This window comes from Amblyomma mixtum, chromosome 9, assembly GCF_055824585.1.
Source record: "Amblyomma mixtum isolate Tamu chromosome 9, ASM5582458v1, whole genome shotgun sequence".
Taxonomy (NCBI): domain Eukaryota; kingdom Metazoa; phylum Arthropoda; class Arachnida; order Ixodida; family Ixodidae; genus Amblyomma; species Amblyomma mixtum.
This window is the reverse complement of record NC_143020.1, coordinates 66565579-66626526: the sequence shown is the minus strand read 5'-3', so window position 1 is coordinate 66626526 and position 60948 is coordinate 66565579. Positions and strand designations below refer to the sequence as shown.

The 60948-nt window shown below is 48.0% G+C and overlaps 2 protein-coding genes, 1 long non-coding RNA gene and 1 pseudogene across 4 annotated transcripts in view; 2 read left to right on the top strand and 2 right to left on the bottom strand.

Moving 5' to 3' along the window:
• Positions 1-1254: 1254 nt before the first annotated feature.
• LOC149329447 (uncharacterized) lies at positions 1255-13264 on the bottom strand. 2 transcript variants are annotated; one of them, XR_016285571.1, is made up of 3 exons: positions 10519-13264; positions 2384-7611; positions 1255-1577 (listed from the first exon to the last, which is right to left on the bottom strand). It is a non-coding gene; the product is annotated as an uncharacterized LOC149329447 (long non-coding RNA). The 2 variants fall into 2 exon arrangements; XR_016285570.1 differs by lacking the exon at positions 1255-1577 and having other exon boundaries at positions 2005-7611.
• On the top strand, positions 7286-12078 carry LOC149329448 (TNF receptor-associated factor 6-like). The gene is made up of 2 exons (XM_089560267.1): positions 7286-7623; positions 10535-12078. Exons 1-2 carry the CDS (start codon positions 7339-7341, stop codon positions 11633-11635), a joined length of 1386 nt encoding a protein of 461 aa, XP_089416393.1. The 5' UTR covers positions 7286-7338; the 3' UTR covers positions 11636-12078.
• Positions 13265-24663: 11399 nt separating the features above from the next.
• On the bottom strand, positions 24664-32197 carry LOC149329446 (uncharacterized; annotated as a pseudogene).
• Positions 32198-59273: 27076 nt separating this feature from the next.
• LOC149329445 (TNF receptor-associated factor 6-like) overlaps positions 59274-60948 on the top strand; it is a 6072-nt gene continuing 4397 nt past the window's right edge. The window contains exon 1 of the mRNA XM_089562229.1: positions 59274-59649. Within this exon, the coding sequence (XP_089418355.1) occupies positions 59365-59649 (285 nt within the window). The 5' untranslated portion in view covers positions 59274-59364. The remainder of the gene's footprint in view (positions 59650-60948) is intronic.

Here is a 60948-nt window from a genome sequence, read left to right as displayed (position 1 = left end):
AAAGTGCTGGGTGATTCTGTGCGCAGGCATCACTGCCCCGCAGTTTGTTTTTTCGTTCCAACACTTCACCTGCAAAGTTAAAACGAATGGAGTCATTACGTCCATTCCTGTTACAACTTCAGGAACTCAGCACGCCGTTTTTGTTTTAAATTTGACACTGCTTTGTTCCGGTAAATGGCAAATTTGTTTTGGAGAGAATTTGCGATTTGGTGAGAAAAAATTGCCAAATAAGTTATACTACCAATCTGGGCCTATAAATAAATTGGTAAATTGGTTTTTGAGCAAAGTAAATAGCGCATTATCTGCCTCACATATCTCGGCGGACACCTCAACTACGCCCGAAGGGAAGAGAGGAAGTTGGGAGAGTGAAAGAAGAAAGAAAGAAAGAAAGAAAGAAAGAAAGAAAGAAAGAAAGAAAGAAAGAAAGAAAGAAAGAAAGAAAGAAAGAAAGAAAGAAAGAAAGAAAGAAAGAAAGAGGCACGCTACTGGAGGGCTCCTGAATAATTTCGACACAATTTGCCTGCATCGTGCGGAAACACATGCGCTCGCGAAGGCATGCAGCCAAAGCAACTCCAGTGCACGTAACTAGTTCAAAAAGCCTAATTTTGTCGAGACATAGCGTCAAGGGTATTCGCATTTTCGAAATTCCAAAAACTGATATTGCTACTACTAACGAACGGCTACAAATCTTCATTCGCAAGTAGGCGCCTTACTTTACTACTTGAAAAAGTTATTAAAAACTAGTTAACCAGCGTACTACTTAACACGATTCACTGTTTTCTTTTAGTGTCCGTCAACCGTGGTAGTACTATGCTTCGAAGGCCGTAATTCTACCCCAAAAACTTATATTTTAAAAAAATTTTGAAAGTGTTCACTGATTCATCCGATGTAGCTCTCGACTGCGACAAAGTCACCTTCAACCATGCGGCGCTTAATGGTATCAAAGCGCAAAGCGCAAGTCCACTTAATATTTTTTTCTCATCCCTTACCTCTCTGCGAAGCATCTCATCCGCAGGGCATTCCCTCCAATCGAATTCCTCGTCCTGGAACTCGCGGCCGTCCAGCGGGCAGATGTGTGAGGCTTGCGCAGCACACTGCTCGTAGCAGGACTCGCACAGCACGTGCATGCATTGAAGGAATGCGCTCCTCTTGCGCACTAACCCGCAGGCGCTGCATACCCTGTGCTGTGGAATAGGCTTGACGAAGAGTAGCGGCCGCCAGTCAAGTTCCGGAGAAAACCCCACAAGCGTGTACAGCATGTTACCAGGAGGAATCTTGTTCAAGAGGTCCGTTCACTTCGCCTGGAACTAAAAGGACGTCCTCTAACGGCCCGCCAAAGTCCGCTCTGATTGCTTCTTACTTCGAGCCGTCGCTATAGAGACAATCGTAGAATGCGACCTCGGATGTCCCCCGTTGATAACAAGGCGGAGCTCGTGTCACGTGGACTTTAGTAATCAGCTCTGTTCCGTTCTTCTTTTGGCTCACTTCTTTGTCGGAAGGCGTGAAAGGTACAGAGGGTAAAACTCGTGTCAAGAACAAGCGAGGTGTGCGCTCCGCAGATTCCAAAGCAGCTGCGACTAGGAAAGGAAAAAAAATGAAGACGAAATCCAATGAGTTGAGCTGAACATGCTTACGGCCAGACCTTTTTTAATCAAATGCTATTGCTAGATATCGCGTGTTCAGACCGAAATAAGCCTAGAATGTGTTCTAGGCAAGCTTTTCGTCCTCTGTATTCTTAATCCTTATTTTCAGACTGAAAAAAAAAATGAAGCATTTCAGCAGGAAAGCGTTACTTTCAGAAAAGGTGATGATGTGCGAAACTTTTTTCGGTTCGCGGATGAACAGTAATGATATTTAATTTGAGCTCCATTCATTACTAGGAAATGGAAATGAGCCCATCATCTAACATCATCTAGCCCATCATAACAAGCCTAGCAACGAAATCACCTCCGTCTTCAAATCGCCATACAAGTTCTTCACAGACACCCCGCCGCGGTGGCTCAGTGGTTACGGTGCTCGGCTGCTGACCCAAAAGACGCGGGTTCGATCCCGGCCGCGGCGGCTGAATTTCGATGAAGGCGAAATTCTAGAGGCCCATGTACTGTGCGATGACAGTGCATGTTAAAGAACCCCTGGTGGTCGAAATTTCCGGAGCCCTTCACTACGGCGTCCCTCATAGCCTGAGTTGCTTTGGGACGTTAAACCCCAATAAACCAAACCAAACTCTTTGGGACCTTAAATCCCAATAAACCAAACCAAACCATCTTCACAAACGTCATAACGTCCCAGTTCAGCTGTGATGTAAGCTAGCGTGGTACCTATATTACCCGCACTTTCATCAACAAGAATGCATCATGAGTGATAAAATGTGCTTAATCAATACCTAGGTTTAGAGCTCCGGCAGCTTCAACCACGGTCGCTCACCGGCTTTGAGGTAAAAGGCTTTCTTGGCGCATGGGTGGCGTGGATGTAAGTTGTAGATACAAGCTGGAGACGCAAGTTGTCTGCAAATGTGCCCGCACGAACTGCCGATCACAAGTTGTATGGTAATTAGAATAAAAAGTGAAATTTGATTAGCAACAGATTATGGCAGCGATGATGGGGATAAAGTAATGACAGCTACTGATATAGTGCTACATAGACAGTGATAGGGCCAGAGATAGTGATACTGAGGAGGATAGCGATAGGAATAACTGGTGATAGTGATGATGACAGAGATAAAAATCAGAAATAAAATTGAAAAAAAACGGAAATGAAAACGAAAGGGAGAAAGAGAGGAAAGGGAAAGGATATCGCATTTCTGCTCTTAAGCAGACATAATTACAGTCCTGTAGTTTGCTTCATTACTAACTCTTCGACAGCTGCAAGGCTGTATGACGTCACAACTCGAGATACTCGTCAAGTGCGAGGGCCGACGTTCAGAGACGTCGCGGCATTTTTCCATTTTCTTTTTTACTGAGAAAATTTCTGTTTTGGCATGCACACATCACACGTAGCTTTGATTCTACGTTTAGTATCGTTCGATTTTATAGCGATAGCAGTAAAGTGCGTACAGCCCTGGGGTGTAGAAAAGAAATCTCCTTTAGTCGATTATAATGGTGGAACATGACGCAAACACCATTATGACATATAAGAATGTAAACAGTTTGCGACGAAAATAAAATTAAGATAATATGAGAATCGAACCGGGGCTCTTGTGTAGTGTATCAGGTAATTACCGCCAACGTTCCTGCCGCCGCCAGCCATCGACGTTCGCTATGTTTCGAGTATTCTAGGAGCACAAGGCAAAAAAGTGGCTGTGGTTCAACTCAGCTGAGCCAGGAAAGCTGTGTTAACTATGGTTCGAGACGGTTTAGCTTTGGTTCATCTTTATTGCTTCATGACTTCATGAGCGAGAGCAAATTGTTTCAGCGAGAGCAAATACCGTGATGCATCACGTCCCACCAGTGCAAGAGCGAGCCTCCAGACCGGCGGTCGGGGCAGCGGTGGTGGTGGTGAAAACTTCTATTTGGCGGAATAGAGTTTTGGAGCCACACAGTCTATATGGTCGGTGTTCCTATTCCGGGACACCTCATGACGAGGCCCCGTCGCGCCCGTTTCACCAGAGCCCTTTGGGACTCAAGCGAGGAGCAGTTGAGGAGGGCAGTCTCCCATGTCTCTCTGGAAGGGGTAGCGGAAGGGGGGAGGCGGGGATTTGGAGTACATGCCCACACCATGTGGAAGATATCACAGGTCTCCCCACAGTGCGGGCATCGCTCATCTATGTTAGGATCGTAATGTTCGATGATTGCAGGACAGAGTAGAGTACCTGTCTGCAGGCGCCTTAAAGTTCGCTCCTCCGTCTTACTCAGCCCCTTTTCAGGGGCCAGGAAAAGGCGGTGATTGTCTTTATAATGTGTTATGATTTTCTTGAACCGCTGAAGCGGCTGGTTTGTGCCCGATCCAGAAGAGCAGGGATGAGGAGCCCGGTGAGTAAGCGCTCGGGCACCCGCTTCAGCGGCCTCATTACCTCGAAAGCCCTGATGGCCAGGAACCCAAATGATTATTTCGGTGTTGGATCAGTGGCAGCCCGTCTTAGAATGCAAGCGGCTAAGGGGGAGATCTCGACTGCCAGGTAATGATCACATGCTTTTCGGCAGTGCGTGGTGATGATTCTCGAATTTGCGTGGGCGGCAGCAAGCGCTATAGCTGCTTCCTCGGCTCGCATAGAACCGGCGCAGCGGCTGACGTGACTGCCAGGCGCGCAGCTATGGCGTCGATGGAGAAGAAGATCGATGCACCTGTCACGCACGATTTTACACATGCGGCGCGCCTCCCTTTAGAGGTCAAATCTAGGAGCCAGATGACCTTCAGGGTCAGCATGGGAGGAGTAGCTTTTCGCTCTAATAATAAGAGTCCTAACGAACGGTTTGAAGCAGTTCCTTCGTGATGCTCTCTGTGCTTGCTAAATGCAAATTTGCCATTGAAGAATTAATTACGAACTTCATGCGCTATCGGTATCTAGGCGCTAATGTGATGGGTATTAACACCGAGCAATATCGTCCATTGCCTGTTCCCTAGACGGTTCGCAGTTGGTCAAGCGCGAGCATCCCGTCCCGCGGCACTGCTCTCTCATCGTCGTCTTCTACGTAACACAAATCTGTGCTTTCGCTCTGGTTCGAATGTCGTGAACATTCTTTGTAGTTTTTATTTACCAACTCACCCACCATAAGTAATGTCGTTACCGCAACTCCAAACGTGGAAGAAAGGAAGAAAATGGCGAACTCGTGAGCAGCTTGTCGCCATTCGAAGAAGCGTTATCATCGACATGGTTATCTAGCTCTCAGGGCTGCTGCAGTGCAGAAATTTCCTTATCTCAATTTCCCTTTATTTTTGTTCCTATCGCCAACAGTGCAACGCTACGTGCCTTGCCGCTCATCGCTGTTGCTTGTATGACTTTTGCCTAGTTCCCCGTAACTGCATCGCGGTGCCAGGAGTGATGATGTTGTTGGTTAACTACGCTGGTATTGGTTTTATGCGAAGCATACTACTTTAGCTACCACTTCAGCCCTTCACCGTGGTTATGCGCCTCCAAATCACGTGACACGACGATGCCACACCACGTGACACGATGACGTCACGGCAGTGGAGAAACGGGGGCCCACCTCGCTCCGTCGCTGTGGTTGTGCGCCTCCAAATCACGTGATACATGACGTCACACCACGTAACACGGTGACGTCACGACAATGGAGAAACGGGGGCCCACCTCGCGCCGTCGCTGTGGTTGTGCGCCTCCAAATCACGTGATACATGACGTCACACCACGTGACACGATGACGTCACGACAGTGGAGAAACGGGGGCCCACCTCGTGCCGTCGCTGTGGTTGTGCGCCTCCAAATTACGCAACGCTACGTGCAACGCTAGTGCAACGCTACGTGCCTTGCCGCTCATCGCTGTTGCTTGTCTGACCTTTGCCTAGTTCCCCGTAACTGCATCGCGGTACCAGGAGTGATGATGTTGTTGGTTAACCACGCTGGTATTGGTTTTTGATTTTCGCATATTCTATGGTTTACTGTACTGTGCACACATTGACTCATGACATTTAGTGTACGTGTGTGTGTTTTGAGAGCGAGAGCGCGCGCGCGCCACTGGAGAGAGGCATGTGAAACTCGTTGCAAGCCCGCGCTGCCACATCGCCTCTGTTTTATGCGTGTTTACTTCACACCATTGGACACCTTGCACGCTCTTTTACCGAGCGAAGCCCTCTGGCAGTCTCGCTGGCGCAGTGTTTTGTGTGAAAATGAAAATTGGTGTTTGTGGGAAGGAAATGGCGCAGTAGCTGTCCCGCATATCTGGGTGGACACCCGAATAGCGCCGTAATTGATGGGATAAAAGAGGGACTGAGGGAAGAAAGGAAGGAAGAGGTGGCGTAGTGGAGGGTTCCGGGACAATTTAGACCAACGGGGGATTATTAACGTGCACTGACATCGCGCAGCACACGCGCGCCTTTTGCGTTCCACCGTCATCGAAACGCGGCCGCCGTGGTCATCTTCGATTCCGGGTTCTCTGGCTTGTACGATAAATTACGGCAACCACGACTGCATAGTAAATTGGCCTAGTAAGAATTGCAACAACAGACACCTTAAGCATACCATGTACTGTATTACCATTGCCGTTACCGGAATACAGAAAGGCCACCCACCGCCGGTTCGCGCGCGCTGATTGGTCCCGATGCTGCCGGCGTGCGTGCAGCTGCCGGGTACCTGGCACCATCTGGCGCCGTCAAGGCGCTTTACGCATGCGCACTGGCTGCGCGCGGGCTCCCGGTACTCCGGTATCTCTAACACAGTACACGGTATGCTAAAGGTGCCTAATAGCAACACCGAGGCGTTACCGTATTGGCAGAGCGGTAGTCCAGCTCAGATAAAACTCTATATTAGCTCTGAATTGATGTATCTTTTTAATCTTGACTACGACTGCTTTAGTACCGAATTTAAGGCCGAATATACGCAGCAGAAATCACTGCATTCTTGTGGAACGAGCCATGACTGAAATGAATTCGCTGTAACGAACTCATTATTGGGCTTGTGTTACTCGATATCACAGTCACTGCTATTTTTCCTTAGAAAGTTCTTGTCGTTTCCTTGAAGTGCAAGGCGGTTACACTTGAGTATTCTAGGAATTCATTCTATTTATACCAAAATAATTTCTTTTGCTGGCAACCTAACTTAAAGAATAGTTAATACAAATTAAAAACTTGCCACTTTCCTATCAAAAAGTGTGAGTAAATGTCAATTCAAGGAGCGTATATGAATTTTGTCGTAAATGTTCTCTTAAGGACTTTGCCTTTTTTTCATCCCTGTAAAATGCGGAAGTGTTGAGGCGTGCGTTGAGACAACTGAAATGAAATTTCCTTTTCAAAACCACTCGTTGTACTTGGCTAAGAGAATGCGATATAAAAATTGTGCATGCTGAAATTTTTGATATGCACCCAGCTGCAGCAACACTGTTAATCCAATGACACAAAATAAGTGCGCATGTAGTTGTGCAGTGCCAAACGACACTTTATTCTACGCTTCTGTATTGCCTTTTTTTCTTCAAAGAAAGAAACCGAGATTTCGACGGGTATGAACTGTGCTGGAAGAACGCTGAAAACCACACGGCGGAAGCAGAACTGATTACCCAAGCCTAGCCAGCTGCGGACTGCACGGAGCTATCAGGGAGAGGGTGTACGGGCCACGGTTTAGCGATTGTCGCCATGACGACGCCTTAGAAAAAAAGAGATAAGAGCGGCCTTTGGCGGGGTGAATGAGGAAGTTCCTTCAGTGCTCACTGCAGCTGACGTGCGTGTAGAACGATGCCGCCTGAGAGTACGCAGTGCACGTCGGTCGGGTTTTCCGCGGAGCTGGACTGGAAGCCCCTGCACTTCCTCAATCCTCTTCCACCGAACAGAGTTTGTGGGGCGTGTGGAGTGGTGCGCCCCAAGACGGCGTTGCTTCCATGCTACCACACGCTGTGCGAGTCGTGCTACGTGCAGTGCGCTGAAGAAGGCCAACACGTCTGTCCGCTGGACGGCTGCGAGTGTCAGGACGAAGACGTCGACTGGAGGGAGTTCCGCGCAGAACAGCTCCTGAGCAGAGAGGTGAGCGAGGTGGAAAAATAAGTGGGAACACACGGTCTCCAGGTAGTCGAGCGTTCGACAGCATACCGCCTGGTCAGGAATCATGGCCTGATGAGATTCACTGGTCACAGACTATGGTCAAACACAAATGACGTTTCGGAAGCGCTACGGCTCTCTTGTTCACAAAACGTTTGTTAACAAGAGAGCCGTAGCGCTCCCGAAACATCATTTGTGTTTGATCATAGTCAGTGACCAGTGAATCTCATCACACGGTGTGTAGGCTATATTACTCGCTTCATTGGAAGCTCGGAGTTTGGAGACATACCACTGACGGCTCGCGACTTCTCTTTCACTAAAAATTGAACAAGTGACTCGTTTTCCCATATTTGAGCTACTCTCAGCCGTTTCGCACTTATTACTTTACAAGTACAGCCGAAAGATTCTTGAAAATCAACACGTAATTGTCTGCCGTTCCACAGAACTCGCAGTCTACCGATTTTAGGGGCCGAGTTGCGCGTGCGCCTTTAACAACTGTTGCGCTTCGATAACCAGAGATACTCCTGCATTCTCGCATGTGTCAGTTCAGCAACCATTATCACGCTTCGGTGCTTTTGCTCCCATTAAAATCCCGGGAAAATGTTTCGTAACCTTTACGCCAGCGTCTCGGCCGACGGAAGATATAACAATCATCTCTTGCGCGTCGCGGGCATTGCGAAGTGCGTATGCAGTGAACGTCAGTGCATCAGATTTAGAAACGACGAGGGTCGGCTGTGTCTGTGATTTCCGCGATGAAAAGAGAGATGTTTGCGAAAAACAGCATGAGCAAAGTAAGTTTGAGAGAGGGCGTTTTTCTGCGCATTGCATGGCGATAACAGCGAACTACGAATGCCGATAACTAATCTGGCTGCCTAGAGCTATGCGCATTCCGATATGCATCATAACAGCAATGCGTTCTGCGATATATGAGGGAAAGCGGCTTACCTAGAACTTTTGCATCCAGTCACAATTTCATTGCTCTCAATGTTTCAGCTCAGAAAGGTGAAAAGCTACAGCGTCATAGGCTGGCTAGGCGAATAGCGCTCGCTGTCCGCAAATTCGATAAAGGATAGAACCATGGCAGGCATCTATAGCCGGCGCAGAGGCGCGTCATGATGAATATGTCCACCGCCTGGCTGTTTTGAGTGTCAGGGTCTTCCACGAATATGCGCATCCGGCGTGGCCGCACATAGAAGCGAAGCGACACAGGAGTCTGGAGGCGGTGCTTTCTGTTGTCTGCTACGAGGCGGCAGACCGATGCAAGATGCTCAAGCGCTCTAGCAGGCGACACCAAACACTGCCTCCTGTTCGTCTGTCTGCCTCCGTCACTTCGCTTCAATTTGCGACCACGGTGAGCCGTGTTGGTACTAAGAGCGGACGACCCTGCATATACATTTTTGCTTAGCTTCCTTTACGGGTGCGGAGTTGTTTTTTAAAGGTTTGCTCGAATATACGATTCTGCTGCGCCAGAAAAACAAAAAAAAAATATTTTTCTGTTCATGATCGGGAATTTTAATGGTGCAAGGAAATCTGAGGCCAAAGAGCGCCATAGCGTGAGGTATCTTTGTTTGCCCAAGGTGAGGTCAAGGACCCACTCCCAAGCATTTTCACCCTGATAAAAGCCGAGCGCCAGGCCTGGGGAAGCTTGTACCCATTGTATCAGGGGCGGGTACCCAGCGGCACTGAATTTTTTTTTCGCATAAGCTATTCATCACTTTTAGAGGTTCAGCTCTCGTCTACACAATGACAGCAGCAGTAAAATTAAGGTTCAGTATCCCTTTAAAGAACCTTTGAAAGATCTCACATGTCGGTGTCATCCGGTAGGCGTCGCTTTTTTCTGTGAATAATTCCATGCTATCTTCCGTCATTTGCTCTGGCCTTGAAAAACCATGAATATCTTGAAAAGTACGAGGGCAAAACTTGGTAAACTGCGGTATTTATTCCGTCGGAGCATCTCGTTGGCGTTCAAAAAAAAAGGGCGGTAACTGTGGCACTTCTCGATGTACTATCGGGAAAAAAAGTGGTGTACTCCACGCGGCGGGAGCCGGAGCAACGGAAAATTGCGTTTCAACGCCATCTACAGGCGGCATCTCGGACTCAGATAGCCAATCTGTGATCATTATTATCAGCAGGCATGTCGCTTAGCTTGTTTCAATCTTTCAAAAATGCGCTGCTTCCACGACAAGTTAGCCACGCGCGCGCGGGAATTTGGTCGTGTCATGACGGTGCGCGCCCCGGCTCTCAAGCCGTATCTCGAACGCGCCTTGAAAAAAAGAAGACACAAAATGAAAAGAGGGCCACCAGATTGCTACTGCGACGGCGCCCTATTCCATGATCCCATTTTGGGGGTTTGCATGGTTCGAGATTTAGGCACCCAGCTTCATCTCGTCAGGCAGTTTGCTCCATGCACGTACTTACGCGATGATAATCTTCTCATGGTCGGCCTAAGCATTTGGTTGTTAAATTACTCGAGTTATGGAGAATTCGGATCATTCATTGGTAGCGTATTCACTATTCCCTGCGTCCTTTCCTAAATTGCACTACACCTGACGGACCTGAAGACGTATTAGCAAAGTGCGTGGGGGGACCATTCGGAAGTTCCGCACTCAATCTTCAGTATGAAATAGATAACAGCAAGCCAACCACATATGAGTGCACCTTTTAGCAGGATTACCTCCTGTCTTACCTACTCACCTGAGATGATTCAAAGTGTAAAAAAAATCTGTACCATCATATATATATATATATATATATATATATATATATATATATATATATATATATATACCAATGTTAAGCGAGTACTTCCCACACGTATGTAAAAAAAACGGGCGGTAACTGGATCGTTTAAGATAACAAAATGAATTCAATAATACTTACGCCTTTATTCTTGCAGGTGGAGTGCTGGAACAAGCAGTATGGCTGCGAGACTGTGATAGCAGCTTCGGAGATATCCCGTCATTTCCAGCAGGATTGTGGACACCACTCTGTTTCGTGCCCAAAGTGCTCTACCAGGATTCTATGCAGTGACGTAGGCTCGCATCTGAGATCAGACTGCTTGTCGCCTGCGAGGCGTGCTGAAATCGAAGACCCAGTACTACTCGGCTGCAAGGACGACAAAGCGTACTTTGAATCTTTCCGAGCAGAGTTTGAAAAGCAGGCGAAGGAAATGAGGGAACTTCTTCAGCGAATGGTCGTTGGTAGCGCCACACATGATGACAGGATCAACGGAATCTGTCAAGGCATAAACACTATGAAAGAAACTCTAGAGCAAGAACTGGCCACTCACAGACAGGAAACTCGAGACATTTTTAATGAAAAGATACGTGACCTCACCGTCTTTAAACAGGAAGCGGAAAAGATTTGGAACACACAAGCTGCTCAGATTAACGCTGTTTCAGCAAGCATCAACAGCCTTGAAAAAACGCTGAGAGATGAAGTGGTCAAAGCGACGAGCGGGACGCGAGACCAGACTGTGACTGGCATCAAAGCTGAATTTAAGAAAGGTAACGACAAGGCTCTCGAGAAAATCAAAGAAGTCTTGCGGCATACTCAACTCATGGTAGCGGTGTCCAACTTCACTGTACGAGGTGTTCGAGCACTCAAAAAAAAAGCTTTAAAGGATGGTTGGGCAAAATATGAGAGCGAGCAGGTATACCTGCGCGGGTACCACTTATCGCCTGGAATCTATCTGGGAAAAGACGGTGAATCTGTGCAGCTCTTTCCGTTGATGACCCTTTGCAAAGGTGACATGGACGACTCTGTTACCTGGCCATTCCAGCACAAAGTAAGGCTGAGCATTGTGCACCCCAAAAACGGTTCCAAACGGGAGTACGAAGCGGAGCCATCGACTCGCATGGAATATTACCAGAAGCCCTCACAGCTGCCTAAGAGTGGTGTTTACTTCCCTGGTAACTCTCTCATCTTAAGCGAACTTCTGAGTAGCGGCTACGTTGAAAGCGACAGTCTTCTGGTTCAGTTCGAGGTGCTGCCCTGACTTACCTTGAATAAGCACGGCAGTTAATCGGTTTATAGGAGCCTGCACCACAGTTTGAATTATATTGCTTGTGATTTGCTATTTCAGAATTCTATAGCTTATAAGCTCTGTGTAGAAAGGAAACATTTTGATTTGTCATCTATCTTGGTAGTGATTTTTGAGAAAAATAGAAACACGATGTAGCTATATTATTGTGTTGGCACTGTCGCACTAACTTCTCTAACGTTGTGTAGATGACTATGGTGGAATGATATCTGGGCAGGACGTCCCCAGTTTTACTCCTTGCACAGGCGACTCCAGCTGAATGGCGGCTCCGTTCCTGTACTGAAATTTCGTGCCCTCTAAAGAACATTGGATGTTTTCTGTGATGCGAATGCTGATTTTTGTGTTGCAGTGTATCGCAAAGCATGTGTCCAGAAAATAAAAATTGACGAATGCTCGCATGACCTGATGCAGCGAATATCTGAGAGGAGGAGGCTTTTGAAATTTGCATTTCTTTCTTTCGCACGTAGGAGAAATAATTTCCCCTACGTCCGGCGCAGTGTGTCTGTGTCAAGGGGCTTTTAGCTTTTGCTCAGCCATGCTTAAGAACTTTGAGCCAATGATCTTGGTGGATGCTTTTGATTGTATATAGGAATTCTACCTGCGCAAACTCGTCCGTTCACGGTAAAAAGAAAAGAAGCACTGCTTTCTGACAGGTGACGGCGTTAACGAGGACTGGTGCGTGATTGGTTGACATGACGTTGTCAGTCAATCCCGGCGCGACGCAATGACGTGAGGCCGGCAGCGCTTTTATTACAGTGCGCTTGCGAACTTTCGGAACATCCCTTTCGCTGTTACCTCCCCTCTTAAGCTGTTCGAATTTGCAGCTATAGCTGTCTATCTTACCCCTAGCCCGTTGTGCTCTAAGCGGTGCGGGCCGGGCGCTATTATTTTTCGTTCTTTTTACACGTCCACCCTAATTTTTGTCCATATCCTTCTTCCCCGGCACACAGTGGCTCTTTGATTGTCTACATGCCGCACAGTCAGAAGTCATTTCACTCCCCAACTCCCCTTTCATACGGCGCTTTCGTCTTTGTACTATCCGCAAGGAATGAAATGCGAACAAGATAAATAAGCCTCGAAAAGCGAAATAAGAATATTTTAGGCAGGGGAATCTCAATAATAGCTCACGTTCTTTTGACTTCAGAGGCACGAATACTCTTCTTCAGAAGTGTTATCAAGCTCGCGTGTATGTCGTCTCCAGGAGCTAATATGGTGTTTCATTGCGAAAGCAATACTACTTGCACTTCGCACGGTGACCACCATCGTCCAGCGGTGGTGACCACCATTGACCTTCATTTGACCTTGATTGCATTAGTTGTATTAGATTGGATTACATTAGATTGGATTGGACTGGATTGGATCGGATTAGATTAGATTAGAGTAGATTACATTGGAGTGGATTGGATGGGGTTGGATTGCATTGTATTGGTTTGGATTGCATAACCGATGCATCACCACAAGTCTAACCACAAGCACCACCACCAGCTACACTACTAGCTATACTATGGCGTAGGTACGGTTATTGCTTTCGCAATTACCGGGCTTAACCAAGCTAATCCACAGCGAATTTTTTTTGTCACCTCAGTTTCCTTGTTCGCGTTTCATTAATTCCTGATAGTGCCGGTCGTCGTCCTCCTCTTGCTCCACCCGAGGTGATTCCCTCCCCCTCTCCTGCACTATCAGAATCACTATCACCTCGCATTACAGGGCTGGCCACCCGAACAGCGCCTTTCCTTCTCCCCCGCGCTCAATTCGACATCTCGGATATGACGCGATGGTTTTCCGGAATAGCGCATCTACTGCCGTTGCAGTAAAATATACCGCATCCAATTTTCTTCGATAGATGCAAGTTTCTCTCGGTATCCGGAGAAAACGCTAGTTTGGATTGCTTGTTTTATAGAAACCAGCCTACGGGAAATATTTCAGCTACTAACACTGCCCTCAAGTGAATAAAGCGTAGGCATGTGCCCACTATTTATGACGAAAATGTTCATTCTCCTTAGAGATAGTCATGCATGATGGCGGTTGGGAGAGCCAACGCGCTGATGGGGCATTGTCGGGCGCTGGCCCCAAAACTGCAAAGCAAAGCTCCAACTTTGGTCTGTACTTACGAGGGAGCTCACCGGCCGCCACTGCGTTTCTTTCTTTTTAGATCTCGTAACTGTGCTCCACTGACTCCATCAGACTTTGAGTAAGCACTTACCTGAAAGAGCTTTCCTAAGAACAAGGATACCGCCTGCTTGGTGGTTTGAGGCTTCGAATACCAGATGCGGACCCATACCGTCGAGAGCTGTGATAGCTTCTCATACTTACCAACACCAAACATCTGAGAGCTGTTTAGTTACAGGAGTTGAGGTACGGGCTAGTTGGGCGATCAACATTCATCAACATTGGGTGTTTGATGAAACTGCGCAAGAGCGAGGTCATAGACAGAAAATAACTGGTTACTTATTTTATTTCAAAACAGATGTTAGAACACATGTGTAACTTCAATATTCTCAAAAACTTCCTTCGGGAAGAATTCGTATACTAAGCAGGAGCTGAAATGAAAAAAAAAAGCAAGATGATTAACACTTATATGAAACGACGATCTGCGCATTTGTGCTTGGATGCGTAGCACAACTACGAATTCTTAAATAAACTTTGAAAGAAAAGATTGGCAGCAGCTCTGGTTAAACCTGGAGGATTGCGAAAGCAACGAGGAGAGAGAGAGGCGATGAAGAGCGCGCTCAGCAGCGGCGGCGGCCCCGGCACGCTAGCTATGCGCCGCTACTGCGCATGCGCAACTGGCGAGCGAGGTGGCGGCTAGCCAGCTGTGCGCCGTGTGACGTCACTGCTCCTCGCGCATGCGCAGTATGGCCTTTCGTCAGCTCCACGAAATGGCTCGGCGACTTGGCGCAGTGTTGCTTTCGCAAAAAAGAGGGCGCCAGCGCTGGGGGCAGTGCCTTTGGAGCATCAGCGTGGATGCATCCACTGCTGGCTCAGCTTTACCACATGATCGTTATAGTAAGGAATGCAGATTGTCTTCTTAAAGAACAAATAAAGGAAAAATTTCCCAATTAAGAGGAAATTATGGACCTTTGTACCTAGTGGGAAAAAAATTCGTTTTTAATAGCTTAGAACAGGCTATTCCCGCGGAACCAAGAAGTTGGCGAGTCGGTGGGACGTTTTGCATTTTGCACAGTGCGAAAAAAATGAGGAAATACGAACACACAGCGCTTCGTGTGTGTGCGTGTTTCTTGCTTAGCCCTCGATTTTGCGCGGTGTTCAAAATGCAGTTCCAGCGGGGCTGAGCCCGAATTTAAAAAAAAAATAGATTCTCTTGCCTATAGAAGTCAGTTTGTTAGCATTCAAACATTTTTACTGACATTCTAAAAGCGGTGATTTATAACTAGTGAGCTAAACTGGAGTTTCTTTTTAAACGTGTACAAACACCTAACTTTTGGGTGCGTGTTTTCTTCTTTGAAATGCGGCGTAAGGCATTATTATACACGGAATACCACTTGTTCTCTTCCTACGACCACTAGGTAGTTTGTATCCGAATTTCTTTCTCGTGCTTTTTTCGGTTTCAACAGCCGAACAAAGGCTGTGACATCAAAGAGGGGCTATAGGGTATGTGAGGCATGAAAAACTGCAATAAAATCACTGCTTATACATATATTGTCATTCCGGCTCTTGAGCAAGGCTGGCTTCAGCACTCTATTGAATTAAAACGGTGGAAGAGCGATTATATCACAGTTTTTCCACGCCCACCTGACATATAACCTCTCTTTAACGTCCCAGCTATCGTCACAGTCGGCCTTTGCCGATGTATTTGCAATACTGGGCCGATTGGTTGCGCTGCTGTGGGAACTTAAGCTTCCCGGAACTTAAAGCATTGAGGAAGCTGCTCTTTCTTAACGGATTGCACAGCTTGAGAAGAACTATAGCATGTTGAACCAGCGTTGTGAATGTATTGTTTCAGCAAAATCCAATTTCGGCCCAGTGATTATTCATCTTAGGGCGGCATATGACCAGACAGACTTCTCCTCAGAAGGCCATTTCTTTGTTATGACGAGCAACTGTATTTTCCTTCCACTTCGTCACCTGGACGTCTCTTGTGTTGAGATTGCTATGATATACTGCTTGCTTTTTATTTTATCATCAGGGCGTATACTCAGTATATTACTTCTTATAAACATGACATCACTGAGAAAAAGAGTATTTACGTCTGCAGAAGGCCCTTCACAATGGCTAGAAGGAGTGGGGCCATTTTTTGAAAAGCGGAGAAATATGGTACAAGAGCTTACACCATCGCATGGAGTTTCTAGCGCTCCTTTTCAGAACGCATCATCAAAAGAAGGTAAGAGGCCGGAACTGGTTCTACTATTTTACCTAAGCTTCCTTGATCAACAGTAAAATCGGCAGAAGGAAGGGAGAATATACACTTTGGACTACAGAGATGCCTCGTGAAAATATACCCATGAGCAATCGAACGTGCTCAGAATTTGAGCTCTATAGCAGACGGATAGCCCCACCTCACTATGATATTACGATGACTGAGCTGGTTGAAGGCACAGGTACTATTGAGATTTCCACTATCTTTGAGAGTCTGCTGCTGGAAGAATAAAATGGGTATCATAAACGGCTGGTGGTTTACCGAACGCGGCGTGTCGCACGAGGCGGAGGTAGCTGGTGAACGCTTCGGTGTGTGTTCCGGCCGCCGGCTTGCGTCGGTGGCCGGTGGTCGACCTTTGGACGTGCCCTATTGTTAAGGTGTCCTTCGGCTGGCGGGCGCCTCAATATGGTGAGCCAGCCACCTACAAAGGCTCTTGCCTTTGATGTTGTCGTCCCTGAGGGGGCTAGTGCGGAGGATGTCGTCGATGCGACATCCTCCGTTGTTGGATTGGAGGAAGTGTACTGCGTCCAGCACTTCGGTGGACGCAACTACCAAGTGACCGTGAAAAGTGAAGCCGCCATGGCTACAATCGTTGAAGCTTCCTGCCTCACCATCGGCAAGGAACGCGTCGCCATCGTTCCCCTGAGCCCGCAGGTGACCCAGGTGACTGTTCTTTTTCTGCCCGCACGTGTACCCAGTGACACCCTTGCCAAGGCTCTCTCCCCTTTTGGCAAGGTGCTGCACATTAGTCGCGGCGTCATGGGATCGCGTCCCACTGTCACCACCGGGACCCGCTACGTGCGGATTGAAATGAAGCGAGAGTCACCCGTACCCAACTACATCAAGGTCGCGGGCCACCGCGTGACGTGCGACTACAAGGGCATGCAGCGCGTTTGCCGGCGTTGCGGGTCCACTGCGCACTTCAGGGCACAGTGCACGGCTCCTTTCTGCGCCCGCTGTGGTGTCTTTGGGCACCAAGGCCAGGGTTGCGTGCTGCCATGTCGTCGTTGTGGTGATCCGCACGCTACTGTGGCGTGCGCTATCAAGCCCTCGTACTCGGAAGCTGCGGCCCGCCCTGCGCCCCCGCAGGCCGCTCAGGGAGCGGTTGAAGCCATCAAGGAGACCGGCGGATCGAACACCGCCGGCGTTACGGGTGCTTCCAATGCGTCTCAGCGTCGCTGCGTGGAAGAGCCGGAGTCTGCTGTTGATGTGTCCAGTGCTGCACCAAGCGAGCAGACAGTAAAGGTACCTGCTGCGTCAGCCTCAGTCTCTCCGAGCGTCCCTGATGACACAGGGGCCGAGCCTACTGTGTCCCTGGAAAAATCTGAGGCCGGGAACGTGCCACCCTCGGAGCCCGCGCTAGAACCCGCGGCCAGCGTTGCGGTTTTGAGCAGGGACGCCGACATAGCTGAGGTCGACGGTGACGACAGCAGCTTGACGTCCTCGGCCTCTTCAGTCAACCTCGTCATTGACGAGACTGTCATCGCGCCTGAGGAGGACCCGACGTCGCCGTCTTCGTCATCGTCATCGCTTTTACGGGAGCCAAGATCATCTCCAGACGCTGACCCTGTGCAGTCGCCGTCCTCTTCTACATCGAGGATCAGCGCTAGCACTTCTAGCGAACAGTCGTTGGATATTGAGATGGTCGCTTTAAGTTCGAGCTTAAAGCGTCCACATGCGTCCACTACGGACTCGGACAATTCTGCTGGTCGGCCAAGGAGGCCTCGTGCCTCCTCTGGTCCGACCCTCCGCAAAAAGTGAGGTGGTTTAGCGCCGTTCGCGGCGCGCTTTGTATTGCCTAGCATCACGACTGTTCAGGTTTCATTTTTCATTTCCAAAATGACTAACCTTCAAATTATTACTCTTAACGTGCAGGGGTTCCGCAGTGTTTTGAAGCAGGCAACGGTGGTCGCATTCGCTCGTTCCTCGGGTTGCGATATCGTCTGCCTGCAAGAAACCAGTTTTTTTCGTTTCAGTGACGTGTTGAAATTCAAGCGTAGGTTTGGCGTCGATGCCTTCTTTTCGTACGCCAGCACGCGTTCTAGCGGCGTTGGCGTTCTTGTTTTGAACCGCTCACTGTTGCGCGATCATCATGTTATCTACGATGCGCTTGGACGCGTGTTGGCGTTCGACTGCACGTTTAACGCACTTCACTTGAGAATTCTTTGTATTTATGCGCCTGCGCATTCCAATTTGGTAAACGCATTCTTTAAAGATTTAGATGTGTATTTTCTTGGAGGGCGTAATGTTGTGATGTTGGGCGATTTCAACTGCGTGCTCGATACGGTCGCCGATGTGCAAGGCCCTGGTAGGGGTAGGCCAGGCTGGAATGCGCGTGAGTTGCGCCGCTTAGTGAACCATTTCATGCTCACGGACGCGTATGAGCTCCTTTATGGCAACGTCTTTGTGTGGACTTGGCGTCGCGGGTTATCGTCGGGTAGGCTAGACAGGGCGTACGTTCCGGCGAGCCTTTCGCGGTCAGTGTGTGTAGCTAATGTACTGACGCTGCCATCCTCGCCGGTGCACATATCAGACCACCGCCCTTTTCTTCTATCACTCACGGTTCCGGCGCCTGCAGTATCACCTCATAGACCATGGCGGTTGGATGTACGCATACTTCACGACGCCAGCACTAAAGACGGGCTCACACGGGTCTTGCGTTTTTCGGTTGTTGGGGCGGCGCCTGGTGACTGGGACCGTCTCAAGGAGCAGTGGCGTCACCATTGCGCCGCATCTGGTCGAGCCCTTAGGGCTCGCGTGTCAGATGAGGTGCGTGTGGTGACGGCGAAGCTGCGTATTGCTCAACGCACCCCGTCGCCTTCGTCGCTTATGTGCGCATGGAGAGAGGAGCTTTCGGAGCGCCTACAGCGTCTTTTACGTGCCTCCTCTTTGACAGCGGCTGCATGGCGATGTCGACGCAGTCCAACTGCTCATCCCGAGGTGCTTCGGTTGGCCCGCCAAGAGCTGTTGTACACTCAAGGTGCCCCTGCGTTTACATCTTCCGCCGGGGCTACGTCCCAACCAGGTGGGTGGAATTTCAGTGCGTTTTTTAGCCATTTCAGGAGTATTGCTCAGTCGGTCATTCTAGTCGATCGCAATGTCGTTTCCGCAGCCCCATTTTTAGCAGGCTTGCCGCAGGTTTCCACTGAACTCCATGACGGCCTTCTGGCTGTGCCAACAACAGATGAAATCAAGGAGGCGTTGGACTCCATGAAACGAGGCTCAGCGCCTGGTCCGGACGGCCTTCCTGTGGAGTTCTATTTAGAATTTTGGGATATTGTGGGCCCTATTTTCTCGGAAGTATTAAAAATATGCTTTACTGAGCACGTATTTCCTGAATCATTCAAAAGAGGCCGCATTGTTCTTATTCCTAAAAAGTCTCCTATGTCGACATGTCCGGCAGATTGGCGCCCTATCACACTGCTAAATTCAGATTACAAAGTATTAGCAAAATTACTCGTTCGTCGTCTACGAGCTCTCCTCCCGTCACTTATTTCCTGCCACCAGGTTTGCTCCATTCCAGGCCGTGAAATACATAGTTTATCTTCTGTAACGCGAGACATCCTAGCGTATACTTTACGACGGCGCGCACAGGGCCTTCTTGTTTCTCTTGATCAGGAAAAGGCGTTCGACTTCTTAGAACACGAGTACATTTACGGGATGCTGGTTGCTTTCGGCTTCCCACCTTCTTTCGTGCTTCTCATTAAAGAGATGTACAGAGATATTTCAAGCACTCTGTTCCTCGATGGCCGGGAAAGTACCGCATTTGATGTTCGCTCTCCCCCCTTTTGTTTGTCTTAGCATTAGAGCCTTTCCTCTTGGCAGTCAATCGCCACTCCTTTATTAGAGGTCTGGCTTTGCCAGGCAGCGAAGCGGTACGCGTCACTGCTTATGCAGACGACATCATTCTGTACTTAGCTGATGAACGCGGCCTGCTTGAAACTTTAAATGTTTTCCGTGAGTACGCCTCCTTGTCTGGGGCTGCTCTTAATTACTCGAAGAGTTGTTACTTTTTTGTGGGGTCTTCCCAGACTCGTATTACATCTTCAATACCTTTGCAGTGGTGCGCGCAGATGCGCATTTTAGGTGTGACCTACGACTGTGCTGGAATATGGAATGGTGTGTGGACTTCGGTCGTCGAAGACATTACAGCTCGTGTGCGAAGGGCGCAGACATTCGAGTTGCCTCTGCTTGAGAGGCGCTACCTGGTTCAGTCCGTCATACTTGGTGCCTTCTGGTACCTCTGCTATACTGTTAAACCACCCCTCCGTGTCATAAGGCGAGTGCAGACCACAGTTTTTTCGTTCTTTTGGTCAGGCGGAACCGAGCTTGTGGCCCGTGCTGTTCTTGGACAACCACGGGAGAGAGGAGGGTTTGCCTTTCCAAATTTGTCCGTCACGTCCTCGCTGTTAGCGTTGAAGAGTATTTTGCGTATCCTGCTAGGAAACGCGTCTCCGGCGCGAATCCTGGCTCGGTACTTTTTGGGACCTTCTTTACGCTTTTTGGATCCAGCGGCCCCTGTTAATCATGGACCCCAGTCAGAGCAACCCACCGCTTTCTACGCTTCATCAGTGGCCTTTTACAGGCATGTAAGAGCAGTAGCACCTGCTGTCAACATCGTTGCAGACCGTGTGGTGGACATTATGGGCACGCTATTGTTACCTGTTGTGCCGGCGTCTCGCCGCTCACCTATGCGCCGCGTTCAGTGGGCGCGTTTAGCGTCGACACCTCTCCCAGATCATCTGCGTGACTTTGTCTGGAAACTTGGCTGGGCAGTGCTCCCTACTTGTGATCGGTTAGAGCGGTGGGGTGTGTTACGCTCCAGTACCTGTCCGAATTGCCCGCTCCCGGAATCTAATCGCCACGCTACAGTCACCTGTGTTGTAGCGCGTGTCTTTTGGCGCGCGGTTCATGCGGGATTTCGTGGGCAGGGCATTTCGTGCTTCGTCTCCCGCGGCCGCTTCCCCAGCGGCCGTTTTGCTCGCCTGTTAATAGTTGCAGGTCTTTTTAGTTTATGGCGCAGTCGATGCGCCGCGGTCGCTAGTGGCTTTCGACGCCGCGCTGTGTGGCCAATTCTCGGCCGTCTCCGACGGGAGCTGATCAGTTTTTTGTCCGAGGAACTCTTTTTCTTGGGTGAGGAAGAGTTTCTCCGACAATGGTCATGCCAATTTATTTCTGTTAATAACGGTCGTCTTGTCTTGGTTTTTAGGCCAAACTGGCGCTAAGGTCAACTTTTCAATGTTTCAATGTCTAATTATCGACTTTTCGCTCTTCTGTCAATCGGTATATATGCATTCCTATTTTACATTGCCCATTCCTATTAGTTACTTAGAAATGTTTATGGTACCTCTTTAATTGGCTTACCTTACATGCTTAATGTCATGTGTTTTTGTAAATGTGAATGTATCTTGTAACCTTGGCATGTGTACATATGTAAATAAATTTTTTCTAAACACAGCCCCAAATATATTGTGCGAAAGCGAAAGCACAGTTTTTTGCAGGTGGACACCACCGCACGTACCTGAACGCGCGCTTGAGGTGTCCACTGATTCAGGGAACCAGTTATGTACGTCTTCAACTTTGGGAGCGATAGCTTCACTCTGCTAGGTAAAGCCGGGTATCGCCGCGTGTGCAACATGACCTTCATGACTCTGGCAGATGGCGTCCAGAGAGCAACCCAGAAATCAGTTGGGCCACCTAGGTCACGTGACCATGCAGCGTAAACACAACCTGACCAATGGATGACGAGCAAACTACCCACCGTGGCAGGTAGCAATTAATGATTGGTCGCTCGGGAAGAGCAACTTGGGTCGCACACGACCAACCTCTGGGAGCACGTGCCATCGGAGGGAGGGCAGTGGCGCATCGCTTAACCGCTGCACCACTGCGCCAGGAGGGGTATGAGGACTCCCAGGGATCATCATCATCATCAGCCTGACTACACCCACTGCAGGGCAAAGGCCTCTCCCATGTCTCTCCAATTAACCCTGTCCTTTGTCAGTTGCCGCCACTGTATCCCCGCAAACATCTTAATCTCATCCGCCCACCTAACTTTCTGCCGTCCCCTGCTACGTTTGCTTTCTCTTGGAATCCACTCCGTTACCCTTAAGGACCAGCGGTTATCTTGCCTTCGCATTACATGCCCTGCTCAAGCCCATTTCTTCCTCTTGATTTCAACTAAGATGTCTTTAACCCGCGTTTGTTCCCCCCCCACTCCGCCCGCTTTCGATCTCTTAACGTTACACCTATCATTTTCCTTTCCATAACTCGCTGCGTTGTTCTTAACTTAAGCTGAACCCTTTTTGTTAGCCACCACGTTTCTGCCCCATAGGTGAGTACCGGTAGGATACGGCTGTTGTATACTTTTCTCTTCAGGGATATTGGTAAGCTACCATTCATGATCTGAGAGAACCTGCCACATGCGCTCCACCCCAATTTTATTCTTCTAGTTATTTCCCTTTCATGATCCGGATCTGCGGTCACTACCTGCCCTAAGTAGACATATTCTCTTACTACTTCCAGTGCCTCGCTACCAATGGCGAACTGCTGTTCCCTTGCTAGGCTGTTGAACATTACTTTGGTTTTCTGCATGTTAATTCTTACCCCACCGTTCTGCTCTGCCTGTCTGACTGATTGATCATGCCAGGGATATATGACTGTAAAGTAGAGAATGACCCTCTGCATATACGGGAATTAGCCATTACGCTATCGGGTCATTCACTTAAAGGTGTACTGAAGAGGAATCTGAACTCGTGTTTTTACCGCCGGGATTCGATCTACACGTTCAGAGCGTCCTTAGAAACTTCGAATCGGCCCTGTACGGCCGATTTCTCAAATATAAATCCGATGAAAAGTCCCGGCTTCCGCTTTTTTTTTTTGAACTACCCGGGGAGGAGTCGATCAACCTTTCAACCAGTCCCGTGGCGGTAGCCGCTCTGCCATCGGCGGATTGATACGTAGGGATCGGCGAAAGCAAACAGCCGACGCGTATTATAATTCCCGTGGGCCTAATTTGCAGGTATGTAGTATCTGACTAGATGTATTTATTCGCGGAAACCGAAAAAAAAGTGAAATAAAAGCGAAAGCAAACCTGCCATGTGACTGCCTAAAAGCACTCCATGCTTTGGTCGACTCTTCCCACAGTCTGCGGAAAATTAAAAAAAAAAATTCGGGAGCCGGATGTTAATCCGATTTAATTAGGGATTTCAGCCAAACAGGGCAATAATTCGTAGTTTCTAAGAACGCCCGGAACGTGTAGATCGAGTTCCCGCGTCAATAAGACGAGTTCAGGTTCCTCTTCAGTGCACCTCTAAGATGAAGCTTAAGTGTTTCCTCTATTTTTTACCATCAGCTATAATTTACGCCATGTACGCCAGAGGGGTATGCTCCAGTGCCGCCTTTCTGCAGCAATGTTGTCAATGCCAACGCGTATTGCTCTAGTCTACTGTTTCTGCCACAACGTTGCCCCAACGCACGCAGCGCACATTTCTTTGACGCTGCCGCCACTTAGGTCAAAGCGCAAATATTAGTTTGGTGGCAGTATTAGTTGATGAAGAAGGCGATGTGTAATGCAGAAAGCGAGAGTGTGCGGCAGTTTAACACGAGACGTGATCGGCTGAGGCGATACCATAGCGCGCTCGTGCAGTCACCAGCGAAGCTGTTCTTTCCGCATGGCCGTGGGTCCGAATCATAGTCGCGGCATTATTACTTTTATTATTTGTTTGCCAAAGGTAACCACCAAGGTCAAGCTTCACACAGACCGGTGAACCCGTGTGACCTCGTGAAGTAGTGCTTTGGCATTAAATCGAAACAAAAAAGGCAATTTTCATTTTAGAATGCCTTACGACGTATATATAAATAAAGCGGTCGTTATTGGTAGCGGTCTGGATTCCAAGATAAAGATAGAGTAGCACAGGGCAGTAGAAAGTTAGATAGGTGGATGAGATCACGATGTTTGCGGCGATCAGGCGGCCACGCTAGCACAACACAGTGTTAATTAGAGATACATGAGAGAGGACTTCTTCCTGCAGTGGCCCATGGTGATACGCTGGTAAGTAAAGCGCATAGATAGCTAACCATTCAGTTAGCTCGTGAAGGCGGCAGTTTTTCAAGACAATTCCATGGAGGCAGATGCGGGTTTTACTCCCAGCACTATGATAACCATAAACTGATAACCATTACTAAAAAACCATAAACTGTCTATGAATGCAGACCCCTTCCTCAAACCTAACACTACGCGCCAAACACGAAATCATCATACACAATCATTAACCCCTTACAGTGCTAGGATTAACGCCTTTAAATACTCATTTTTTCCACGCACCATTGAGGAGTGGAACAGGTGTCCGCCAGATCTCTTAACCAGAGCTGATTCTTTTGACTCTATGTTTTCTTCACAGCATTTAATTTGAGAGCCATTTATTTCTACGTTTACTTTTTGTATTTTGCATCTGAGCCTTGTATTTATTGCTGTATTTTGTGTTACAACTTGTATTTAACATTTTTTAATTTTGCTAAACCTGTTCTTTTTTGCATATATTATGTATTCGCCCCTCCTGCTTGGGCCTACTGTAGGCCTGCAGTATGTTCTAAATAAATAAATAAATAACTAGTGCAAATTTATTTTCAGAAAACCGTGAAAAGTATTGTAGTGGCCAAGAAGCACACTACAATTATTTTAGTATCACGAAGAAAAAGAATGGTCTTATTCCTGTCACAGGGACATACTGTCTCTTGCGTCTCGCACCAGTGCAATGAAAACTCAAGGGAGGAGCTCCCATTTAATATGGAGCCTGTCATTTTCAACAAAGCCGTCATTAATTAAATCTGCGAGGTCAAACGACTTCCTTGTCATACACGCGCTTTTGCTGCTTGAATCCGTTGGCTTCTTATAGTACTCCTCACTTCCGAATGTTTTATGTTCAGCCACACGTTCGGCAAGTCCTTTCGGGTGTATGACGCTCAGCTGGATAGTGTGCGAGAATGGCCAAGGCAAAACGTCGTCCAGGTCACCTTTGTGAAGCTGCAAGACAATATGCAATGTCACGCAGCCATTTTCTTTCTTAAAAGCTAGTCCAGGGGACAAACAATATCCGCGCAGGTACAACTTTTCGTTGTAAATCGATGCCCCTCCTTCCTTAAGTGCATATTCTTGGAGTGATTTCACGCCTCGTGCAAAAAACTCACACCGTGTTGTTTTAAGCTGAATGACTTGAAGCATACTGGTGATGCGTTCAAGCGCGTTCTGATCAAACTTCTTCCCTTCTGTTTTGATTTCTTCGAGGGCAGCTGTGATTTGCGACATGTTCCCTGCAGTTTCCGTTCCAACATTAGCCAAGCCATCTTTCAGTCCTTTTTTTAATTGGTTTATCTCTGCGTAAACGCGGTTTACTGCAGCGCTCTGTGCGGTAAGTTGTAGTCCTATTTCAGCGTTTGACGTGGAGAGTTCACGCAGGGTTTCTCTCAAACTCTCAGAGTTTTGTAATCCAGTTTCTTGTTCTTGCCTACGAGCTTCTTTGAATGTGTTGATGTCATGAGAGAATTCATTCAGCTTATCACCATGTATGCTAATATCCGCACTCATTCTTTCGAGGTAGCCCTTGATTTCACCCGCCTGCTTTTCAAATGCTTCTCTGAAAGCTGCGAGAGACGCATTTTCATCCTTGAGGCTGGAGTGTCCTTGGAATTCCAAAGAGGCGTCAGTCAACGAGCCGCAAGATCCCGATCTGAGGTGGGAGCACACATCGCTGCAGAGGACGCTGACCGAACACTTTGGGCAGCAAGTAGTATGGTGCACACATTCCCGCTGGAAATGGAGGGGGATCGTGGAAGCAGCTGCCACTTGCTGGCAACCCTTTTCCGCATTCCAGCACTTGACCTGCGAGTCAAAAAAGGGATATACTCAGAAATGAGCATTACCTCTCGAAATACTCAGTTCAGTTTTTTGGTAATATCATTCTTCCTGCGATTTCACCTAATCTTTTGGTTAAGCACAGGGCAGTATGGTCGTTCGCGTTTTCTTGAGCCGGAAAGTTGAATCTTGGCAGCTGGGATGCGTGAATGCCATGATACGGTCACATTTTAATTTTAACTCTTTCACTCACTCACTGAACTAAATTTCTATGTTACATCTGTGCGTTTCGCTGTCCGATGTAGCAATTTTTTCGTCCCATATGCGGTAAATTTTGTCCATCCGCGAGAGAACGCGCTTGGGTAACCTTAAGCAGTAGAAGAGCGGGTCGCTAAACAGCAACCATGTCAGTACGTTCATGCTGCATACACGGGCGCGTTCAGGCAAGGCTAGACCTTCCACGATATCTTGTTGACCTTGCAATTGAAAGAGATAGTGGACAAAGAAGACTGTTGCGAAAAATAATAAGACCTCTCTCGAAGTCGAAATGTACCACAGCTGGCACGACTGTGCCACTCTTTGAGAATTTCGCGATATTGAAGCATTCCAATCAATATGCTGTAGCTAAATCATGCCAAGTGTTTTTTCACTAGCATTTGAATTAGTGACGTAAATGACGATTAGCCCCGTCGCAGTGGCTCAGTGGTTACGGCGCTCGGCTGCTGGCCCGAAAGACGCGGGTCCGATCCCGGCCGCGGCGGCCGAATTTCGATGGAGGCGAAATTCTAGAGGTCTGTTTCCTATGCGATGTCAGTGCACGTTAAAGAACGCCAGGTGGTCGAAATTTGCAGAGCCCTCCACTACGGCGTTCCTCATAGCCTGAGTCACTTTGGGATGTTTAACCCCCCCCCCCCCTCAAAAAAAAAAAAAAAAACCAAACGAGGATTGAATTTGCGCTTCTCCTCAAAGCACTGGAGAAGTGCGAGGAAGTTCAGTGTGACGTCACGGAAGGTACAGTTTCAAATTCCCGCTGCCATCATTCGCACCCTGCCGAGCCTCTTTGGATGCTGCCAAACAAAACTCGGCGGGGTTTGCAAGCAGCCGTTTATGCGTTGGATAGGATAGGGTAAACTGTATTAGCTCTATTTTATAAGTTATTATGGTTGACAGAGGTCGGCGCCCCTATTCCAGGGCACCGCTGAGCTTGGCTGCTCGCTGGGCATGGATGACCAGTTCTCTCTGGAGAAACGGGTTGCCGCTGGAGAACAAACTCTCCCGCTGTTCCGCACTCGGACTTTGTATTCTATGGAAAGCCGCCTCGTTTCTTTTGCATTCCCACGTGATATGATATAGGGTGGGTTTGGCCCCACACCATGGGCATACGAGGTCTGTTAGAAAAGTATCCGACCTTTGGCCGGAGAAAAAAAACTGGCATAACTTGAGCATTGTAAACCTAATCACCTTCAAAGTAGTCTCTTTGAGACTCCACATACTTCTCCCAGCGGTGCTGCCATTGTTGGAAGTATTCCGAAAAGGCCCCTTTCGGAATGAAGTTTAGCTCAGCTGTCGTTGCAGCCATAATGTCCTCTCTTGTCTGAAATAGCGCACTTTTCAATGGCATCTTGATTTTGGGAAACAACCAAAAGCCGGAGGGGGTCATATCAGGAGAGCAAAGAGTCTGTTGAACTACAGGAGTCTGGCTTTTCGTCAAAAATTCCGAATAAAGTGCGAGAAATGTGCAGGAGCATTGTCGTGATGAATGCGCCAATTTCCTGTTGACCTCAACTCCGGTCTCTTGCGCCACACAGCACCATGTAGGCGACGGAGAACAGCCCTGTACTACACTTTGTTCATTGTTTGACCCTGTAGGGTGCGTACTCGTGGTGTGCCACACAGAAGGATTCAAAGAAAGCAGTCAACATCACTTTGACAGTGCTGCGCTCTTGGCGGGCCTTTTTTGGTCTTGACAACGCGGAATGCTTCCACTGCGACGACTGGGATTTGGTTTCCGGGTCGCACCCGTACACCCAAGACTCGCCGCCAGTGAATATGGTGTTGATGAAGTCGGGGTCACTGTTGGTGGAATTCAGCATGTTCTGTGAGACTTCAACACGAAGCTGCTTTTGGTCCATCGTGAGCAGCTTCGCCACGAATTTCGCCGCAATTCTCTCCATGGCCAAATCTTCGGTGATAATGGAATGTGCAGAAAAATTGCTCATGTCCACCTCTTGCGCAATTTCCCGGATAGTCACACGATGGTCCGGCATCACCACAGCGTTCACTTCGGCAATGACGTGGTCATTTCGGCATGTTGATGGCCGACCGGAGCGTGGCTCGCTCTCCACCAATGTGCGGCCGTCTTTAAACCAATTGTACCATTGTTTAATTTGTGTGCTGCTCATAGCATCTTCACCGAAAGCCGTACTGAATATTCCGAACGGTTCCCATTTCGCTGTCGTCCAGTTTCTGGCAAAATTTGATGCAGTAGCGCTGCTCCTGTCGCTCCGTCATTTTCCTTGGAATAAAAAACCGACGAGAACACTGCGCACTGCCTCACTCAAACGCTGCGTCCCAGCGACTGACGAGATCGGCAGGCGGGAAAAAATTCGTGCATGCGCACGGAGGTTCAAGGTCGGCTGATGCAAGCGCGCTTGTTTTATGTCCATCAGGTGTTCGCAAAAAAAAAAATAAAGTCGGATACTTTTCTAACAGACCTTGTATGTCCGAGTATTGATCCGGGTACATTTTGCTTAGTATATGTAAGTTCGCAAAGGTTCCCGTTTGCAGTTGCCGCCAGTATACTGCTTCTTGTTGATTTAAAAGGTTTTTTTTTTTTTTTTTTTTGGGGGGGGGGTGGTACTTTGCCCTCATTCCTCGGTAACAATTCAATATGTCCGCATACCAGATGATATCCGCGGCACGCTTAAGGTAAGCTCGCTGCCAAAAAGCATATGGACACGATCCTACACGCAGGCAGGCGATACGCCTGAGCAAAATATGCGTTGGAAATGTACTGATATCTTCGATGACGACGTCATGCCCCCCTCCACTGGACACTGTACGCTGCGGAGAAGCTTGAAGGCCGTCGCGATTTCAATCGGCGATTACGTTACCATTTCAAATGATAGTCCAAAAGGACTTTGCATGGTTTACCTGCAAGTTTAACACATTTGACCCTTTTAAGCTCGTTGATTTCTGAATCATACGCAGATGCCCTTCAATACTCGAGCGCGTGTCTTCCACTGGCATTAGCGCCGCTGCGGTTCGGCCTCTGTGTCTGGCACAATATTAGGGTGGGAGCAAGGAGCGAGCTGTCTCCAACCGCCAAAAACAGGCCGTGCCGCGTGGTCTCGGACTCAGCGCCCAGCGCTCAGGGGCTGTAATATCAGTGCAGGACGCACATTCTAGCGTTCGTGTCAAGCATGCTGACGACTGTACCTTAGTGCATAAACAAAGCCTCGCTGCGTTTCATGGAGTACTCGAACGGAACGGAGAGCATGGGGTAGTCTGCAGTGAAATTCTACTACCGTCCACAGAGGGACCTGAGTTACAAAAGAACATCGGCCTTATAGCAACAGCACTCACAACTTCATAGGCGCAGAATCGTTCGATGAAGAGATATTGCTTACACTGTTTACACAGGTGCGTGAATGGTAGAAGAGGTTATTCATGTAATTCAGGTGCTTATCGAGGAATCAGAAAAGGAAGTAGTAGAAGAAGCTGGTAGAGTCAGGGAGATACATAGGCATCTGTGGAAGGCTACTTGACCTGGATAGAAATACAGGTCCCGGCTGACCTTGACATCACTGGGCCATCAATGTAATTTGATGCCTAAATTCTACATGCAGCACTTTTTCAGAAAATTGTTTATTATTTTGCGCATGTACGAGGCCAATTTATGACTTTCAGGTGAAATTAGAAAAGGTAGTAAATTACGAAGATAGCTTCTGGATGGCATGAGTTAGACTGGGAGTGTGCCGTAGTTGAATATCAGTTAATGTCCAAGCTGCCCTAGATAAGGCAGGTGCAATTACGTGCTTGCAGATTAACACTGTGTACGAGCCGCGTTTGTGTGCGCTGCATAATTGATCGTACAGGTATCATCTTAAAATATCGTGCTGTCCGGTTAAGCTGGCAAGACAACGTTGAAGTAGTAGACGAGTATAACATTCAGCCTGAGGACATCATCATCATCATCACAACATATGACATACGCGTCTCTTCGAACTACACAACGAGAAACCCAACGAAGAGGCTCTACTGCGGGAAGGACTAATGCATTTTATTCCATATCAGCCCCAACCCTACTGGATCACCTGACTTCATTTCACGCTGAAGAGTAATCAAAGCAGAGCAAGGATTACAATACCAGGTTTTTTAAAAGTAAGCTACTTTCATATTCACGGTGCAGGGCAAACATGCTACGTGTTGCTGGAAGAAAATGATAGACGAAAACGAAAATAAGATATTTTGTAGCGTTTTATTAAAAATACCAATTATATCATCAACCCTGTGGTAATTAAGAGTTGCACACACATATGGAAAAATATTGCGGGCAGTTTTGTTCGACTTGAGTGCTCGCCGTTCGAACCTAGTGAAATACAACAGGTGGGAAAATTAAGCAGTTGCTCTTCAGATACTCTATTGTTCAATAAAAAAAAAAACCAGGTCTGCGATAGTAGACGCGACATTCTTACCCAGCAGCTTTCTTTATCTTTTCTTCTGGCTAAATTATCTTGTACTAGTGTTGCATTGTGGTGTGCCATGGTAGTCAAATATATATATATATATATATATATATATATATATATATATATATATATATATATATATATATATATATATATATATAAACAGAAGGCTGTCTTTTTCATGAAAAACCAGAAATGGAGAGATGTTCCCTCGAGTAGTCAGCTCATCCGACTCACACATCTTGTTTTTCAATTCTCTTATTCCGTCGTCAAGCTCTGAAAACGTTCATAGAAGTCGGCTGCGAGAGGAAATAAAGGGGCTGCGCTACAAACACCTTTCTGATTTTAACAGTATGGGCTACTTGTGGAGCCGCACACACACAATCAAGACGACAGCATTAAGGGAGGGCTCAGCTCAAACCGTACAGTTTCACTAATAATGCATTAATGCGTGTCCTGCTTTGCTGAACCTCTCCAGGCCTCCGAGTAAGCTTTACGGGTCATTAGTGAGGCTTCTTACGTATACCCAGTATATACTGCACTGAAAACATTCGGGAAGAAACAGCAGCATTTATTCACACCTCTCCACACCTTTGAAGTACCATGCAAGAGCAGCCAGAAATTTTTTAACCTATCGTGCGAACGCTGACTGGCCATTGCGAGTGCGCCTCGTCACGGAACCTAGCGACAAAAGGAGCGAGATAAGGAGCGAGATAAGAGCATTTTGCCAGGATCTTCCCGCATTCGCGCATCACCCCTGCCACTTTTCGTGCCGCCCTCATGGGCCCGTGATAGCAAAAGCGACTGGGCGTGGTTACTGACGCTCTCTTACTGCATGATGAGGAAGTATTTGTTTTTCACGACATGGGTTTCCCAGAAAGCAGCAATGAGGGGCGTAGAGTGTGACGCATTTAATGACACGCAAGCCTTGCAGGAAGAATAAAAAGGGCCAAGTTGCGCTGTAGCACATGTTTTTCACACTGAGGCTGTTTTGAGTGAAACTGAAGAATAATGATTAACTTCGGGTGCTAGCAGCGCGAATGAAAAAACGGTATCTGTCGCCCTTCCCCTGACGTTCTCCTGGTGCAGGTTGTATTAGGGTTAGACTATAGTTATGTAGTTCGGTCGTGCATGCGTTTGAAGGGTCCTCCAATACCTCCTTTCACGGGGCACTCAGTGTTCAATGCATGGAAATATGTTAGTCCGAGTGGCAACTAGGAGATCATGACTTTTTTCTGCCAAACAAAGAAACGGGAATGACAGTGCGATATAAAAAATGGTGTAAGTCTAGGCACCCACCTCTCTCCTCAGCAGCTGATCGGATGGAAACTCCCTCCACTCGACGTCGTCTTCGTCGTGCCACTCGTGGCCGTCGTGTGGACAAACGTGCAATCCGCCCTGGTCGCACTGGTCGTAGCAACACTCGCAGAGCACGTGCGTGCAGGGCAGCAACGCGGTCTTCTTGCGGACTAGAGTCCGCAGGCGCTGCATACCCGGTTGGCTGGAACAGGCTTGAGGAAAGTCAGGGGCCTCCAGTCAAGCTCCGGGGAGAAATCGACCAGAGTGTATTGGGCGTTTGCAGGAGGCATCGCTCTCCACACGCGCTAGCTCTCTGCTACGCCGCCTGAACAACTGCCTTTGTCTGACGGTCACAGGAGCGCCTCGTATCTCTTTTACCGGGGTTCGTCGGGGCGACTATCGAAGCTATATCCGCTGCCTCCCGCCGAGCTTATCGCTGGCTGCTCGCGTCCGGCGCTCATATCTCCGGTTCTCCGTCCTGCTTCTTTGTAACTCAGAGCCGCTTTTTTCCGAAGCAATCATGCGAAAAACAAAACTAATTTTTATTCCCCCCGTAATGGCCCAAGATACTATATACAGAAAAGTACATAGCAGCTGTATCTTACCGGCATTCACATTTGGGGCAGAAATGTGGCCGCTAACGAAAAGGGTTCAACTTAAATTGGGGACAACGCAGCCAGCTGTGCATACGTGATGGGTGTAACATAAAGATACAGTAAGAGATTAGGTTTGTTGTGGTTTGTGGGAGCTTAACGTCCCAAAGCTACTGAGGCTATGAGGGAGGTCGTAGTAAAGGGCTCCGGAAATTTCGACCACCTGGGGTTCTTTAACGTGCACTGACATCGCACAGTACACGGGCCTCTAGAATTTCACCTCCATCGAAATTTACCCGGTGCGGCCGGGATCGAACCCGCGTCTTTCGGGTCAGCAGCCTAGCGCCGTAACCAATGAGTCACCGCGGCGGGGCAGGATGAGATTAGAGTGCATGGTTCAGAGAAGAAACGCGGGTTAATGACATCCTATTCGAAATCAAGAAGAAGAAATGGACTTGGAGAGGCGTTGAATGTGAAAGCAAGATAATGAATGGTCGTTAAGGGTAAAAGACTAGATTCTATGAGAAAGGCAAGCGTACCAGGGGCGGCAAAAGTTAAATGGGCGGATGAGGTTCAGAATTTGGCGGGGTTCAGGAGACCGCGGCTGCCACAGGAAATAATTCAGTGGAGATCCTTGTCTCCTGCAGTGGGCGTAGTAAGGCTGATGATTATGGAGATGAGTGGGGGAATAGAAATTTCGGAGAGCATTAAATGAGGCATCGTTAGTTTCCTGCCGTAGTTGCTGAGTAGCTCTGGCTTTGAAGCGTTGAATAGCAGTATTTAAAGGCTAGGATTTTCCGCTGTGATGCGTGTTCACAGGTCTTTTGAGTTCTTGATGCAAGCGAACTGCGAAAATTCAGTGTAAAAAAAATTTTACTCGTGTTCAAAAACGTCAGTTAATATAAATTTGTTACCATGCTGTCTCTTACGGCACGAGTGATAACCGGCATTAGACACACTAATCCAATAACCTTTTTGATCTCATCAGTCGGAAAAGAATCTCGTTTGAATTGCGTCCTTTTTTGGAGAGAAACGAAAGAAAACGTAGAAAAAGAGAAAAGGAAAGAAAAAGAAAACTTCGTGCGAAGTTTTCTCGGCCGGCCTTCCCTTCCTAACACCTTCCCTTAAGTTGTTAGGAACAGAATTAACGTGAGCCCCAGTAGTTTACAGTTGAAGGCATGTAAGTACCTCTCGTATCTTTTCGCTCGAATGCGTGACAGAAGCTCCACGTGTCCGTCACGATGGCGTTTAACCCAAGCTGAACAGATCAGTGATGCAGTCTAGAGTTTGCCGAAGCTGTTGCTGGTATAAATGGCTGAAATAAAAACGAGAAATTTGCAGTTTCTGAAGACACAAAAGGATCCGTAAATGCCATAAAGAAATGTGCCGCACCTGCAGTGTACTCACAGTGCATCGGAATATTCCATAACTGAACAGCGTGTAAACTACACAGGACTCGCTGGTAAGGAGGAAAGAGAATAGGTGAGACGCGCTCATTGTTCGCGAGATTAACGACGTTGTTCAACCGCTCGAGAGACTGCATGTTCACTCGGTCAGGGGCTTGAGCAGTGGCGGATTTGAGGCAAATATAAAAGAATAACACCTAGAAAAACATTTACTGGGTTTAATTGAACAATAACCAGCAATAGCAATTCGCTACTCCGTGATCCCATTTTGCGCGTTTCCATGGTTCGAGACTTAGACATCCATATTCCTCTCGTACTGCAGTTTGCTGCACGCATGCATTTACGCGATGATAATCTCCTCATTGTCGTCCTTGTCATTGTCCTCATTGGGAGTTGAATTACGCGTGTTCAGATTGGTAGAACATTCATTATTCCCTGCGCCTTTTCCTAAATTGCACTTTACGCGACAGACATGAAGACGTATTAGCAAAGCAGGTGGGGGAGCCTTTCCGAAGTTCCGCACTCAATCCTCAGTATGAGATACATAACAGCGAGCGAACCACATTTGAGTGCACCTATTAGGGGCATTACCTCCTGTATGACCTACTTATCTGAGATCATTCAAAGTGTAAAAAAAAAAATCTGTACTCTCATAGCAACGTTAACCCAGTACTTCCCACCCGTATGTAACACTCCTATCCTGGATCGTTTAAGGTAACAAAACGTCATGAAAAATACTGACGCCTTTATTCTTGCAGGTTGAGTGCTGGAACAAGCGGTGTGGCTGCGAGACTGTGATAGCAGCTTCGGAGATATCCCGTCATTTCCAGCAGGATTGTGGACACCACTCTGTTTCGTGCCTCAAGTGTTCTACCAGGATTCTATGCAGTGACGTAGGCTCGCATCTGAGATCAGACTGCTTGTCGCCGGCGAGACATGCTGAAACCGAAGACCCAGTACCATTCGGCTGCAAGGACGACAAAGAGTACTTTGAATCCTTCCGAGCAGCGTTTGAAAAACAGGCGAAGGAAATGAGGGACCTTCTTCAGCGAATGGTCTTTGGTAACGCCATGCACGATGACAGGATCAATGGGATATGTCAGGGCATAAACACTCTGAAAGAAATTCTAGAGCAAGAACTGGCCGCTCACAGACAGGAAACACGAGACATTTTTAGTGAAAAGATACGTGACCTCACCGTCTTTAAACAGGAAGCGGAAAAGATTTGGAACACACAAGCTGCTCAGATTAACGCTGTTTCAGCAAGCATCAACAGCCTTGAAAAAACGCTGAGAGATGAAGTGGTCAAAGCGACGAGCGGGACGCGAGAACATATGACACAGACTGTGACTGGCACCAAAGCTGAAATGAAGGAAAATAACGACAAAACTCTCGTCCAAATCGGAGAAGTCTTGCGGAACACTCAACTCTTGGTAGCGGTGTCCAACTTCACTGTACCAGGTGTTCGAGCACTCCAAGAAAAAGCTTTAAAGGATGGCTGCGAAAAATATGAGAGCGAGCCGGTCTACCTGCGTGGGTACCACTTATCACCTGGAATCTACCTGAAAAAGTGCGGTGATTCTCTGCAGCTTTGTGCGCGGATGACCCTTTGCATGGGTGACATAGACGACTCTGTTACCTGGCCATTCCAACACAAAGTAAGGCTGAGCATTGTGCATCCCAAAGACGGTTCGAAACAAGAGTACGAAACGGAGCCAAATTCTTGCCTGGAAAATTTCCAGAGGCCCTCAAAGCTGCGTAACAGAAGTGTTTACTTCCCTAGGAACTCTCTCCGCCTCGGCGAACTTCTCAGTGGCGGCTACGTTGAAAGCGACAGTCTTCTGGCTCAGTTCGAGTTGCTGCCTTGACATGACTTTGAATAAGCACGGCAGTCAACCGGTTTATAGGAGCCTGCATCACTGTTCAGAGTGTATTGCTTGTGACTTGATAATTCAGATTTCTATAGCCTATAACCTCTGCATAGAAAGGAAACATTTTGATAGATCTTTTGTCTTGGTAGTGATTTTTCAGAAAAAATAGAAACATAATGTTGCTATTTCGGTTTGTTGAAACTGGCCCACTAACTTCACTCACGTTGTTTGAATGACTGTGGTAAAGTGATATCGGGGGAAGACGTCCCGACTTTTACTCTTTGCACAGGCGGCTCCAGCTGATTGGCGGCTCCGTTCCTGTATTGCAATTTCGTGCTCTCTAAAAAACATTTGAAATTTTCTCCGATGCGAATGGTGACTATTGTATGGCAGCGTATCTCAAAGCGTGTGTCAAGAAAATAAAAACTGACGGATGACCACACGGACTGATGCAGCGAATTTCTGGGAGGAGGAGGTTTATGAAATTTGCATTGTATTCCTTTTTCACTTATGAAACATAATTTCCTTTACGTCAGGCGCGGTGTGTTCGGATCAAGGGGCCTTTAGCTGTTGCCCAGCAATGCTTGTAAACTTTTAAGCCAAGTTCGTGGTTGTTGCTTTTGATTGTGTATATGATTTCTAACTGCGCAAACATGTCCGTTAACGGTAAAAGAAAATGAAGCACTGCTTTCTGCCCCGCCGCGGTGGCTCAGTTGTTACGGCGCTTCGCTATTGTCCCGAAAGACGCGGGTTCGATCCCGGCCGCGGCGACTGAATTTCGATGAAGGCGAAATTCTAGAGGCCCGTGTACTGTGCGATGTCAGTGCACGTTAAAGAACCCTATGTGGTCGAAATTTCCGGAGCCCTTCACTACGGCGTCTTTCCTAGCCTGAGTTGCTGTGGGACGTTAAACCCCCAATAAACCAACCAAACGAACCAGCTTTCTTACAGGTGATGGCGTTAACGTGGTCTGGTGTGCGATTGGTTGGCAAAAGGCTGTCAGTCAATCCCGGCGCGACGCAATGACGTGAGGCCGCCAGCGCTTTTATTACGTTGCGCTTGCGAACTGTCGGAACATCCCATTCCCTGTTCCCTCCACTCTTAAGCTGTTCGAATTTGCAGCTATAGCTGTACATCTTCCCCCTTCCCCGGCACACCGTGGCTCTTTGATCCTCCACATGACGAACAGTCAGCAGCCATTTCACACCCCCCCTCACTTTCCATGCGGTGCCTTCGCGTTTGTACTCTCCGCTAGGAATGAAACGCGAACAAGACAACTGAGCCACGAGACGCCAAATAAGAATATTTTAGGCAGGGGAATCTCAATAATAGCTCATGTTCTTTTGACTTCGGAGGCACAAATACTCTTCTTCAGAACTGTTATCAATCTCGCTTGCATTTCGTCACCAAGAGCTAATATTATGGTCTTACTTTGTCATCTCGGTTTCCATGTTCGCGTTTCATTAACTGCTGATAGTACACGTTATCATCCTCCTTTTGCTCCACCCGAGGTGATTCCCCCCCCCCCTCTCCTGCACTATCAGAATCACTATCGCCTCGCATTACAGGGCTAGCCACCCGAACAGCGCCTTTCCGTATCCCCCGCGCTCACCTCAACGCTGAAGCTTCGACATCTCGGAGGCGACGCCATGATTTGGGAAACTACTCTACTGCCGGTCGCAGTGAAATATACTGCACTCAGTGTTCTTAGATACCTGCTAGTTTCTCTCGGAATCCGTAGGAAATTTATGGAAAGCAGCCATGGGAATTATTTCAGCTACTAGCAGTGCGCTCTAGTAAATAAAGCGTAGGCATGTGCCCCGTTTGTTTATGATTAAAATGTTCACTCTCCTTGGAGATAGTCACGTATGATCGCAAATGGGAGAGCCAACGCGCTCATCGGAGAGTGTCGGACGCTGGCCCCACAACTGCAAAGCAAAGCGCCAACTTTGGTCTCTATACTTACGACGGCGCCCGCCGGCCGCCACTGCGTTTTTTCATTTTTAGCTGTGGTAGTTGTGCTTCATTGACTCCGTCAGACTGAGTAACCACTTACCTGAAAGAGCTTCCCTAAGAACAAGGAGACCGCCCGTTTCCTGGTTTAAAGCTTAGAAAACCAGATGCGGACCCATGCCATCGAGAGCTGGGATAGCTTCTCATACTTACCAACACCGAACATCGGCAAGCTGGTTAGTTACGAGAGTTGACGTGCGGGGTAGTTGGGCGATAAACATTCATCAACATTGGGTGTTTGATGAAACGGCACAAGGGCGAGGTCGTAGACAGAAAAGGACACGTTACTTGGTTTACTTCAAAACAAATGTTAAAACAGATGTTTCACTTCAACACTCTCAAAAACTTCTTTCGAGAAGAATTCGCATACCAAGTAGAAGCTGAAATGAAAAAAAAGCAAGATGATTAACACTTTATATGAAACGACGATCTGCGTATTTGTGATTGAATGCGTAGCGCAACTATGAATTGGTAAATAAACCTCGAAAAAAATTGGCAGTGGTTTAGCTGTCGTTAAACCTGGTACATTGCGAATGCAACAAGGAGAGAGAGAGAGAGGCGATGGAGAGCGCGCGACAGCGGCTGCGGCGGCCCCGACACGCTAGCCGTGCGCCGCTACTGCGCATGCGCAACTGGCGAGCGCGGCGGCGGCACCTCTGAGTCACCCGTGCAGCGACGGCGGCGGCGCGCCAGCTGTGCGCCATGTGACGTCACTGCTCCTCGCGCATGCGCAGTATGGCCTTTCATCAGCTCCGCGAAATGGCTCGGCGACTCGCGTAGTGTTGCTTTCGCAACAAAAGAGGGGGCCAGCGCTGGGGGCAGTGCTTTTGGAGCTTCAGCGTGGATTGTTGTTCACTGCACGCTCAGCTTTACCTCATGATAGTGATGCTAAGGAAGGCAGATTAGGTCGTCTTAAAGGGCAGGTAAAAGAACGTTTCTCAAATTGTAAGGCAATTGTGGACCTTTGGACGTAGGGACCGAGAAAAATTCGCTTTGAATAGCTTAGAACAGACTATTCCGTCCAAAACGGAAAACTTGGCGAGTTGGTGAATGTTTTGCATTGTGGACAGTGCGAAAAAGGGAGGAAATACGCACACACCGCCTTTCGTGTGTGCGCGTGTTTCCTGCGTAGCCCTCGTTTTTACGCAGTGTTCAAAATGCACTTCTAGCGGGGCTGCGCCCGAATTAAAAAAAAAAGTTTGATTTTCTGGCCTGCAGAAATAAGTTTTGTTAGCATTCTAATATCTTACTGACATTCTAAAAGAGGTGATTTATAACTAGTGAGCTAAACTGGAGTTCCTCTTTAAACGAGTATAAACACCTAACTTTGGGGTGCGTGTCTTCTTCTTTGTAATGAGCGGTGTCCTCCTACGAGGAATAAAAAATTTATATCCGAATTTCTTTCTGGTGCTTTTTCGGTTTCAACAGCTGAACAATAGCTGTGCCGTAATCAGTGCTTATTCACAGATGGTCATTCCGGCTCTTGAGGAAGGCTGGCTTCAGCACTATAGTGAGTTACACCGATGAAGCAGGGATTATATCAGTTTTTTCATGCCTCAAGTGATCTAAAACATCTATTTGACGTCACAAGTGTCGCGACAGGCGTCGTTTGCCGATGCATTCACAATATTGGGACGATTTGTTGTGCTCCGGGGTTGAGTCCATTGTCAACTTAAGCTTCCCGGAACTTAAAGCATTGAGTAAGCCGTTCTTTCTTAATGGACTACACAGCTTGAGAAGAACTAGCATGTTGAACTGGCGTTGTGAATCGGTTGTTTCAGCAAAATCCACTTTCGGCTCAATGATTAGTGATCATAGGGCGACATAATGCCGCGTCTACAACAATAGCCGCTCGGCGGCTGTTCGGCACGCAGCTCGTGCGCCACGCGGTTCGCTGCTGAAGAAGACGAAGCTCGACGTTCCATCCTGGCCATCTCGGTGTGCGCTGGCATCATCTCGGTGTTGGCGTTCCTCTGCCGTCTGGACGCGGCGCTACCTGTACCAACTGCTCCGTGACAATATGACCAGACAGACTTCTCGTCGTAGGGCCATTCCTTTGTATGATGGGCAACTATGTTTTCCTTCCACTTGGTCGCCTGGACGTCTTTTGTGTTGAGATTGCTCTGATACTGCTTGCTTTGTATTTTATCACCAGGGCGTATACTAGGAATAGTACTTCAACCCTATAAACATACCATAATTAAGAAAAACGAGTATTTACTTCTGTAAAATGTCATCCCACTGCTTGCTAGGCAGTTTTAATGTTTATATTTCGCGGACGGCAAAATATAACTGAATAAAGTCATGGCACAACACAAAGTAGTCTGTTGCGCGTGTATGCAGCCCTTTTTATTTGGCTCTGGGAACTTCCGAGTTTGCGCACCAAAACGAGATCACTGTCCAAAAGACGGGCCTGGCGAGCACTACTCTTAATCACTACCTTCTGTGTTAAAACGAACCAAATTTCTGCAAGCCAAACTTTGGTTTCAGACCCTTTGTCGGCCAATTTCTTATCGGTCTAGTAGCAGTCTACTTGCTCTGAGTGAGCAGTATACCTCAAGTATTACTGTGAAACAGGCCAGGCCGGGCTCGGGTTGGGCTTCACTCCGGGATTCACGGGCCGGGCCGGGCTCGCTAGAACGATAATTTAGTGGGCCTGGCCCGGGCTTGAAGCCGCGGGCCGGGTCCGCGCTCGGGCTTCAGGTCACGGGCCCGGGACGGGCTTGGGCCTCCGACTGAGGCCCATGCAGTGCTCTAGTTGGCACCATCAGCAGTAAACCACCAATAAGCTCTGTCCCACTTCCTGGACCAAGTGCAGTTAGTAACACTATGGTATTTTTCGCCACAACTAAGACGGAAATCATTGCTGCATTCCAGAAGCTAAAAAATTCTAAATCACAGGATCTGAACGACATTCAGATTGCCCCAGTGAAATATATCCTAGACCTGTTTGTACCTGTCCTGAATAAGGTATACAATTTAGCTCTGGAGTGCAGCAGTTTTCCCAAGAACATGCAGATTGCAAAGGTGGTAGGTAGCCCTACATAAAGAAGGTGATAAAAATGCCATAAATTTCTATTGTCCCATCTCCGTACTACCGATGTTTTCAAAAGGATTGCAAAAAATAATGCACACGTGCCTTTACAATTTCTTAAACAAATTCTCACTTATCTCGCCGCACCAATATATCTTCCTGAAAGGCAAATCCACAGAATTCGCACTATGAACAGAAAAAGAATTTATTATTGACTCTTTTGAGTACAAAGAACTTGTACTAGGACTGTATATTGATTTCACGAAAGCATTTGACTGCGTCCATCATGTAATTTTATTGTCTAAGCTGCAGCTTTATGGAATACGCGGTAGTGCAAATCGTCTCCTCCCCTCATACCCTGAAAACAGGTGCCCGTAGGTCAGCCATAACAATCACAATTCAGACATAAAAATCATCACTTCCGGCGTACCGCAAGGGAGTATTCGTGAACCTGTGCTTTTTGTTGTTTATATTGTTACGTGGCAGGAGGCGTTCACAGCCCGCAGAACACTGGTGCACTCACACTGAACAGAACACAAGCACAGGGCGCACCGGACGTCAAGACACAGGCCACTGCACAGGATTCAGAGCCCGAGCACGCGCCAAGCGCCCTGTGAGGACTGTGAGAGGGCTCAATGATGTTCTTCAGCATTTTTGTCACTTCCGCCTGGATTACCTGTCGTTCGGCATGGGAGACCCGGTATGGTCGGCGGCGGATAGGAGGAGCATCGCCGGTGTCGATGCGGTGCGTAACGGTAAGAGCTTGGCCGAGGGCGCTGTTATGGAGGTCGAAGATGTCGGAATAGGACTCGAGAAGCGCACGCAGCTGAGAAGATTGGGCAGGGAGCAAATCGGAAGGCATCATTGCCGTGATCGCGTCAGTCGAAGTGGGATCGTGAGCAGGGTCTGCAGGAGCTGATGCATGGGCAGTGTCCAATGGGGCAACTTGGCAGGAGCGAATAGGTGCGAACGTTGCCACGCATATGCCAGGTGGAAGGACTTGGGCTGAATAGCTGAAATTGATTAACGGAAGTGACACACTGTTTCCCCTGATTGTAGCGACAGTATGGGGCAGTGCAACGTTGCGGTGCAGCAAGACATCTGAAATAGGGGCGACTAAGTAGTCACCATCGGCGACTGATGAGGTAGGACGTAGGGTAACGAATAAGGCGGCTAGGGAGGGCAGAGAAACTTGGTCGGGCGAATACAGTCTGGGAGAAGGCAACGGTTCAGGATCGATGGCTGGGAGATCGAGGTGTAGGATGCCGTGCGAGCAATCTATCAGGGCGGAGTGTTCTGATAGGAAATCGAGGCCGAGGATGAGGTCATGAGCACAAGGGGTCAAAACATTGAACTGCACCGGAAGGTCATGGCCAGCAACACTAACGCGTGCAGTGCAGAGTCCGTCAACTCTAACTGTTCCGCCGTCCGCGACACGCACTCGAGACCGAGCTGGCGTGAGAACTTTACGTAAACGACGACGAAGTTGTGCACTCATGACAGAGATATGCGCTCCAGTGTCGACAAGCGCACGCACGGGAACACCATCAACACAAACGTCTAGTTGGTTCAAGTGGGAGGTCTGTAGAGGATTTGTGGGCCTGGTCGTGGTTGCAGCGTCACCTCCGGGAGCTGCATCAGCTAGTTTTCCAAGTCAAAGCGGTCGTATGAGGCTGCAGCCGAGGATCGAAGGGACTGCGGGGATCGGAAACGACGGCCTCGTGGAGATGGAGAGCGGGAAGAACGACGTGGTCGGGAGCTGGTGAGATCGTTGGCCGAATCTGATTGGTCATGAGGTGGTCGGGGCGGAAAACGGCGGGGAATATCTGAACGGTTGTCGTAGGAGAGCTCGGTGCGAGGAGTCGGAAACCATCTATTGCGGCAGTGCCGGGAAATGTGGCCGACACAGGAACAATTGAAACATATGGGGCGATCATCAGGCGTGCGCCACTCTGCTGGATTTCGGTAGCGACGAAAGTTCGGAGCCCTGGGACGGTAAGCATTCCTGGTTGGAGGCCGGACGCTAGAGTTCCCGATGGAACAGATGGCAGGTGAGAGATTCAAATTTGCGAGTTCCTCTCGTACGACGGCTTGAATAAGGGACACACCGGGCAAGGGGTGACTGGGGATGGTAGGTTGGAGGGCCGCAGGTGCACAGGCCTCCATTTCGCGGCGAACGATCCGGGTGACTGTGTCGTTGATGTTGAGAGGCGAAGTGGGAGGTGGGCTAGTTGGCGGCTGCTGCAAAACACACGAAGATGTGGCGGCCGTATGGGGAAGTCTTTGAAATTGTGGAAATATGCGCCGGCTCTTTACTTGCTCGAAGAGACGGCACTCCTTAATAAGGGCATCCACGGTATCACTGCCTTTGCAGAGAAGTAAATGAAAAGCTTCGTCCGCGATCCCCTTGAGGATGTGGCCCACCTTTTTCGATTCCGACATGGAGTTGTCAACCTGGTGACATAAGGCAAGGACGTCTTGAATATACCTGATGTAACTTTCACAGGTGGACTGAGCACGCGAGTCAAGATGTTTTTGGGCTGCGAGCTTCGAAGCATCTGGAGGTCCGAAGCGAGCGCGAAGCTTTTCTTTAAAGGTGTCCCAACTCGTTAATTCGTCCTCATGGGTTTCGTACCATTGCCTCGCTGTGCCAGACAAATAGAAAATGACGTTGGCCAGCATGACGGTGGGGTCCCACCTGTTATGGGCGCTGACGCGTTCATACATCAAGATCCAACTGTCGACGTTTTCAGTTGAGGCACCGGAGAAGATGTCGGGGTCACGGGGATGAGCCATGACCATGAATGTAGTGGCAGTGGGACTTGGCGAGTCGCCGGGCTGCGTCATTGTAGCGGTCCCGGTGTAGCGACCGCTGCGAAGCTCCGTGATGGAATAGGCCAGAACGAGAGGAAGGGGAAAACCCAGCACCTCCACCAAGATGTTACGTGGCAGGAGGCGTTCACAGCCCGCAGAACACTGGTGCACTCACACTGAACAGAACACAAGCACAGGGCGCACCGGACGTCAAGACACAGGCCACTGCACAGGATTCAGAGCCCGAGCACGCGCCAAGCGCCCTCTCACTTCGTCTGCCTCATCGTCTCTGAGTCGACCCGTAGCAATATTAACAACATTTTTTTCTCTTCAAAACACAGCTACGTAGGTTGGGTACGCGGATGATACTGATGTTTTTCAGAGGAACAACTAGAGATAATTTAGTCTGCTCGGCAAATCACACTTTATCATTAGTTAGTCTTGTCGCAAAGAAATTACTTGCGGTTGAATACCAAGAAAACTCAAGCTATTCGTTTCCGCACTAAGAACAGAAAGGTAAACATCATGGGAAAAATTCCTTTAGACTGCGAAGAGGTAAAAGGTAAGGTAAGACTGAATGAAATTAAGACTATTGGCGTAAAATTATCTAAAACTCTTACATAAAACAAGCATGTTGATGCGCTCTGCAACACACTTAGTAAGGTTTGCGGGATACTAAATAGACACCCCAACTTCTTGCCAATAGCAATTAAACGCTTAACTTATAACGCACTATTTTTGTCGACACTTAATTACTGCCATTTAATCTGGTCAACTGCATCGAAAGAAAACATAGAGACACTTAGAGTCTGTCAGAACCGCGCTTTGCGTGCTATTGCTAATGTTCCTTGTCATGCATACACTTCTGATTACTTCTTCTGCTATAAGCTTCTTCCCCCGGAATTCATTTACCTTATCGTCCAGCGTGTACATATCGCTCATCCGTATCGGCGTGCAATCAGAGCATTCTGAATTTGCTAAACCTTCACCCACGCACTTACATTTACAATACACGTCAGAATGACGCATGGGTGGTGCCTCACTGTCGTACAGAGTACGGTCGCCGGTCCATATCTTATCAAGCTGCTATTCTTCTAAATAGCATTGCGCTCATCGATGCCTACCCAGAAAAGATGTCAATACGAGCGCTACATGACATTTCCTTATAGCCAACGTCCATTAATTCTCTTGTATGATTGTGTTTTGTGCTTTGTTTTTTGGTGCCTTTTCATGCTTTGTTTTGCTATAATATGCCTTTAAATTCTAATACCGGTGAAGATTACGTTTTCCAGAATTTTAAAAACTTAAAACTATTAAACTAAATGTGTTTCAATCTGAGTGTGTTTGAAATTTTAATCTTTAAAACCTGACGTGTTTTAGAATGTGTGTTTCAATGTACTTATAACTGGATGTGCTTTCATCTGGAGTGTTTTGTTCTGTAGGGTGCTAATTTTAGGTCTGTGAATTGAATTATGAAATTGAATCCTGTATAATCTGTACTAGCACTACTGCCGAACTGTAAATAGAGGGGGCCGGGCTCTGTCAAGCCGCAGCTATGCGGCTTTTACCCGTCACCCTCTTTTCTCCTGGAGAGAGAAAATAACATTTATTTGATTTGATATGCCAGGAGGGGGGAGGGGGAAGGTGCATCGGCAGCCCCGATATCGGGATGACGCCCACGAATGGGTGAAAGCATACACTGGCGAACACACAGTCGTAGACGATGTACGCCTATCACTCACCCCCACACCTCATGGCTGGTTACTGCCCCCGAATGCTCCAACTATTGAAGGAAACGGCAGCCTCTACAACATGCGCGTAACGCTAATGCCAATGTGGTGATATAAATGCGAGACCACTATGCAGAGTAACTGAACACTCAGTGTTTCGTGAGCGTTTCGCACCTCGTAAACTGTGCAGTAAATTCGCGAACACGAATTAACGTCCCAACGAATTTCAACGACGGTAATGCACCAGGCCAGGAGAGTATAAAGTTTGCGGTTTATAATTTTCCCGTAAAAGAGAATTCCTGACCAAAAATATTGAGTTTGTATTTCCCTCATAACGAAGGCTCGGGTTGCAGCTGAATGGACTAGGAGACTGCTGTTGCATGCAACACTCAGCGATCGCGGTTTTATTTGAATTTTCACACTCTTAGAGGGCGAGCATGGCTGTGTTATTCCGTTGAGACGATCGTAACGCACGGACCCACAAGCATTGCTTGCAAACTCGAATGTCCAAATCTGGTCGTAGGTCTTTTAACAATATCTTACTGGCATGGGCCACGAAGATTGGTAAGGCAAAAGAAGATGGGGTGCTGTGCGATTACATGTAACATTCATCTAGCGTTAAAAGACCCTTTATTTGGACATTCACAAACTATTTCTTGTCCTAATTAACTTGACACCGATTGACCATCAGTAAATAAAAGTTGAAGAGTCTTTGTTTCCAGGCCTTTCGCAAGACCCGACTGCAAGGCGGCAAAGGTGTATATTTTGTTACCGCAGTTTTGTGCGATATTTTTTGCCGTCTTACAGGAAACTATTGCCACTGGGTAATTGGAGTGCGCTCTGTCCGGAGTGGAGGCGCGGAGAAGATGCATAGCCTAACAATAAGTATAAATGCTTTTCAGCGGCAAGAACCTTGAAAGTTGTTCTTGCTTCGTCGTTCTCTTGTTGCTTACGACGGGCTTAGAGTCTTGCGGTACTATACGTGTCCGCCGAACGTGTTACATCTCCTTAAGGACATCGACCTTGATTGGCGCCAGACAAACGTATCGCTTGTCTGAGATTGCATTTAGCGCTCAGCCCGGTAAAAAGCGGGCATTTGTGGAGATTTCACGCACATCCCAGTCATTTTATCGTCCATCTGCCATCTTTAATTACAAACTGCATTCCACTTCCGTGCCTTATCATTTTCTTGTTCGGCTGAAAGCGATACCTCTTAATTCTATATGATCCCGGGCTCCGCGCAGCAGTTGTAGTCATCGACGTCGTCAACGTCCAGCGTCTGTGACCCCGTGAGCATCCCCCCCCCCCCCCCCCCCCCCCCCCCCCCACACACACACACACGCACGCACTAAATTATGCCAAATGGCTTGAAACGACGCTCAAGATAACATCGTGCAACCGGTTCAGCTATGCCAAAGGCTCCAGAGGTGACGTGGGGAGTCAAACGTGTTGCGAGTAGAGATGCAAAATTTCAAGAAATTTTGAATGGCATGAAAAAAACCGTTTTTTTCAGGGTTTTTTTCATGAAAAATTGGAAATTTTGCAAAACGTGACAAAAACAAATTTATTTGCAAAAACACAACGATCAATAATAATGCTCCGAAGTTGAGTCGAATATACAGTTGTAGATGTCATATTGTGAAACGAACTTCTTGTTCTATTGCACCGCGAAGATAATGATTTGCACTTCAGGCGAATATGGAGGTATAAATATCATATTTGTGGAACGAACTTCTTGTTATATTGCACCGAGAAAGGGAACATGAAACCTGATCTCTAAGTCACTCCATATCGGATTCAGAATCACTGTCGCTGGATGCGGCACTACGCGCAGCAGCTGGGATTGAAGTTGTGTCCGCAGCTAGGTTCGACTGCACATACACAAGCTTTCGAACGCGTTCCCCTGAAAGCCTGTTGCGAATCCTTGTATGGACGTTTCCGAAACGTGACCAGTTTCGTTCGCAGCTTGCGGATGATGGTGGTATCTGCAGCAGTCGGCAAGCCAGAGGAGTTAGCGGCTGGTTGGTGCAAAGGCCTTGCCACCAGGTAGATGGGGCCACGTGCTTCGCTGAGTCCCAGACCCCTGTCCTGGACCATATTCCTGCGGATGTCCTGTACTCTGCTACGTTGGAAATCAGTTTACCGATGTCCAGTGAAAGGTGCCCTGCTTGCTGAGATATCCACTCAAAACTGTCTGCAATCTGCGCATCGTCCAGGTGCCTTCCTCTATATCTTGCATCCAGCAAATTAGCTGCAATGTGGACTGGTCGCAAACAAAGCTTTTCGCGCCTGGTGATCATTTCTTTCGCTCGAATCTGTTCCTCGCTTGTCAACGCGGAGGTCGCCAGGTTTGCTGCAAGTTCAATTCTAATTGAATGGAAGGCTTCTGGAACGTCGGACAGCAGAGCATTGTCCGACTCTAGTGAGGTTATGGCTGACGCAATTGGTGTAATGAGGAACAGGCAGCTTTGCACGGACTTCCAGAAACCGTCTTCGTCCAAAACAGTTTCTCGCACGGACTTGTTAACTTTGAGATCACTTAATATCACGGTCTGCTGAAGGGCTTCCTTGTTTCTCAAGAGGCTTTGAAGTGACAGAACCATGCCTCCCCACCTTGTTTTGCTCGGAAGCTTTAGAGTTTCGGATCTCCCTTTACCATCTATTGATTCTTGTCTCTCCTGCAACGTCGCAGCAACGATGTGGGTACGCTTCACGTACTTTATAACTTGCCTTGCCGTATGATGGACATCCTCCAATGTCTTTAGTTTCATCAAATCATTCAAAAGCAGGTTCAGGCCGTGAGCTGCACATCCAATGCATGTGATATGCTCGTATTTGCTTGCAACAATACTGCAGGCTGCTTGCATGTTGCTGGCATTGTCTGTGACTAGCGCCACTACTTTACCGCTTCCCAGCGATTCAATCACTTTGCAGATCTCGTCAGCAACATACACCGCAGTGTGACGATTTTGGCCTGTTTCAACAGCTGAGTAGAAGAATGGCTTTGGCGTTGCCACGACGAAATTCATGACTGCCTCGCCACGAATGTTCGTCCATCCATCTGTCAACAGTGTCAGACACGAAGCGTTTCTCACGGTTTCCTCGACGTGTTGCTTTACTCGCGTGTACTCCGAGTCCAGCAGAGGTCCACTCAGAAGGTGTCGAGAAGGCAGAGAATACGACGGTCGAAGCATCTTAAAAGCTGCTCTCCAATGTTCATTCTCAGTCACAGAGAGAGGCACATTACTTGAGTAGATCGCTCGAGCCAAGGCAGTGTCGATTTGGCTTTGCTGCTCTGGAGTCATGCGGTCTACAAAAGGCGCAATACTCTTGATTTTTTTTGGCAATGGCTGCTCTTCATCGTGTTTGCAGAATTCTGACTCACTTGCTTCAATTGATGACTGAGTTGACACACCAGCAGGATGTTTGGCGTTCGTTTCCTTGCTGCAAATTTCCTTGATGTCCAGCGGGCATTTCTTACACGCCAACAGGTGCCTTGTCAATCGTGTGGCATTCGGAAATCCATGCTGAACACTGCAGTACTTGCATACTGCTCGCTTTGTCCCGCCAGTGGACGTTTCGCACACAGAAAAGTGTTCCCAAACATTCGACCGCGGGCGAACCATTGTCACAGCCAGAACCGTCTACCACGCTAACAAAGCGGCATGCACTCCGAGTAATCGTGCTTGCGTTTGTTTTGTCAGAATACAGATGGCAGCACTCTGCAGCCCTGTCCACTGTAGACGATATTGGCTGTAGTAGTTAATGGTTCAGCTTGGTTGCGCCTACATTTCGTTAGATGGCAGTGCGGGTCCATCACGCTTGATCTCGCTTAGTGTTACCAGAGTTTCAGGTGTTACTGTGTAGCCGTCCTGCCCAGGAAGCTAGGTTTCTATTTGGCTAAAACCGATTGCGTGCACAGCAGCCTATGTTATTTATGCCGTGTGTGTCGCGCTGTAGAATTTGCAGCCATTTTGGTCTACTTCAGCCGTGAGTTCAAGTATCAGTGTGTTTTTAAGTCAAGCCTCGATCTTATATGTGACCTGGCCTTCAACCCGCGTACTCGCAGCACGAACGTTTTAAAACCACTGCCTGGCACCGGCGATGGCGGCTGCTCTCCAATCGTTCAAAGATGCACGCTGTAATGATTTTCAAAGCAAAAACAAAAACCTAAACTGAAAGCAAGCAATCATAAAACCTTGAAATTGCATTGTGAAATTTTCGATGTTTTTTTTCCATTTTTTCTCGTCTGAAAAAAACGAAAAAAACCGGTTTTTTTCCAAAATTGCAGTGTTTTTTTCAGGCCTTCACATCTCTAGTTGCGAGAGGGGCATGGACGCTGCCAACGCGGAGCTTCGTGCACTCAAAGCTGCGCATCTGTAGGAGGCTAGAACCTCAGAAAAGCGGCGGGTCTATAGAGGAAAGAAAGCTCAGCATAGGCGCTCGCTTTCCGAGCTGCCGGCCAAAAAAGTGTTCCGGAAGTCACGTGCTTTCGCAAGGACCACTGGGAGTTTTTGGCCGACGCCGCAGCCAATGGTGCCGCTGGGCGCAGCAGCGTCGTCTGCTGCATTGCCTGCTGCGCATGTGCAAGAGCGCTGAAATGGCGGGAAAGGGGGGGGGGAGGTGTTTGGTGAGCAGTGGGGAGCGGCTCCGAAAAATGCGAGGTAGGCTCCGAACTGAGGGCGAAAGCTCTTGGACGCTGCTTGCAACGTGCTGCTCGACAAGACGCTCAGGTCCACGCCAGCAAATTGCTCACTCCACAAAACACTCTTCGTAACCTTCTTCAACCATACACAATCGTCACAGGTATGGCGACATGCTTGGCTGCAGCGTTTTAAGCAACTGCATCCATTCCAAATGCACAATGTGTACCATATCGCGCTGACATGAATTACCAAGGGTGGAATAGCGATTTCTTTTGCTCTAAACTTTTTAGAAACATTTCCTGGACCAGCTAACCCCGTGCACAGCACCATCACTACGGTCACAGCTAGAGTAACCTCTGGCCTGCAGGAGGGCCCCGATGTAACATCATTTGTGTCAGTTAGCATTTAATCCTCCTGCTGATAAGGTATATCTTTGTCAGGGCGTCTAGTTTTCGATAACACATGTGGCACGTAAATGCAACTTCATAGGTAAGAAAAAATTCAGTCTTCAGAGAATAGTGAATTTTGTTTCTATAACTTCACTGTAGCTGGCCATACAGGAAAAGTGTTTACGTCACTGCAAACGTTAAAAGATCGGGAGCGGGCGGAGTGGGTGAGAGAAAAACGAGGGTTAATGACATCCTAGTTGAAATCAAGAGGAAGAAATGGGCTTGCACAGGGCATGTAATGCGAAGGCAAGGTAACCGCTGGTACTTAAGGGTAACGGAGAGGATTCCAAGAAAAGGAAAGCGTTGCAGGGGACGGCAGAAAGTTAGATGGGCGGATGAGATTAAAAAATTTGCGGGAATACGGGGGCCTCAACTGGAGAACGACAGGGTTAAATGGAAAGACGTGGGAGAGGCTTTTGCCCTGCAGTGGGCGTCGTCAGGCTGATGATGACGATGATGATGATGATGAATCCTCATATGACGCGATAGAGTAGTGGGTTAGGCTTTCCATTGTAGTCAGCTTGACACTTTTGCACGCATCCCTGATGAAAAAAGTTGTATCATGCAATAAACTCATACAGTTTGTCATACAAATATCATAGACTTATCATACATATCATAGAACATTATCATACAAATATGATAGATTTCTGTAAAATCATACAGTCATCACAGAGATATCATAGAACTTCATACAAATTGTATGATATATCATATAATTTGCATTATATTCTATGATGAAGCCTCTATGAGGTTATTGCATCATAGAACTTTTTTTCAGCAACGATTTTTTCATTTTTTAAACGTTTCAATTAATTAATTAATGAAATGCACACTCTAAACTTTTGAAATATCGTCGTCAAGCAATGGATTTTAATTCTGAGCATTGTGGCACCTTTGAGCCTCCCTTTTTCCAATTGTTACATTTTTTAATTTCCTTAACAATGATAATTACAACGATTTCGTGAAGTCGTCATTACCTATCACAAACAAATCAATAATCAATCACTAGATCCTGAAATTACCATGATACGATATTTTTATGCAGCCCCCGAATATTTGCGACACGCGGTGCCGAATGCGCCGACTTCTTTTCGTCCGAACGAGCTGTAGACTTTACGCCTTCACGTAAAAGTCATTACCTGTACATCGTCAGGAGCGTCCACTCCACGACGCAGTTGTGATTAGTAGCTGACGTCGTCTTCGATGGTAGTGTTTGCCTTCAAACGAAGTTTCATTGTTGTTTGTTCTCCGTCGATGGAAGCACCGTTCTTTGAAGAGAAAATGTTACGTGTTTATTTGTGGAACATGCATTCAAAATCTTGAACTACATGAAGTGACAAGTAAACGCCCATTTTAATGAAACACTTCAGCTACCGAAGTTACCAAGTCCGGTTAGAACCGGATGTACGGATATGACACTGTGACCAAGGTTATATTTCCCTCATTCAGGGATCAAAATAAAGCAGACCATGTAATGGCCAGAAATGGCCGAGGAGCCTTCAGCATACCGCACACTAGGACACAGAGCATGGAATATAAAACTGCTGCTAAGTATACCAGCCTATGAGCGACGAAGCTTGGCCTCTGGTCTCATTCAAGCGCCAAATAGGGCACGAGCTCGAACCTTACTCTAAGCTTATTGTTTTCTACAAAGCCACCCTCAAACAGGCTAGAGAGCAAGCGCCCATCACCGGAACGCCATAACAAACTACCTCTTTGCTGCGTTCTCTCACATTTATAATAATCAAGTGCTGTCTTGTTACATTCGGCACCCGTCTTTGGATGGACGAAACGCATTTTGACTCTTAGCTTGGGTGGACATAGCAAAACGTCGTCCATGTCACTCTGGTGTGCTCGGAACTGCGGGTGCACGACCATTCCAATAGAATGAATACATTCTATGCAGACTCCGGGCGTAATTCGGTGGCCACGGAGGTAGACTTTTTTGGCTTCGTACTCCGCGCGCCCAAGCACCAACGCCTTTTCTTCCAGGGATTTCACACCTTCCACGACAAATTCGCACTGCGCTACCTGTATCTCAGGGTATCGGAGCACTTTGTCAATGCTAGATATCACCTTCTTACTCTCTTGAATTTCTTTCTTTGCCTCTTCCATGCTATCTGCAATTTTTGAAACCCTATCGAGGTTTTCTCTCGTTGGTTGCACCAACTCATCTTTATGTATTGCTTCCAATCTTTGCATGCTGGTGGAAATTGCTCCGATACTACTGTGGCTCAAACCATGCCTAGTTTCCTCACTAAACGCGGTGATTTTGTGCAAGCAGTTTTTCACACAGTCACGTTGCTCGGCCATTGCTTTTACCACTTCTTGCCTTACTGTTTCCTTGATGTCGTTAATGCCTTTACTGAGTTCGTGCCTGAGCGCTTCTTGGCAGCGGTTTTCTCCATGAACAACTTGGTTGAGTATCTCGCTGTTGGCGCCACTTTCGACGAGGAGCCCCTCCAGAAGTGCCTTCAGTTCTCCGGCCTGCCCTCCCAGGGTTTCTCTGAGAGATGTCAGGAGTGCCGTTATGTCGTTGCAGCTGGTGACATCTTCGCGTTGAGATGCGCGAGGCCTCACTCTACTGCAGGATTTTGATCCCAAGTGCGCACAGATCTCGGAGCAGAGAACAGTGGCCGAGCACATGGGCAGCAAATAGAGTGATGCGCACATTCGCGATGAAAGTGCTGGGTGATTCTGTGCGCAGGCATCACTGCCCCGCAGTTTGTTTTTTCGTTCCAACACTTCACCTGCAAAGTTAAAACGAATGGAGTCATTACGTCCATTCCTGTTACAACTTCAGGAACTCAGCACGCCGTTTTAGTTTTAAATTTTACACTGCTTTGTTCCGGTAAATGGCAAATTTGTTTTGGAGAGAATTTGCGATTTGGTGAGAAAAATTGCGAAATAAGTTATACTACCAAACTGGGCCTATAAATTATTTGGTAAATTGGTTTTTGAGCAAAGTAAATAGCGCATTATCTGCCTCACATATCTCGGCAGACACCTCAACTACGCCCGAAGGGAAGAGGGGAAGGTGGGAGTGAAAGAAGAAAGAAAGAAAGAGGTACCCTACTGTAGGGCTCCTGAATAATTTCGACAAAATTTGCCTGCATCGTGCGGAAACACATGCGCTCGCGAAGGCATGCAGCCAAAGCAACTCCAGTGCACGTAACTAGCTGAAAAAGCCTAATTTTGTCGAGACATAGCGTCAAGGGTATTCGCATTTTCGAAATTCCAAAAACTGATATTGCTACTAGTAACGACCGACTACAAATCTCCATTTGCAGGTAGGCGCCTTACTTCACTAGTTGAAAAAGTTATTAAAATCTAGTTAACTAGCGTACTACTTAACACGATTCACTGGTTTTTTTAGTGTCCGTCAACCCTGGTAGTACTATGCTTCGAAGGCCGTAATTCTACCCCAAAAGCTTATATTTTCAAAAATTTTGAAAGTGTTCACTGATTCCTCCGATGTAGCTCTCGACTGCGACAAAGTAACCTTCAACCATGCGGCGCTTAATGGTATCAATCTCAAAGCGCAAGTCCACTTGATATTTTTTTCTCATCCCTTACCTCTCTGCGAAGCATCTCATCCGCAGGGCATTCCCTCCAATCGACCTCCTCGTCCTGGAACTCGCGGCCGTCCAGCGGGCAGATGTGTGAGGCTTGCGCAGCGCACTGCTCATAGCAGGACTCGCACAACACGTGCATGCATTGAAGGAATGCGCTCCTCTTGCGAACCAATCCACAGGCGCTGCATACCTTGTGCTGTGGAATAGGCTTGACGAAGAGTAGCGGCCGGTAGTCGAGTTCCGGAGAAAACCCCACAAGCGTGTACAGCGTGCCACCAAGAGGCATCTTGTTCAACACGTCCGTTCGCTTCGCTTGGAACTGAAAGGACGTCCTCCTACGGCCCGCCAAAGTCCGTTCTGCTCGCTTCTTATTTCGAGCCGTCGCCATGGAGACAATCGTAGAATGCGGCTTTGGATGTACCCTGTTGATAACACGGTGGAGCTCGTGTCGCTTCGGCTCTAGTAATCACCTCTGTTCCGCTCTTCCTTTGGCTCACTTCGTTGTCGGAAGGTGTGAAAGGTACAAAGGGCAAAACTCGTGTCTAGAACGAGCGAACTGTGCGCTCCGCAGATTCCAAAGCAGCTGCGACTAGGAAAGGGAAAAAATGAAGACGAAATCCGATGAGTTGAGCTGAACATGCTTACGTCCAGACCATTTTTAATCGAATGCTGTTGCTAGATATCGCGTGTTCGGACCGAAATAAACCCAGAGCTTGTTCTAGGCAAGCTTTTTGCCCTCTGTACTCTTAATCCTTATTTTCAGACTGAAAAACAATGAAGCATTTCAGCAAGAAAGCACCAACAAGAACTTTCATCAAGAAGAACATCAACAAGAACACACCATGAGTAATATAATGTGCTTAATCAATACCTAGGTTGACAGCTCTGGCAGCTTCAACCAGATCGCTCACCGATTTTGAGGCGTCAGCCTTTCTTGGCGCATGAGTGTCGTGGACGGAAGCTGTCGACAGAAGCTGGAGAATGGAAATTGTCCGCAAAAGTGTCCGCATGAACTGCCAATCATAAGTTGTACGGTAATTAGAATAAAAATTAAAATTTGATGAAGCAACATATTATGGCCGACATGATGGTGGTAGTGATAATGATAGCTAATGATATAGTGCCAAACAGAGAGTGATAGGGCCAGAGATAGTGATACTGAGGAGGACAGAGATAGGGATAGCTGGTGATAGCGATGATGGTGATAGTGATGATAACAGAAGTAAAAATCAGAAATAAAATTAAACAAAAAATAATTGGAAACGAAAACGGCGGGGAGATCGAGAAGAAAAGGAAAGGGTATCACATTTCCGCTCTTAAGCAGGCTTAAGTACAATCCTGTAGTTTGCGTCATTACTAACTCTTCGACAGCTGCAAGGCTGTATGACGTCACAACTCGAGATACTCGTCCCGTGCAAGGGCCGACGTTCAGAGATGTCGCGGCATTTCTCTGTTTTCTTTTTCACTGAGATGATTGCTGTTGTGGCATGCACACATCACACGTAGCTTTGATTCTTCGTTTAGTTTCGGTCGATTTTATAGCGATAGCAGTAAAGTGCGTACACCCCTGGGGTGTAGAAAAGAAATTTCCTTTAGTCGATTATAATGCCGGAACATGACGCAAACACCATTATGACATATCAGAATGTAAACTATTTGCGAAAAAAATAAAATTAAGATAATATGAGAATCGAACCGGGGCCCTTGCGTAGTGGGTCAGGTGATTACCGCCAACGTTCCTGCCACCGACAGCCACCGACGTTCGCTATGCTCCGAGTATTTTGGCAGCACAAGGCAATAAAGTGGCTGTGTTTCAACTCAGCTGAGCTAGGAAGGCTTTGTAAAGGATGGTTAGCGACGGTTTAGCTTTGGTTCATCTTTATTGCTTCATGACTTCATGATCGAGAGCAAATTGTTTCAGCGAGAGCAAATCACGTGATGCATCACGTCCCACCAGTGCAAGAGCGAGCCTCCAGAGCGGCGGTTGGGGCAGCGGTGGTGGTGGTGAAAACTTTTGTTTGGCGGAATAGAGTTTGGGAGCCACAGAGTGGCCCCGCTACATCGTCGGCGTCCCTAGTCCGGGACACCGCATGACGAGGCCCCGTCTCTCGCCCGTTTCACGAGAGCCCTTTGGGACTCAAGCGAGGAGCAGTTAAGGAGGGCAGTCTCCCATGCCTCTAGGGAAGGGGTAGGTGAAGGGGGGAGGTGGGGATTTTGAGTACATGCCCCCACCATGTGGAAGATACCACAGGTCTCCCCACAGTGCGGGCATCGCCCATCCCTGTTATTATCGTAATGTTTGGTGATTGCGGGACAGAGTAGAGTACCTGTCTGCAGGCGTCTTAAAGTTCGCTCCTCCGTCTTACTCAGCCCCTTTTCAGGGGCCAAGAAAAGGCTGTGGTTGTCGTTATAATGTGTTATGATTTTCCTGAACCGCAGAAGCGGCCGGTTTGTCTGCGAGCCAGAAGAGCTGGGATGAGGAGACCGGTGAGTAAGCGCTCGTGTAGCCGCGTCAGCGGCCTTATTACCTCGTAAGTCCTGGTGGCCAGGAGCCCAAATGATTCTTTTCGGTTTTGGGTCAGTGGAGGTCCGTATTAGAATACAAGCTTCTAAGAGGTTGATCTCCTCTGCCAGGTAATGATCGCATGCTTTTCGGGAGTGCGTGATGATTCTCGAATTTGAGTGGGCGGCAGCAAGCGCTATCACTACTTCCTCGGCTCGAATTGAATCAGCGTAGCGGCGGACGTGACTGCCAAGCGCGTAGCTATGGCGTCGATGGAGAAGAAGATCGATGCACCTATCACGTACGATTTTGCGCATGCGGCGCGCCTCCCGTTAGAGGTCAAATCTAGAAGCCCGATGACCTTCAGGCTCAGCATGGGAGGAGTAGCTTTTTGCTCTAATAATAAGAGCCCTAACGAACGGCTTTGAAGCAGTTCCTTCGTGGTGCTCTGTGTTCCTGCTATACGCGAATTTGCCTTTGAAGAATTAAATACGAACTTCATGCGCTATTGGTATCTAGGCACATATCCGATGGGTATCAACACCGAGCAATATCGTCCATTGCCTGTTCCCTAGACGGTTCGCAGCTGGCCTAGCGCGAGCATTCCGTCCCGCGGCACTGCCCTCTCATCGTCGTCTTCTACGTAACACAAAACCGTGCTTTCGCTCTGATTCGAATGTCGTAAACATTCTTTGTAGTTTTTATTTACCAACTCACCCACCATAAGTACTGTCGTCACCGCAACTCCAAACGGGGAAGAAAGGAAGAAAATGGCGAACCCGTGAGCAGCTTGTCGCCATTCGAGGAAGCGTTATCATCGACATGCTTATATAGCTCTCAGGGCTGCTGCAGCGCAGAAATCTCCTAATCTCTATTTCCCTTTATTTTTGTTCCTATCGCCAGCGGTACAACGCTACGTGCCTTGCCGCTCATCGCTGTTGCTTGTATAACTTTTGCCTAGTTCCCCGTAACTGCATCGCGGTGCCAGGAGTGATGTTGTTGTTGGTGAACTACGCTGGTATTGGTTTACTGTACTGTGGACACACTGACTCATGACATTTAGTGTACGTGTGTGTATTTTGAGAGCGCGAGCGCCCGCGCGCCACTGGAGAGGGGCATGTGAAACTCGTTGCAAGCCCGCGCTGCCACATCGCCTCTGTTTTATGTGTGTTTACTTCACACCATTGGACACCCTGCACGCTCTTTTAGCGAGCGAAGCCCTCTGGCAGTCTCGCTGGCTCAGTGTTTTGTGTGAAAATGAAAATTTGTGTTTGTGGGAAGGAAAGGCGCAGTAGCTGTCTCGCATATCTGGCTGGACACCCGAACCGCGCCGTAATTGATGGGATAAAAGAGGAACTGAGGGAAGAAAGGAAGGAAGAGGTGGCGTAGTGGAGGGCTCCGGAACAATTTCGACCAACGGGGGATCATTAACGTGCACTGACATCGCGCAGCACACGCGCGCCTTCTGCGTTCCGCCGCCATCGAAACGCGGCCGCCGCGCTCGGCTTCGATTCCGGGTTCTCCGGCTTGTACGATAAATTACGGCAGCCACGACTGTATAGTAAAATGGCCTAGTAAGAACTCCAACAACAGACACCTTTAGCATGCCATGTACCGTGTTACCGTTGCCGTTACCGGAATACAGGAAGGCCACTCACCGCCGGTTCGCGCGCGCTGATTGGTCCCGATGCTGCAGGCGTGCGTGCGGCTGCCGGGTACCTGGCGCCATCTGGCGCCGTCAAGGCGATTTACGCATGCGCGCTACGCGCGGGCTCCCGGTATTCCGGTATCACTAACACAGTACACGGTATGCTAAAGGTGCCTAATAGCAACACCAACGCGTTACCGTATTGGCAGAGCGGTAGCCCAGCTCTGATAAAACTCTATATTAGCTCTGAATTGATATATCTTTTTAATCTGGACTACGACTGCTTTAGTACAGAATTTAAGGCCGAATATACCAAAAAGAAACAACTGTATTCTTGTGGAACGAGCCATGACTGAGATGAATTTGCTGTAACGAACTCATTATTCGGCTTGTGTAACACATTATCACTGTCGCTGCTATTATTGCTTGGAAAGTTCTTGTCATTTCCTTGAAGTGCAAGGCGATTACACTTGAGTAATCTAGATATTCATTCTACCTATACAAAAATAGTTTCGTTTGGAGGTAACTTACTTTAAAGACTAGTTAATAAAAACTAAAAACTTACCACTTTCCTATCAACAAGTGTGAGTAAATGTCAATTCATGGAGCGTTTATGAATTTTCTCGTAAATGTTCTCTTAAGGACTTTGCCTTTTTTTAATCCCTCTAAAATGCGAAAGCGATGAGGCCTACATTAAGACAACTGAAATAAAATTTCTTTATCAAACCCACTCGTTGTGCTTTGCTAAGAGAATGCGATATAAAAATTGTTGCTGCAGCTGGGTGCATATCAAAAATCTCAGCACGCACAATGTTAATCCAATGACACAGAATAAGTGCGCATGTAGTTGTGAAGTGCCAAACGACACTTTTTTCTATGCTCCTGTATTGCCTTTTTTTCTCCAAAGAAAGAAACCGAGATTTCGATGCGAATGAACTGTTCTGGAAGAACGCTGAAAACCACACGGCGGACGCAAGGTCAATTGGCGGACGCAGAAGTGATTGCCCAAGCTTAGCCAGTCGCGGACGGCACGGAGCCATCAGGGAGAGGGTGCAGAGCCACGGTTTAGCGATTGTCGCCATGACGACGGCTTAGAAAAAAAAAGAGATAAGAGCGGCCTTTGGCGGGGTTCATGAGGAAGTTCCATCAGTGCTCACTGCCGCGGGCGTGCGTGTCGAACGATGCCACCTGAAAGTACGCAGTACACGCTGGTCGGGTTTTCTCCGGAGCTCGATTGGAGGCCCCTCAGCTTTGCTAAGCCGCTGCCCCCGAACAGAGTGTGCGCCGCCTGCGGACTAGTGCGAAAGAAGACCGTGTTCCTACCATGCGTCCATGTACTGTGCGAATCTTGCTACGAGCACAGCACGCAGGAAGGCTCGCACGTCTGTCCGCTGGACGGCTACGAGTGCCAGCAAGAGGACGCCGAGTGGAGGGACTGCCCTGCAGATGAGATACTTCGAAGGGAGGTAAGCGAGATGGAAAAAAATTAAGGGGGGGGGGGGGTGGGGGCACTTTGTTGACCTAAAGTGCGGTGAGGCGAAAGCCTTTAGCGTGGTGTTGCTGCTTGTGTCACCGGTGTGTGGTTAAGATGCTAAGCTTCGCCTATAAGAGTGGAACGCGACAGCGTCTTGCGACGCTTCCAGGGAGTCCACAGAACGACATCGCCTGTACGGCTTTACGGCTCGCTAGACGGTAAATTGGTTGGTTGGTTTATGGGGTTTAACGTCCCAAAGCGACTAAGGCTATGAGAGACGCTGTAGTGGAGGGCTCCGGAAATTTCGACCACCTGGGGTTCTTTAACGTGCACTGACATCGCACAGTACACGGGCCTCGAATTTCTCCTCCGAAGAAATTCAGCCGCCGCTGCCGGGATCGAACCCGCGTCTTTCGGGCCAGCAGCCGAGCACCATAGCAACTGAGCCACCGCGGCGGCTACATGGTAAATTGGTTTTTGAGGAACAGAAAGGTATCTGTCTCGCATATATCGGTGGACACCTGAACCTCGCCGTAAGGAAAGGGAGGAGGATGGGAGTGAACGAAGACGCCGTATTAGCCAGTTGTTCATTCCTAGCCATCAAGCTGGCATGGCGGAGTCATTAGCGCGCTCGTCTCGCACTCCGGAGACCTAGGTTCGATTCCCCAACTCGACCAATTTCCTACTCGGTTTTGTTTTGAGGTATGCGTCCGAAACGCGGACACATTTGCTAACACGTGTTGGTCACGACACTATGAGGCATTGAAGGCTTTTGCCTTAATTAGTGGAAACACACGGTCTGCAGGTGGTCGAGGGTTCGACGGCATACAACCTGGTCAGGAATCGTGGCTTGATGAGATTCATTGTCTATGGTCAAGCACATATGACGCTACGGCTCACTTGTTCGCAAATGTTTTGCGAACAAGAGAGCCGTAGCGCTCCCGAAACGTCATTTGTGTTTGACCATAGTCAATGACCAGTGAATCTCATCACACGGTCTGTAGGCGTTATTGCCCGCTTCGTTGGGAGCTCGAAGTTTGGAGACATACCACTGACAGCGTGCGATTTCTCTGTCACTAAAAATGGAACAAGTGACTAGTTTGCCAGTATGTGAGCGTATCCTCTTAACCGTTTCAAACTTTATAGTACAGCCGAAAGCTTTGTGAAAAGAAATACGGTATTGTGTGCCGTTCGGGAGAACTCGCGCAGTCGGCCGATTTTAGGTGCCGATTTTGCGCATGCGCCTTCAACAACTGTTGCGCTTCGATGAAGGGAGTTACTCCCGCATTCT

Coding starts and splice junctions, on each gene's coding strand:
- LOC149329448 (XM_089560267.1), top strand. CDS start 7,339: ATGCCGCCTGAGAGTACGCAGTGCACGTCGGTCGGGTTTTCCGCGGAG. Junction 7,624..10,534: donor AACAGCTCCTGAGCAGAGAG/GTGAGCGAGGTG, acceptor TTATTCTTGCAG/GTGGAGTGCTGGAACAAGCA.